Here is a 72,089-nt window from a genome sequence, read left to right as displayed (position 1 = left end):
TTGAAAAATTGAAATTTGTCTAGAAAATGTGAATATGCAGATAACTTTCAACTTGCATGCGTAAGGACTTTGTGGCTCATTCTGAAGGTGCTGAAGATATAATAGCGAACAAGGCAAAGAGAAGAATAGCTTGGCTTGAGCTTTCTGCAAAGAAAAGCCACCATCTCTCTCTCTCATGAGGGTACGTTGTAGTCCCAGTTGCTGACCATGAGGTTACCAGCCAGAAGATAAAGATAATGCTGTGCTCAGTAGAAAAGAGAGAGGGAAAGAGCCTGAGTTTCAGAGTTTCTGATGGTGTTGTTGGATTACTGAACTAGCCAAGCCTTTCATTAGGACATTCTGTATATGAAAATAAATTTTCAAAATGCATGTTGAATTGGATTTGCATTGGGTTTCAATTACTTGCAGGCTAAAGCATCTCTCTGCTAGAGGGGAATCATTTCTTTTGTATTTAAGTTCTGTACAGTCTGAAAGCCACAGGAGTAGAAAGGCAAGTGGCCCTGCTCTGTTAAATTCTGCTTGTCTTCAGGTTGCTGCAGGAGATTTTTATGGTTGTGTTTAGAAAAAGGGAACATTTGGTGAGAGGAGAGCATATCTGTGGACCAGGAAACAAGGCTGAGAACTGGGATGTGTTTTCAAGGGTTCCCCAGGTCAAATGTTTATTTTTATTTATTTTTAGCCTTTTCGTTTTCTCTGTGAAAATTCTGTTAAGCATACAGTTTAAAAACATCTCCCCTCTTTTTTAGTAATCCTTTTTTGTTACCTCCTGTGTAGTAAAATCTCAACAGCCCTGAGTGATGTGGTGGAGTCCTGGAGTATAGAAGGAGGAGGACAACAGGGGAAGTGTGGCTTTCCAACATTCATTGCTGGCTGATGCATATGGAGGGGACAGCAACACCATATTATAACCAAGAAGTTAGGATTTAAGGACTGATTATGATTACTGAATTATTATATAGATGTTCCTTTTTACTTTCTGGTATATCATAGCAGACAGAGGAAAATACCTGAAACCTGAACTGTAATTCAGCTGCCTTGATCTCTGATAATGATTGTATAGTCTTTATTTTGTGCCTTGTGATTTTGAAAACCTGGTGACTAACCCTCAGTAATTCCCCTTTTATTCGATTTTCCAAATTTAGGGTCTTATGATCACTAAAGACAGCCCCAAATGTTTATTAATGAAGGGTCTTGGGTCAGCCCAGAACTGACCCACCCCAATTCCAAAGTTATCTTGATAACAGAAGTTGGATCTAACAAAACAGGCCCACCTGACATGTGTAGTAGCTTAGACTTTAAACTATAAGTGACTTATACCTAACTATAATACTAAAAATCACATCCATCATCATATGAAGGTCGCCATTTTCATACATACGTTTCTGTGATTAAGCATGTAATCAATCTGCACATGTTCAATAATTGAATCACTTCTAATTACACCATCTGGGGCCACTGTATTCATTATCCTAAAACCTGCCTATCTTTTGATACTGTAAAACTATCAGAATTATTGCAGTTCAGGGAGACAGATTTTGGACCCATTGGCCATCTATTCTGCTTTGTGCCTAGCAATAAGACTCTTTCTATCTTTGAAACCCTGGGGTCTCAGGAATTGGTCATTTGAGTGCATGGGGCAAAAGAATCCACCACCTTGGTCCAGTAACAGAATCAGGCTGGCTGTTGGCCCAGGAATCCACACCAGTGATCGGAGGTTGATCGTTAATAGAAGTAAATAGTCATTCAATCAGGGAGACCCATGGGGGAGCAAAGAATTGTGGAAAAGCATTGCAGTGTTGAACTGACTTAGAAGAAATGAATCAAAACCACTTATCCAACTATGTTAGAGAATAGTTATCTTTGAGGGTTAGAGAAATGCTGGTGTCTGCTTTGTATCTACCAACATTTTAAATAATAAGAATACTAATTATATTTCACACATCTGAAGTGAGTTAAAAAGCAACTTCCCTATTAATTTGCACTTACCAACCCTTATACTCTGGGCACTTTTCAGGATCCCCCTTCCTAACAATTTACTTAGATTGTATGCAGTGTGTTTTGCTTTGTGGCAGACAATGTGTGTAGCAAGAGGCAGTTCTGCGTGTATGAGTGTGAATATTTGGCCCCACAAATATATAAATCCTTTAAGAATTTTTGCTGGAGAAGTTGACTTCTGTCTCCTTTCCCAACCTGCACTGGTCACTTTTAAGAATCATCTCGGATCCTTTCTGACCCACAGTTTTTACCCGAGTATGCTTCTAGAACTGGGATGTGCTTTCTCTTGTCTTTATTTCCTCAAGTTTTATTTGCAAATGTTTCCACTCTTATGCCATCTGCTTTTCTTCCTTTCCATTTTTATTCCACCTCCTCACCCCCCTCCTTCTATTTTATCTCCAATAAGCATAACAAACACTTTTAAGTAAGAGCTCTAAACTGGCATTGAAATTTTCACTCTTGCCCAAAGGTATTCAGAAACAAATTTCCATACATTAAAATTTCCTATTAGGGTAATTTGTTGTTGGAGAGGGATTTCTGTAACAAAGAAAGAAGTAATTTGGCCTGCTATTATTCTTTCCTTTATTCTTTTTCAAATCCTTATTCACTGTTTCCACTCTGGTGTTTTATTGCTTCAGATTTTGTTGTTGTTCTTTTGGATTTTTTGCTTTCTTGAAGGATTTGGATGTCTTATAACTGGTCCTAGAACCAATCCCCTATGGGCATTCAAATACTGCTGAAAATAGCGACTTTTCTGTGTGTTGGGACTACAACAGTTGAATTCTATGATTCTATTTGTCAGCTACAACTCAAATCTAGTCTCAAACTCATTCAACAGATCCACACGAAAGTAGTATTTCTCATATGGTCAGAGAATTGTGGTTTCTGGATAAAACTCCCCTCATCCCTTCTTATTTTTAATCCACTCAACCATAGAGAAGGCAGTAGTTTTAAGAGCATAAATCATATGCAGAGTGGGGATTGGCAATTAAGCAGCAGAATTGGATCTTGATCACTGCCTTCACTGCTCAACCTTGTTTGTGAATAACCATGGTGACACAGAGAGGGAGCGTTGCCTTGGACAACCGTGTATTTCAATTTTTCCCTGCTAAGTAGGTGGTTGGCTTCATTTACAACCAGGACTTGGCTGAAATGCTTTTCTTCTCACAATTGCCTAAAGGATGATATAATTTCAAACCTGTGATTAGAGTTCATGAGACACATATTAATTTATTTCTGTTGGGTACTGACTAAGGGTCTGAGAACAACTGAGGGTTATACTTGAAATCATAAAGTGAAATATTGGCAGGGACAAGGAACCGAGGATTTCTCAAGCACCTCACTTCACAGATGGGGACCCAAGCTTCTAGAAGCTGCACTCACTAGGCTTCTCAGGAGAAGAGAGGAACAGCGTCAGTCTCCCTTCCAGAGAGAAGTTCTAACAGGGGTTTGTTTCAGCCTCTCTCACTTCTCCATGCAAGCTCTCAGCTCTGATTTCTCAGGAGATACTCTGGCAAAGAGATCAGATGTTCATAGAATGTTAAGGCTCAGTGGATCCTTGTAGATCCAATGACTAGATTCTACTCCAATACGTCACTTTACGGAGAGGGAAACCGGGATGCAGAGAGAGAATCTGACAGGGCTCCCCACTGTTAATTAGGAAGAGCTGAGACTGGAAACTGCCTCCTGCCGCCTTCTTTTGGATTGGACATCTTTTATGATTCCATTTTATCTCCTTTGTTGGCTTATTAGATCTGATTTTTTGTTTTATTCTTTAGTGGTTGATTGAATGTTTATAGTATTCTGTATCTTATCATAATCCATATTCTAGTGTTATACTACCACCTCGAGTATAGTATAAGAACCTTACTTTTCTCCCTTTCCATTCTTCATTCTATTATTGTTATATATTTTACTTATGCAAATACTATAAATCCAATAGCATATTGTTATTATTTTTGTTTGAGCAGTCAATTATATTTGAAAGAAATTTAAATAATAAGACAAAAGACTTACATATTTACCATGTAATTACCATTTTCTGTCATCTTCATTCCTTTGTGTAGATCCATATTTCCGTATCATTTTTCTTTGGTGATCATTTTATGGCTTTTGGTAGGTCTGAAAAATCTTTATTTCACCTTCACTTTTGATAGATATTTTCACCGTATATAAAATTATAGGTTGACAGTTTGTTCTCCTTTAGTATTTTAAAGAAGTTTCTCCTTTGCCATGTCTCTATTATTGTTTAAGAGCACTCTTCTGTCACCTCCTCTTTGTTTCTCAGTAGATAACATGATTTTTGTTTTTTTGGGTGCTTTTAACACTTTTTTAAGTCACTTATTTTAAGGAATTTGATAATGATGTGCCTTAGTATGCATGTGTGTGTGTGTGTGTGTGTGTGTATATATATATTATTTTATTTTATTTTATTATTTTATTTTATTTTTCCATGTTTCCTGTGTCTGTGGTCATTGAGCTTCTTGGGTTGGTGGGTTTATAGTTTTAATCAAATTTGTAACAATTTCAGCCATTATTTCTTCCAGTATTTTTTTCTGTCAATCCCCTCCTCTCCATCGAAGTTGTCCCACAGCTCCCTGAAGCTCTTTTCATTTAAAATTCTTTTTTCTCTTTGCAATTCATTTTGGAGAGCCCCTATTTCTATGTCTTCAATTTCACCAATCCTTCCTTCTGTAATATCTAATCTATTGTTAGTCCCATGCATTGTATTTCTCATCTCAGACATTTTAGTTTTCATCTCTAGAAATTTGATTTGAGTGTTTTTATATTTTCCATGTCTCATTAACTTTTTGAACATACGGAATACAGTTATAATAACTGTTTCACTATCCTTTTCTGACCATCAGAACATCCATGATTTGTGGACAATATCAAAAGGGGTAAAGGTATAATGTATGCATAATGGGAATTACAATTGTGATATAGCCATATAAGTTCTGTGCCAGTTTTGATTGATTTATTCCCTTATTATGAGTCATGTTTTCCTACTTTGATTGAATGGCAGTGTGCCGGTTTGGATATATTATGTCCTCCACAGAAAGCCATGATCTTTTAATCCAATCTTGTGGGATATTTGGATTACATTGTTTCCATGGAGATGTGACGCACCCAACTGTGGGTGATAACTTTGAGTAGATTATTTCCATGGAGGTGTGGCCCTGCCCATTTAGTGTGAGTCTTGATTAGTTTACTAGAGCCCTATAAAAGCTCAGATAGAAAGAGCTCAGTGCTGCAGCTGAGAGAAACATTCTGGAGACGGCCATTGAAAGTAGACTTTTGCTAGTCCAGAGTTTGCCTGGGAGAAACAAAGAGGACACCCCCAGATGTCTAGAGAGAAATATCCTGGGAGAAAGCCATTTTAAAACCAGAACCCCAGAGCAGATGCTAGCTGTAGACCTGTGCCTTCCCAGCTGACACAGGTTTTCCAGACGCCATTGGTGTTCTTTAGTGAAGGTGCCCTATTATTGATGCCTTTGTTTGGACACTTTTATGGCCTTAGGACTATAACTTTGTAACCAAGTAAACCCCCTTTATAAAAGCCAATCCATTTCTGATATTTTGCATAACAGCAGCATTAGCAAACCAGAAGAGTCAGATGTGAATTTTACCTTTTTAGGCAATAGATATTTTTGTATTCCCATAGATATTCTTGAACTTCCAGTTTAAGCTCCAACTTATGTAAAGAACTTGGAAATTGTCACTCGTATCCTCACAACAAGAACAAGCTGGAAAAACTGAAAATCAGTGGCTTTTCTTGGACTCTTCAGAGAACTGAGGTCACAGGGCCAACTGCCACCCAGAAATCTGGGGAGACAGACACATCCAGAGAGCCACCGAGACCAGCCTACCTATATCAGAATCCACTCAAGACATAAGTGGGTGGGAACACAGATGATAATGTTGATGAACTGCTGGAGACAAAGTGTGGATTAGGATGAGAGTGAGAAAATCCCAAGAGTCGCAGTGTTAGGGTGTCCCCACACTTTCTTGGGCTCTACCTTTAGGAACTTCACCAGGTTCTCATGGGGTACATCCAAGAAAGGTCCCCTACCCTGGATCTTGCAGGGGACGGGGAAGAGTCATCAATTTGAAATACGCCCAGAACCTTCTCCATAATAAAGCCTTACTCTCCTGGAAAAAAACTTTGCCAGAACTTCATCTCAGCTGAGGGAAGGGAATTCCTTCCACCCCGGCCCCATTTAGCCTTCCTCTCTCAAATAAGGGGGGAAACATAGTCAACAGGGATCAGAGCCTTAAAGAAATTGATTGGGAACTGCATCCAGGGCAGGGAAGAGGGCACTGGGGGAAAAAAAAGATAAAGCACTCAAAAAACACTTGTGAATGTCACAGCCCTGAAACACAAGCCCACAAAAAGATTTGTTTGGAAGATCATAACACCCTCCCTCCTCCACACCTTACCACCACATCAACAGAGTTCCAGTGTAATAATAGTAGCTAATAGCTGAAAGAGCTGCAAGACACAGACTCTCTCTGAGCAGGACTACTTAGAGAAGCCCAAAGTCAAGAGGAGACAAGAATAAGGACACCACAAGCTACATAAAACATTGAACACAGCCCAATGGCTAGCCACATTAGCATAAATTCTCACTCTAAGGTCTATTTATTTCTGTTTTTATTACCTAACACAAAATGTCTGGCTTTCAATGAAAAAATTACAAGGCATGCCAAAAGGCATGAAAAAACACAGACTGAAGAGACAAAGCAATCATCAGAACCAGATTTCAGTATTACACAGACGTTGAAATTATCAGTCAGGGAATTTGAAATAACCATGATTAATATGGTGAGGGCTCCAACAAGCAAGCACAGAAGGAAATGCTAAGAAAGAAACAAAAGGAAATGCTAGAAACCAAAACACTATCACAGAAAAAAAGGAAGCTTCCAATGAGCTTATGAGTAGAACGGACACAGCCAAGGAAAGAATTAATCACTAACTGAAATGCAAACAGAAAAAATAAGGAATAAAAACATCAGAACATCCATGATCTGTGGACAATATCAAAAGGGGTAAAGGTATAATGTATGCATAATTGGAATTCCAGAAAGAGATAAGTGAACAGAAGAAATATTTGAGTAATGAGAAATTTCTCACAGATAATCTTGAGCTTTGTCCTGGAACAGTTTGATCCTTTCAGGTCTTGCTTTAAATATTTGTTGTGTGGGAGCAAAGCCATATTTAAATTATGAGGCAACACTCTACCCCATACCCAGTGAATTTTGAGGTTTCCCAGTCTTGCTGAGGGGTTCAGGTGCTCTTCCCAGCCTGTGTGAAGGTCCAGTTTTTGTTCCCTTTAATTCTCCTGGATGATTCTTTCCCAGCTTTGGGTAGTTTTCTCACGCACGTGCATTCATTGGTACTCCTCTTGCATAGTTGACAGGACCCCTCTGCAAATCTCTGGGATTCTCTCCCTGTGCAGCTCTCTCTTCTCTAACTCCATCTTGCAAATTCTAGCTGCCTTAGTCTCTCCAGATTCACAGATTTGTCTATTTAGTTCAGGGGGTATACTTGGCTCTACCTAGGGTCCCCCTCCTGGAGCCTCAGCATGGGAACTCTCTCAAGGGAGTAGGCTGGGACAACCATAGAGCTGATCTCTTTTGTTTCTCATTTCTCCAGGGGTCATTGTGATCCATTACCTGATGACCATTGTTTCATTTATTTTTTACATTTCATTTTTTTTTGGTTGTTTCAATCTTGGCTCAATGCAGAAGTCCGAGATGGTAGAAATTTAATCTTAGTAAAACTGAAGATTTCCCACTGCTCTAGGGCTTTATTGGATGTCAGAGGACCCCCTATAGTGTTGAGATATGGACTGGCAGGAGCCCTTCTTGTCCTCAACCACTGGTCTGTGCAGGTGGCTGCTAAGACATCCCTTGTTTCCATGACTTTCAGCTCTTGCAGCTCTCTGCTCTTTCTGGTCTATGCTGGTTGACCAGGAGTCCTTGTGAGTCTATCTTTGGTTCCTTGTCTCTCTAGACCCAGTACAATATAGCCATTCTCTCTCACTTTTTGGGGTTTGTTCATCTCTCCAGACCTTTGCTGGAGAGGAGGTGCAGTTTCCTCTCCTAGGAACCCACTGCTTGCTTGGCTTTCATCACCTGGTTCTCAGCTGCATATCCCTCTTCTTCTTTTATCCCCTTCTCAGCCTTAGAGATATCTTTTTTCTTATCTGGGGTGGGAGTGAGTATTGGGGCCTCGTCCATAAGTGAATGCTTTACGTTTCTTAAAGGCTTGGGCTTTGAGACCACAAATACAGACACTTTCAGGCTATTCTTGCTTTCTGCCCTGTGACAGCCTTCCCACGAGAAAATGTAGAGAAAGCTATTTGTCTGATAAAAAAGGGCTTTTCAGAAAGCAATTATGCCAAGGCAAAAAGTATCATCTTGATGGGATATTTACCTTTTGAACTCATGCTATTCATGGCTATTTAAAAAACAGCAATGTAATTTTTGGGGGTGGGGTGGGGGATGAGACAGTGCTAAACAGAGGCTTATCTTCCATAAGTTCTTCTTAGTATTACTGAATTTGTATGGTAGGTATAAGCTAGTTTTAGGATATTCAATTACTTGACTGTATTCAATGATAATGTTCAACCCAGCACATACAGTTGTTATTTTTAGCATCCTGAATCAAGATGATTTTCTCTTCTCAGACTCTGGTCTTCCCCGCCACATCCACCCAAATTAACCTTGATACATTATTGATGTACTCTCAATACTCAGTTTCTAAATACAATTTGTTTTCAATAAAATTTTTACAGAGATTTAAGATGCTTAATTGTGTACCTGTGGAGTGCTGAGGTATTAGGCAGGGCCTGATTTCTGGCCCCTGCAATTCTTCTTTTCATATAGCTTTTGGCTACTGGACCTCAAAACAGCCCCATGCTAGACTCTAGGACCAATTCTGACCTTAAAATAGGTGGAATTTTGACTCTCACCATCAGATGAATTTTCCGAGTGACCCTTGAGCTGCACCTACTCCTTGCACTGGTTCTCATACTCGAGTCCTTCTCCAACACACACGTAATGTTGCTGTTCTGGACCATTGCCTTCCAGCAGCGTGGCTCGCCCTCCCACCTTCAGGCAGTCTCCCCTTCCTTCAACCAGGAGTCTAGGTTTCTGTGCATCACCCATTCTCAGATCCCCCAAATTTAAAGTTCTATTTGCTGGACACTATAGCAGTGATAGGGGGCTTTCCTAGCACCCCTTCCTATACACATACACTATTGTAAGTGACATTTTGTCTTAAGTGCTCCTATTGTGGCTTATATACCAAATCCTTTGCCTTAAGTAAATGGATCTCTATAACCAATGCCCAGTAACAAAATATCTCATCTGTCTGATATATGTGTCCCCTCAGCATCTCCTAGAAGGCAGAGCAGTTCTATGTCTCCTTGTTACAATCTAACCGAGAATCAGATGTTATGTATATGTATAACTATGTATATGAATATGCATATATATGAATATGCATATGTATGAATATGTATATGAATATGTATTTGTAGATGTATGAATATGTATACGTATATATGTATACATACATAAACACACATACACAGATACTTTATTCCTTACTCTCAATTCTATTTTATCTTAGTTCTGTGCGCTCCAATGTTGTTCTAGCCACAGTAATCCCCGACTCCAGCCCTCCTCACTTGAACCTCACATACTTGTCCTTGTTTCTGAAATTCATCCAGTAGCAAATTTCATCACCATTTCCGTGCTGTCTCCTGGAATGGTGACCAACATCCTTTGGCAAAGTAGAAAACTGTTGATTGGTGGAGGTGAGTTTGCAGTCATTTTCCTTCATTCACTTGCTCATTCATTCATTCTTTCCATAAATATCTATTGAGCAACCACTTTGTGCCTGGTATCCTCTAGGCATTATCCATGCAGAAATGAACAACACAAAGTCCCCCTTTCAATGGAGTTTACATCTGGAGGGATGGAGCAGGAAACAAAAAAAAGAAAGTTTGAAATGTCAGATCCAGAACAATACAAGGAAGGAAAAGAATGCAGGATGAGGTTATAGAGGGAAAAGTTGTGTGTGCGTGCATGTTAGAAACAGTGATCGGGGGTAGTCTATCTAATAAAATTTCATTTACACAGTGACTTGAATAAAGTGAGAGCAAAAGAAACATGCTCTATGGATGTCTGGGGGGAGAGCACTTTTGCCAAGGGACACAAAGTGAAAATGCCCTTAAAGGGAATGGGCTTACTGTGTTGATGGAATAACAAGGAGGCTAGTGTAGCTGGTGTGCATGAGAAGAAGCACTCATGACGGTGGATAAGTCAGAAAGGTAGCCAGGACCCGACTGTGCAGATCAGTCTGAATGTGACGGGAAGCCAGACCAATGTGTATTTTGAGCAGAGGAGTGATAGCATTGACTTTTAAAGGAACACTCCAACTTCCCCTTGGGTAACAGACTATAAGGGGACAAGTTTAGAATCCAGGAGACTGGCTGGGAAACTACTGACAATACATTAGGTGAAGGATGGTGGTAGTTTGGACTAGAGTTATGGTGTTGGAAGTGGTGAGAAGTTGTTTGATTCTGGATATAGTTTGAAAGTAAATGTGACAATATTTGTTGGAGACTGTATGAGAGAAAGAGAGGGGCTCAGAACAATGTCAAAGGTTTAGAACTGAGCAGCTGTAAGGATGGAGGTGCTGTTCACTGAGCTGGGGAGCCTGGAGAAAGAGCAGTTCTGAGCAGATAAGGAATTGCTTATCATGTGATTGTGGGGTCTGGAAAGTCTGAATTTGATAGGTCAAGCTGGAGGCTGGAAAGTCCAGTAAGAATTGTCAAAGTCTTGAGTTTGAATTCCTTAGGCTGGAAACTCAAGTAGGAATGGAGGGTGTAGTCTTCAGGCAGAATTTCTTTATATTCTGGACCCTTCAGTTCTTTGCAGTTAAGGTCTTCAACTGATTGGATGAGCTCCCCGCTCCCCCCCTCCATTATCAAGGATACTCTCCTTTACTTAAAATCAACTCTTTGTAGATGCTAATCCAATCTACAAAATACCTCTACAGCAACATCTAAACCAGTGTTGACCAAACAACTGGACACCATACCATAGCCAAGTTGACACATAAAATTAACCATCCTGTCTTGTTCTGTGGGCACTGTAGAATTGGTCTTAAAAAAAAAATTATGGAAGTGCTCCCCATTCAGAGAACTCTGATCTGTAAATTCCCAGTAAGTTCTGATCCCCTAACCAGCAGACCCCATGGTATAGAAAGGATGGACAAAGGCCCTGGGATGGCTGTGTGAGAGTGGTAAAAGTAAGATGGGGGTGTGGTCAGTAAAGCCAACAGGAGAGCAGTAAAGCCTAGATAGCTCCAATTTTTAGTATCCTGTTGTAATTGCATCCCGTTACTGTGCATACGATAAATATGTTTCTTCTTGGTTTTAGATACAGGTAGGTGGGATTGTTATGCTTGTACTCAACATCCAGAAAGGAGTCTAAGGTAAAGATAGGATAGAGGTAGCAGTGAAATTCTTCCATAGAAACCTCCAAAATGCTCAAGAGGCTGAACATGATCCTACTATTTGATGATGAACTCTACTGCTGACTGTTAAGTGAGGTGCCATTTGTTGCTCTCGCCGAGGCATGATCTCCACATGCTTATTGAAAGGGCTGTCCAAGGCCTCATGTTTTCTAGCCTACTCCATCCTGGTGTCTTTCTCTGGATGTTTGTTTACAAAGATTTGGCAAATTATTCCACATGCAACTTTATTTTTAATTAAAAACGTCCAAATTCTTATTGTGTGGAACTGCAAACCTTGGTAGAGAATCTGAGTTGATAAGTACAAAGTGCTACTAAAAAGTCCTTGGGCTTTGTCCCCTGAAAATCCCTGAGTGGCATCATAGAGCAAAGAAGGACATAGGCTTCAATCCTAGTTCTGCGACTTACTAGCTGGATTTTTGAGACAAGTTACATAAATTCTGTGAGCCTCAATTTCCTAAACTGTGAAATGTATAATAATGTCTACCTCATAGGGCATTTTTTGGGTTAAAGATAACTGCAATAAAGTTCTTGATACAGAAATCAGCAACCAGCAGGATTTAAATAAATGGTAGCAAATATTACATTGTACATAAAAAGAACTTCTGTGGTCCAACACTGCACCCTTCTCTCTGATTAGACATCTTGCAGACGGATAGAGTTGGACATTAGGCAAGTCTTGACCACTCCTAAAAAAACAACTCAAAGTATGTATCTGATTGACAGTAAGCCATTGGTGTCATCTTTGATGTCAAAGATCAGCACCCTTCCTCCATAAGAAGAGTGAACTCTTAAGGACTTTTGTCATAAGTTTGAAGAGTCTGAGGTGGTGGTGGAAAGCAACAGTCTTAAGTCATGTGTTGACTTCTTTCAGCATCCTTTCTTCTTGAGAGCTCTGGATATTCTCTTCTTTGGGAAGATAAATGTGCTTCCCCTACTTGTAAAAGCCAATAGAGGATCTTCCTAGGAAAACAGGAATGACAAAGACAAAATTCCTAGCTGGGAAACCTTGACATTAAATGATTGGAAAGGGCATGAGCCTTAAAGCTTGAATGTTCTGGGTTTTCTCCTTAGCAAAACTTTCTTAGTCTCAGATTCCCCATCCCTAAGAGAACTTTTGTAGCAATTAAATGAGATGATGTTTATGTTTATGACCAGCTGTTGTATAGTGCTATTATGTGTGAGATCCCTTCTCAGTGTTTCCATCATCTCCCACCTTTGTCACCATCCCCTACCCTTTGGCAAATTAAAAAAAAAAATTGTTCTGGAGTCGCAGGTCCTACTGATATTTCTGATGAAAAACATTAGATTCAAAACAGATTGATTTGGGTGTATATAGTTTTCCTAATTCTGAAATTTTTTTTCAGAAATATGACCCCAAACAGATTAATATCAACAGACTGACATCACTCCTTGTTGTCTTTGTTCCTCTTCATGATTTCCAGAAGATCTGTTGTATAGAGTAGGATTATCCTTAAGTTTTATTTATTTACCCCCTCTGTGACAACAGACTATAACTGTCCTAGAATTATGAACAATGGAAATGCAGTTAAAAACTATATTCTCTCTAGACATCGAGTTTTGAGAAAATCCTGGGACAAAGCACCCTTATTCCCACAAAACTGGTCATATTGGGGCAAATGGGAGCAAATTATATCAGAGGGTTCCACGGAATGTGACCCTCAGCTCTCTCATCTTCACATTAAATTGTGTATGTGTATCGTTCAGTCCTTTGGAAACTTGTATTAAAATGAGTTATTTTTACAGGGATATATATTTTTCTAAATTAGCATTTGTCTCTGTTATCTGGAATTCTGTATTTTGTAGGGTGGAGTGACAGGTCCAAACAGATATAAATTTTAGCTCCATTCATTCAAGCTTAAACTCTAAAACAGTGATAATGATTTGAGGGTGAATGACAGGTTTGGAGTATTTATTAATTTATTACTTTGCATAAAATATGTTTCTTGACACCCACGAAATTGCTCAGAGACCCCCATGGCCCCAGTGATAAGGGAACAGAAGGGAATAGAGGCAATGTGAAAACTTGTTTGGTCCAGGTTACACCTTTGTACCTTGTCAAGAGTCCAGCAGTGATTGCTGTGAATAATGCTTTTATTCAAAATTAAAACATTAAGAAAATAAAAATACACATTCATATTTGCTTGTATCCTTGTAAATAAATATTGGCAAGATACAGTAAAAACTGATAAAAGTGGTTTTCCAGGGAACAAGATGGAAGTGGTCTGGAGTTGAGAAGTGAGACTCCTTAGTGTTCACCTTTTTACACGGTTTTGAGTTTGGGACCACGTGAATATATTGCCTGAGTTTCATTTCAGGGCATCCCTGGAATGTAAAAGTGGAGCCTTTCTCCTGCTCTGCTGTACTGAGACCACTTTAGGGAATTGCATTCTTTTTCTGGGACTCAGTTCCTCCAGATGAGAAGAGGAGAATTACAGCTCCTTCTCATGAGTGTTATGGGGAAGAAAGGAGGTGATAAAAAGGATATTCCCCAAACTGTTAACTTGGCCGCTTCTGAGGAGTGGGATTGTGTGTATCTGTGGGGAGATCACTTTCAATGTCCTTCTTCTATTTTATTACATACAGTGAAAAAATATTACTTTCATTATCATTGTCGTCGTCATCATCATCATTGTCATCATCATCATCATCATCATCATCATCGTCATCATCATCATCCTGGCAAAAAAGAAAGGAAAGCAAATTAAAAGAATAATTTGGGCCAGAGGCCAGTCTCTTGCTTCCATGGCGTGGTCAATTTTAAGGGCTCCCTGCTGCTATACTGTAGTGGAAGTGATTTTGTTCTCCTTTGGTAATGTCTCAAGTGTCCAATGGGCCTATGGAGGTGTCACTAGACCGGGGAAAGGGGGACAATTGAATGGAAAAAGGGCCTAGTCTGAGAAGGAGGACATGGGTCAGAATTGCCTGGCTGAGGACCTCCTGAAATAACAAATTAGACCTATCGGTCAGCTTCTCTCCATCTCTGATTCTACTATGCAACTATAAGCTTCTGACTTACTACTTCATAGCTTCTATATATTGAAGATGTTTACTAACTGCCTTTTCTCTGCATATTTCTTACTTGGCTTCTGCATATCTTGAAAGATTTGTATTCTGAGTTGCAATCCAGGGGCAACTGGATTGGCTGGATTGAACACTTTCCAACACAGGCTGGTTCTGGTAGGCAGAATTTTCTGCCAAGACCCTACAAAAGCCACTAAACTTCCTCATGTTTAGCTATATCTGGAAGAGTATCCATCATTGGCTGGTTACTATGGCCAGCATTACAAGGTCATATGACCCGCATAATGATACGATAGCAAGATTTATATACTATGGCATTAAATGTCTTTACCTACATTCATTCACTTACCAAATATCTTTTGCATCTGCTATATGCCATATACACTGTTCCTGGCACTTGGAATTTATCAGTGGAAAAATACAAAGATCGCTGCTCTCATGGAGCTTACATTCTAACTGAGGGAGGTAAATCGTAACTAAGAAGCATAGTAAATAAGTGAAGTACAAAACTTGTTAGAACGTGATTAGGGTTATGGAGGAGAAAGTTGAGTAGAGTGAATGGGACTGAATGTGTTGCTGGGGGGAAGAGAGAAGTTTGCATTTTTTTTTTAATTCAATTTTATTGAGCTCTATTCACATACCATACAATCATCCAAAGTATACAATCAACTGTTCACAGTACCATCGTATAGTTGTGTATTCATCACCCCAATTTTTTGAACATTTTCCTTGTACCAGAAGAAGTGAAAATATGAATAAAAAGTTAAAGTAAAAAAGAAGACCCAAATCATCCCCCCCATCCCACCCTATTTTTCATTTACTTTTGTCCCCATTTTTCTACTCATCCATCCATACACTGGATAAAGGGAGTGCGATCCGTAAGGTTTTCACAATCACAGTCACCCCTTGTAAGCTACCTTGCTATACAGTCATCTTCAAGAGTCAAGGCTACTGGGTTGGAGTTTGATAGTTTCAGATATTTACTTCTAGCTATTCCAATACACTAAAACCTAAAAAGGGTTATCTATATAGTGCATAAGAATGTCCACCAGAGTGACCTCTTGACTCCATTTGGAATCTCTCAGCCACTGAAGCTTTATTTCTTTCATTTCACATCCCCCTTTTGGTTAAGAAGATGTTCTCAATCCCACGATGTCAGGTCCAGATTCATCCCTGGGAGTCAGGCTTGCAGTTTTATAGTGTGATTAGTATGGACCTCATTGAGAAGGTGATATTTGTTCAAAGCCATACAGGAGGAGAGGGGGTTAGCCAAGAAGGCAGCTGGAGTAAAAGCATTTGGGAAGATGCAATAGCTAGAGCAAAGGCCCTAAGTGTGATATGTTTGAGGAAAAAGTAGGAGAGGATGGCTGGAGCAGAGTGTGGGAGAAGGAGAGTAGTAGGGGGATGGAGGACAGAGAGGTAAAAGGGTTCTAACAAGCTGGTGGCTTGTAGACATTGGTGAATATTATGGCATTTGCTCCAGTGAAACAAGAGGCATCACAGGATTTTAGCAGTTAAGTGACATGATCTCACTTATCTTCTAAAAAGAAAAACTCTGCATGTAGGATTGAAAATAGACTGTTAGGTGGCAAGCATGGAAGCAGGGAGCTTGTTGACAGGCTATCATAATATCCCCAACCCAGAGATGATGGTTCTTTGTACCCAGTGAAAGGATTGGAGGAAAGAAGTAGTTAATTCTGGATAAATTTAAATCTACAACCAAAGAATTTTCTCACAGATTGGATGAATGGGATGAGAGAAAGTGTAAAGTCAAAGATAACTCCAGGTTTTTGGCCTGAGACGTTGGTTGGATGGAATTGCCATTGACAGAGATGAGTAAAGCAACTGGTGGGACAGATATTGGGGTGTGGGGAAGATGAAATTGAGTTTTGGCCATGAAAAGTTTGATATGAATTTAGATGTTCAAGTCGACTTGCTGAGTAGGCAGTTGGGTATATGAGTTTGGTTTTTGCAAGGGAGGTCTGGGTTTGAAATATACATTCGAAGGCTTATCAGCATGTGGATAGTACTTAAAGTCATGAGACTCAATGCGATCTTCAAGATAATTAAGGTAGATAGAGAAGAGATGAGGACCAAGGACTGAACCCTGGGGTACTCCATTATTAAGGCTTCATATAGAAGAGCAAAAATCAGCAAAGGAGATGGAGAGGTCACCAGTGGTATAGAAGGAAAATAGAGTGTGGTTTCCTGAAAACCAGGTGAAGACAATGTATTAAGAAGGAAACCATGAGCAGCTGAGTAAAATTCTGCTAATAGATCAAGTAAGATGAGGACTGAGAGCTGACTACTGGATTTAATGGCTTGAAGATCATTGGCGACTTTGACAAGAGTGGCGTTGGTGGAGTGGGGGTGGGGTGGATGCTGTTTGGAGTGGGTTTAAGATATAATGAGAGGCAAAGAACAGGAGACAGAGTATAGACAACTCTTTCAAGGAGGTTTGCTGCAAAAGGGAACAACGAGGTCAGATGTAAGCTGATGGTTGAAGTGAAGTCAAGAGATGGTTTTTTCTTTAAATTTTTCTAAGATGAGAAAATCATCACTTTTTGGTATGCTGATGGATATAATCCAGTGTAGAGTGAAAATGGGTTATGTAGGAGAGAAAGGAGAATTCTGGAGTGAAGTCTTGGAGCAGATAGACAGATGGGACCTGGTGCAGAAGTGAATGGTGTACTTTTAGATAGATTTATTAACAGGAAGGAAGTGGGGAGAAGTGTTGTAGAAGTCTTTGAGAAGTTCTCTTTGGAATGCATCAAATTTTTTTTTTTCTTTTTTTTTTTTTTTTTTGAGTAGAGTAGGAAACAATCCCAAAACAGTTAGGAGTGAGCATAGTGGAGGATTTGTTGGGGATTTGAGGAAAAAAAGAGAATATTTAAAATAATCTTCTTGGAAAGTGAGAGAGTGAATGGATTCTAGACAATGATGGGATTCCATAAGTGGCAAAGCCAGAATCCTCAAGGACAAGTGACTCTTTCTTTCTTTGTTTCTTTCTTTTTTAATAGGATGAAATTTGCCAACTTCTTGTTTAAAATGTGTCAAATGCTGGCTAGGTGGGGTTGTTGGCAAAGAAAAAAGAAGGACATAGATTTTTGAAAGCTGAGCCAGAACTGGTCATTAATGATTAAAATGGGCAGTAATTTGTCTCCTTTATTACCTTTCTAGTAAATGTTTAGCCCTTAAAAAGAGAGGGAGAGGGATAATGGCACAAGGCCATAGTAGAATTTGGAGATCTCGAAAGATGTTATTTTGCAGAATTTAGAATTCTAGCTGTGGCCTGGTGGATTATAGAAATAGATGAACAGCACTCTAACTAATCACAGTGTGAAATAAAAAAGCTCTCCAAATGTTCTGCCTGCAGTTCTGTTGTATTAAACTTTATTTCCAAATTTGGAGCTTCTGTAGCCTCTAAATGAAAGAGAAAAAAAATTAAAAAGAAAAAAGTGCCAGGGTGAAAAATGAAGATGACAGCACAACAAAGATATAGAATAGTTGCTCACTGTCTACTTCTCCTGTCTGCAAACCTGATAAACCAGAACCTTTCCATTATGATTTCCAGAGGGCTTAGCTCTGAATATAAAGCATAAAGTACTATCAGAGAACTGGATTTGTAAGAAAAACCACTCTAATTGTCTCTAGAGAAAATAGGAGTGATTCTCAAGTCACACTTACTTTATTATTTTTTTTAAATCAGAGGTTCCATTTTATTTTCTTAAATTAAACTTCAGGTTTTCAGTGGTCACCACTATTCATGTTTTCAATAATGTTGGTTTCTTTACCTTGAAAATAACCATTAAATTTAAAAGTAATAAATGTACATGGTGTAATAGTTAAGTTATATAAGGCTTCTACTGAAAAACAGGAGTCCCCTTTTTCCACATTTTCTGACTCTTGAGTTTACTACCCTTATATCTGTTAAACATTTTTCCTGCTATTTACTTCCATATTTCTAAATAACATTCTTATGCTGCTATTTGATGATATTTCTGTTTTAAACAAAAGAGATTCAAGAAGTAATGATTTCAGTTCTTTATATAATCTAAGGTTTCATTTAATTTTGAAACTCAGTGAAATCACATTAGCAGGCTGCTGGAATACAAAGACTTTTGCATATTTCCCTGACCACATGTATAATTATGTATGTCATGTTAGTCTTCTAGATTTTTAAAAATTTTTTGTTAAAATGAATTAACATGCATACAATGGGTCCCTGCCCCTATACTCTTATTTGACCAAGATCTGGGATGGACAGACTTATGGACTCTAAGGCCCTTCACTCAGAGACTGACAGCTTTGCTCACAACTCATGGAGGGGAGAGTTGCCCACTGTACTCAGTATTGCTCAAGAAAGCATCTGCTTTTCCTTCCTCCAGATCAAAATACAAGCCAAGCTTAATGTTCAGATTTCATCTCTTTTATCTACATGCTTTGATTTGAAAGCATAAAGATGGTTGGCTAATCAATGGCATAGATATCTACAATTTGGGAATGTGTTTGAGACTTCATATTTGAACTGCACATCACACTGTGCCTTTCAAAGTTTCACCGAGACTAAGTATAATCCAGAAGGACATCAAATTCTTCAAGTATTCAATATACTGCTGGGCTTTATCAAGGAACTCAGATTAGACAGAAGCTATGAAGAAACAGGGAGTCATATTTTTCTGTCCATTTCTTCTAAGAATTCACCTTCCAATTCAACTGGTATTTGCACAAAGTACTATATCTTCAGTTTTAACTGATTCTTAGATAAGGTTTGATGGTTTTGGGTCTAATTTGCTTTAGGCAATTGCCTTCTAAGACTGGAAAGAGGTTGACATTCACAAATTGATAAAGCTCCCCTACCCATAAACAGAATAACTGGTCATCAATTGTTGATTGAAAAAACAAATCTCCCAAAATGATTTACCCAGTGGCTAAAATTTCCACCATTAAGGAAAAAAACTCACTTATTTGAGCTAATGTACTCACTCTCCATGAATCCTTTTAAAGTGTAAATATCTTTGGGTGAATAGGTGATTCTGTCTTCACACATTTAGACTTTTGTAATAGGGGAGATTCTCAGATCATTAGCCATCATTCTGGAAAGCAAAGAGAACAATCATGAAGGAATGAGGCACCAAGCCTGGAAAGCTTTTTGTAGGGCACAATGGGTTGACCAAGATGAGGCATCAAAACAGAGGCTTTTGGGCAGCCACCTGGCAGCAATGAGGTTGCTTAGGTAAGAGAAGAAAAATGTGGGAACAATGTTAGGAAGATGTGTGTGTGCGTGGTTGCGTGAATGTGTCTCTCTCTGTGTACTGATTTTATAGAAAGCCCTGAAGATCAACTTTTGATTATTTAACAATTTGTCCTTGGGCTACTCCTTGACCTGAGTCAGCTTAGTTTTTCAGATTTTTTGTATCATGGGAGCAATATTCAACACTTAGCTTAGTGTTGTGGAAAGAACAGTAACTTACGGGCTTAGAAGTCAGTGCCAGTTTCCAGCTCTGGCTTCATTATTTAATGTCCATCCTTAGGCAAATCATTTAACCTCTTGGAGCCCTGGCAACCCAATTCATGTAAAGGGATGGCACAATAGACCCTGGGCATTTGAAGACATGTCATGAGGACTTTGCAAATACCCACATTTGGAAATACTGTTCTATCATATCATTTATCTCTCAAATTTCGGTAAATGATAGCATTAAAATTTTTTCAGCAACTTTATTGAGACATAATAGAATTTAGTAAGTTTTGACATCCTTATATACCTGTGAAACCATCACCACCGCAATCAAGATAATGAACATATCCATTATCCCCAAAAGTTTCCTCATGCTCTTTTGTAGTCCCTTCCTTCCAGCACTTCTAGGTGCAGACCCCCTCCACTCCGTCTCCACAACATTAAAATTTAAGTTACCTTCCAGATCCTATTGTGAATTACTCATATTGGCATCAAGTAAAGAACAAATTGGACCAGGATGTGGGTACAGGGCAGCTGGCTAAGTTCACTCAGTTTTTAATAGCCTCTTTGTCATACTACATCCTCATAGCACAAACAATTCAAATATAACAACTCTGCAAAATTCAAAATTTTGTTAATATATATCATGTGTCTTCAGGTTGTTTGTGACTATCTAGTCGTAACTGACTGCCAAATCTAGAAATGCATTTGGTCTACCTATTACTCACTTCACATGTTGTTTTCAGGACAAATGCAATAATGTATGTGAAAGTTCTTCATAAATTACAATGTGCTATAGCAACAAAAGGCTTAATTTTTATTGCATAAATCACTACTTTTCTCCATGTGGCCCTAGTACACTCATGCAGATGAATCGTTTGGTAGCACACACAGCTTCTCTGAGTCTAGTATTAATCATTAATTAGACTCCTTGTAAGGTCCTACGGTTTATTGACATGACAGAACTGCTTTGAGTTTGCTTTGAGAAGAGAAAACTAAAAGATCATGGGGGATTGTTTTAGGGATTTGGGGACTTAGAGTGCGGTATGATTTAGACACTACTTAGACTAATAATTCCAAATTTTAATATATGGTAAACAAAATCACCTCTGAATATTTCTCTACTATGTTCTGTCTCTGTTAACCCAGAGGCAATATATTCAAAATCAAAAAGCCCCCTTTTGCTATGACACCTGTACAGAGACAGTGGTGGGCCAAGGGCAAAATGTGAAGTGAGTACCATAAAGATACCAAGAGTGTTTATTGGCATCAGTTAAATGGAGCCCACTTATAGCATTAATTGCCTTTCAAGGATCCCCCCTCACCTCAGAAAGTAATACATTTTAAAGTACAGAAATCCCTCCCCAACCATCAGAGTTAGGATTCTGAAAATTCCTGTGGTAGGATAATTCATGGCTGGGGAATTTATGGGGAAAAGGTCAGAGGAATGAAAGTTCACCTGAATGCAGGTGAATTTTCCAAAGTCCTCATTAATAAATAAATATATATTTAAATATACAGAAAAATAAAAAAAGAAATAGATAAGGAATGTGAAAGATCTTAAAATCATAATAAACAATACTGTACAAAGCATTTCAGTTAAGCTTTTACCCAGCAATGACTCCCTAGGTGAGAGGAAAGAAGGGAGTTAGGTCACAATTGCAAAGAAGACTCATCACCCTCTCCTGCTACCCCTCTACATTCACCCTTGAGGTCCATTCTGGAAGCAGAATCCCATGGAAGTGGCTTTAGCAGTGGACTTGTTGGCTCTCCAACAGTGAGAATAGCCCTGCAAGAAGGGCTTGCATCTCTTGAGTGAGCTTTCTCCTTCTTTTTAAAAGATCTCTTTGATTCCCTTCGTAGGTTGTAGTAAATCATTCAACCTCACTCTTTTTGTAGGTAAGGGGGTTTGCTTTTACATGGGTTCAAAGTGCAGTCGTCAAGTACTGAGATTGAATCAATGGATTTCTTTGGAAAGTTTTGTTTCCTTCCAATATTCTCCGAGAAATGCCATCTGCCAGCTTTGCCAGTTGCTGGGAACAGCTGGTGATGGGGATGTCCCATTGCTCTATCTAACATAACTGCCCCCACCTGCACTCTATATTATTCCCATAATTGAGCAGATTGAGGAGAGAAGGGATGCAATTTAAAGCCCCTCTGTCAGAGTCACTTCTAGCACTTGTGAAATAATGATAGAGAACATTTTTTTCGCTACTTACCATGTACCAAACCATGCTCTAAATGCTCCCATGCATTATTTCATTTAATCTTCCTATATGCTGAATGAGGCAGATATTGCTGTTACCCCCAGTTTTACAGATGATGAAGGGGGAAGAACAGAGAGGAAAGTAATTTTTCCAGGTTCATATAATGAGTAACAGACTAGGTCCATGTATACAGCACTCTGACTCCAAGCCCATCATTCTTAACTTTGCTATCAGACTGCTGCCTTATGTGCCAACCCCATCATTTGGCCACCATAACCCCCTCACTGGCCCTCACCCCACCGCCTACCCACTGTCTAGTAATAGCATCTCAGGAGCATTGCCATTTAATTCTTCACGAAGCACCATACGATTGCTTGTATTCATGAGAGGGCACAAAATAATCCAGAAACATAGTCTAGGGAGAAACGTAAAGGGTATCCATAAAAAAAGGTGGCAGTGAGGGCCCTGTTCTGGTTTGCTAATGCTGCCGTTATGCAAAATACCAGAAATGGATTGGCTTTTATAAAGGGGGTTTATTGGTTAAAAAATTACAGTCCTAAGGCCATAATAGTGTCCAAACTAAGACATCAACATGAGTAGATCTTCACTGAAGAACGGCTGATGGCATCTGGAAAACCTTCTGTTGGCTGGGAAGGCTCGTGGCTGGCATCTGCTGATTCTTTGCTCTGGGGTTCTGGTTTCAAAATGGCTTTCTCCAAAATGTCTCTGAGTTTCTCTTAGCTTAGCATCTCCAAATGTCCTTATGTCTGCATCTCCAAGAATCTCTAAGCATCAGCAAACAACTCTTGAGGTGTTTTGTCCTCTCTTAGCTTCTCTGGAGCAAATGCTGGGCTAGCATTTCAAAGTGTCAGAAAGCCACTCTGTCGGCTTCCAAGCATCTAGTATCTGTGTGTCCTGGCTTAGCATATCCCAGGGTATTTTGTTCTCTCCACTCTCTGTGAGAGCTCCCTTTAAAGGACTCCAGTAAACTAATCAAGACCTACCTTGAATGTGCAGGGTCAAATCTCCATGGAAACATTTTCAATCAAAAGGTCACACCCTAATCAAAAAGATTAATCCAACTGCCCCCACAAGATTGCATTAAAGAATATGACTTTTTCTGGGGGACATAATATATACAAATGAGCACAAGCCCCATAGACCCAAAATCCTGCATAAATGAGGTTTATTGTTATTCCTTCTTCCTGGAATGTCCTCCACTCAATCTGTACCTAACAAGTTCTCTCTCCTCTTTCAAAATATTCCATGAAGTTTGTTTGGGTTCTAGCTACCCGTTTTTGGAGCATAAATGTTGATTACTACATGATTTAAATTAATTTGTATTTTATTTGTATGTGTTCATATGTATGTTTTCTTGACTCCCCTGATTGTTATAATTTTTTTCCCAGGATTTCTTCTTCCTCTAAGCCTGCATGCTACCTTTACTTCTTGGCATAATCTAAGTCATACTCTTATCTTTCTCATTTTGCTTTCATAAAATGAGAAAGATCAGAGCTGTCTGATTACGTTTTAACCATTTTATCTCCATATACTCACAGAAAAGGAACCATTACTTATTTTCAGAGATCAAAATCAAATCAGTTTTTCACCCTTTGGCGATTCGATATTGTTGGGGAATGGCTCTGTTTATGAATCCTTCACAGAAGAATGCATCTCAGTCTATGCAGTTCTTTGAGAAAAGAACCCAACAGGGCAATATAGGTTGAGAAAGTACACTAATCTGTCCGCTTTGCTCTTTGTCACTTATGATTTTCCAGAGTAAAGTAGCATACAATGTCATTTAAGTCTCAAAGGAAATGAAGAGCAGGGCAATTCCTCTTATAGGCTAGGAAATTGAGATGACTCTGTTATATACTTTGTGGTGAAATGTTTAAAAATGATGAAGATTTTTACATTTTAATTTTGTATCCTGTTAATAAACATGAGGACATTAGACAGTCTTATAAAAAACTTTAATGTGGCTAAATAAATATACAATAAAACAATAATAAATTAAGCGTTAATGAAATTGAATATACTTGCATTTGGTGAGAAAGTCAAATTGAGGCATTCCTAAGTGAAATTTTAACATAATCTCTTAAGTCATGAATTTATTCCCCTGCAATAGGCCAAATAAAATCAGAAGACAGGCAAACAGAAAAGCACGCTGTCAGAAAAGTGTTCAAAATTGCAACCATGATGTTCCTCAAAGGTAAGAGAGTTGCCTTATTAGCCTTTCTCACAAAAGCCACAGTCAAGGCAGCATAATTCTCCTTTTAATGGAATGATAGGAATCTGGATCTCCAGGGTTTAAGTGGATTCATTTTTATCCCGTGTTCCTATTCACCTGGTTAATTGATGCTTAGACAAAGCCAATCTCTTTAATAGAAGTGTTCATTATTTTGTAAAATGAGGACACTGAAGACAGGTAAAGGAGAGCCCTTAGGAGTTTAAACAGCCTCTGGCCTTCCAAGATGCCCTAATTTTAGGGAGCGTTTCTTACAGAGACGTGCTCCTGCTCCACTGTTCCCTGTGCTCACACTCTGCTCTCTCCCTTCAAATGGTAGGTGTGGGATGGTGAGGATCACAGGTAGGGAGGGAAGACACATGCATCAGCCAGGCTGATGACCTGCCAGGGACATGATGGGATACCTGCCTCGTTGCTCACCTTATCAGCAACTCAAGGGAACAAGACCCCCAAGGGAGACCCTGGGCATGGGGCCAACTTCATGCTGCCCCTGGTTTGGTGGGTGCGACCACATATAAATTAAGGAGGAAGAATAGTTGTAAGATCACAAAAGGAAATTGAAGACTTTACCACTTGTTAGCTCTGTGACCCTGCAACTACTTTCATCTTTATACTTGTATTTCCTCTGCTATAAAATGGAGAAACTAATGGGACCAACTCCTAGGGTGGTAGTGAGGATTAAATGAGTGAGTCAAGTAAAATCCTTAGGAGAGTGCCTGGTGTTCAGTAAAAATTCACAAGTGGAAAGTGCTATTCTTCTTATCATTATTATTGTTATCATTATGTGATTTGACCATTCTCTTTTGCTTCTTTTGGTGTGAGGTCCTGGACTTTCACTGACATAATCTTATGCTGTTGATGTAATAATGGGCAGGAATTACTCTTCCCTTGGGGATAATAGAGTTCATAACACTAGAATTTACACACACACACACACACACACACACACACACTATATATATATATAAAACTTGTGTAATTTGTCTTTCTTACCAAATATATATATTTGTACTTATTAATCTATGTATCTGTTATCTATCTATCTATCTATCTATCCATCTAATTTTATCCTAGTAGTAATATGTCTGGGCATGATCACTTTAATTACAAACTTGGAGAGACCCTAACTTGGAATACAAGTGAACAAGTGGGAGAGGGATTGTGGAAAGACGGCAGAGTACGGAGCTCCAGGACTCAGTCCTTATACCAGAACAACTATTGAACAGGCAGAAACTCCCTGAAACAACTATTTTGAAACTCTGGAGGCCAGAAGAACACTGTATAACATCCAGGGAAGAGCAGGAGGAAGAGGCTGATAAATTATGGTAAAGTAGAGTAAATTTCTCTCTCTGTGCAGTGGCTACTGGTGTCCACCCCACACTCTTGTGGCAGGCTGCCATGGATCCAGCCCACTTATCATAGGCTTTGATTAGTGACTACAGATCACTGGGGGCCTGGCTCTGAGGACTGCCATTGTTTCAACCCATCTGGACAAAGGTCATGGCAGAGGAGACTTAATAACACTATGCGTCCTCAGGGCTGTGAGGGACAGTTGGCTGAAGGGCTGTATTTGCTGGGTAGGCCAAGAGAGCTCAGCTTTGGAGAGCCATTAGAGAAACTCTTGGCACTCATTCTGGCAGAAGAAAGAATCAGTGAACTCAAAGACAAGACACTTGAAATGAGTCAGCCTGATGAGTAGAAAGAAAAAAGAATTCTAAAAAGTGAAAACAGTCTAAGGCACTTCTGGGACACTATCAAGCACACTGATATATGCATCCTTGGAGTTCCAGAAGGAGAAGAAAGAGAGAAAGGGACATAAGGAATATTCAAAGAAATAATGACAAAGAACTTCTAAACTTAGCAAAAGATGTGAATATGCACATCCAAGAAACCCAGAGAACACCAAACAGGATAAACATATACCCTATCTTATATTGACCATTATCAAATGCAAAGGATGAGAGAGCTCTGAAAGCTACAAGACAAAAGCAACATGTTATGTACAAGGGAGTCCCAATCTAATTGGGACTCTAAGTATCAATTTCTCATCAGAAACCATGGAGGCAAGAAGGCAGTGGGTAGAAATACTTAAAGTGTTGAAAGAAAACAACTGCCAACCAAGAATTTTACATCTAGTGAGAATTTCTTTCAAAAAATGAGGCAGGGATTAAGACAGCTCCAGATAAACAAAAGCTGATGGAGATCATCATCTCTAGACTGGCCCTACAAACAATGCTAAAAGAGTTCTTCAGACTGAAAGGAAAGGACACTAGAGAGTGGTTCAAAGCGACAAAGAAATAAAGACCAAATTACCATTTGGGTAATTATAAATGCCATTATTTTTGTTGTGTATTGCTTGGTATGTAACTCCACTTCTTACTTCCCACTGGTGCTAAAATGCAAGTGCATAAAAAGTAATGATAAAATCTATGGTTTGGACATGCAATGTACAAAGATGTAAATGGTGACTAGCATGAAAAAAATAAGTGGGGTGACAGAGGGGTATAGGAAAAGTGTATTATGTATTCTACCGAACTTAAGTTTGTATCAAAGCAAATGTGATTGTTAGATATTTAGTGTGTTAAATGTTAACCCCATGGTAACCACAAGGAAAACAGATGAAAAATATATCCTTATAGAAAAGAGAAGTCACTCATTATGGTTCAACACAAAAAATCAAATAAATATAAAAGTAGGCATTAAGGGAAGAATTGAGGGACAAAAAAGGTATAAGACACACAAAAGCTAAATAGCAAACTGGCAGTGGCAAGTCCTACATTATCAGTAGTTACTTTAAGTGTAAATGAGTTAAACTCTCCAGTCAAAAGACTGAGATTGGCAGTATGGATAAAAAAGCATGATCCTTCTATATGCCATCTGTAAGAGCCTCACCTTAAATTCAAAGACACCAGCAAGTTGAAGTGAAGGGATAGAAAAAAATATACCATGTAAGTAGTAACCAAAAGAAAGCTGAGGTAGCTATACTTATGTCAGATAAAATAGACTTTAAATCAAAAACATGTAGGAAGGACAAAGACAGTGATTATAAACTGATAAAGGGGACAATTCAACAAGAAGATGGAAAAATTATAAATATATATGTACCTAACAGCAGAATCTCAAAATATATGAAGCAAGTACTGACAGATTTGAAGGGAGACACTGACAATTTGACATTAATTGCAGGATACTTTAACACACCCCTCTCAATAATGGATGGAACATTTAGACAGAAGATCAATATGGAAGTACAGGACTTGGACAATGCACTAAACCAACTAGACCTAACAGAATATATAGAACACTGTACCCAACAAAAACAGAATATGCATTCTTTTCTGGCACACATGACTCATTCTCCAGAATAGATCAGATGTTGGGTCACAAAATATATCTCAATAAATTAAAAAATATTGAGATCATACAATGTATAATTGACCATAATGGAATTAAGCTAGAAATCAATAACAGAGGGAGAATTAGAAAATTAAAAAATATGTAGAAATTAAACACCATACTCTTAAAACAACCCATGGGTTAAAGAGTAAATCACAAGGGAAATTAGGAAATATCTTAATGTGAGTTAAAATGAAAATACAACATACCAAAACCTATGGTATGCAGCAAAGGCAGTGCTGAGAGGGAAATTTATAGCTCTAAATACTCACATAAAAAAAGAAGAAAGACTTCAAATCAGGGACCTAACCTCAAAACTGGAAGAACTAGAAAAAGAAGAGCAAATGAAACCCAAAATGAGCAGAAGGAAGGAAATAACAAAAATTAGAGAGGAGATAAATGAAATAGAAAACAAAAAACAATAGACAGATACACCAAAACCAAAAGTTGGTTTTTTGGAAAAATCAATAAAATTGACAAACCTTTAGCTAGATTGACAAAGAAGAAAAGAGAGAGGATACAAACAGTGAAAATCAGAAATAAGTGGGAGATTAATACTGACCCTGCTGAAATAAAAAGGACTATAAATTAGATAACCTAGATGAATTGCAAATTCTTAGAAACACACAAACTACCTACATTGACTTAAGAAGAAATAGAAGATCTCAGAAAACCAATTAGTAGTAAAGATATTGACTCTGTAATCAAAAACCTCCCCCAAAAGAAAAGCCCCAGACCCGATGACTTCACAGGGAATTCTACCAAGCATCCTAAGAAGACTTAACTCCAATTCTGCTCAAACACTTCCAAAAAATTGAAGAGGAGAGAACACTCTCTTATTCATTCCATGAACCCAACATCACCCTCATACCAAAGCTAGATAAAGATACCACAAGAAAAGAAAACTGCAGACCAATATGTCTTATGAATATAGATGCAAGAAATCTCAACGAAATACTAGCAAACCGAATCCAATAACATATTAAAAGAATAATACACCATTATCAAGTGAGATTTATCCTTGGTAGGCAAGACTGGTTCAACTTAAGAAAATCAATTAATATAATATAAAATGAAGGAAAAAACTACATGATCATCTCAACTGATGCAGAAAAGGCATTTAACAAAGCTCAGTATGCCATCTTGATGAAAACACTTAGAACACAAGAAATAGACGGTAACTTCCTCAACATGATAAAGGGCATATGTTAAAATCCCACAGCTAATGTCCTACTTAATGGTAAAAACTGAAAGTTTTCCCTCTAAGATCAGTGTGGTGCTTTGAAACTCTACGTACCCCCAGAAAAACATGTTCTTAAGTCTAATCCATTCCCGTGGATGTATACCCATTGTCAGCAGGACTTTTGTTGAGCCTGCTTCAGTTAAGGTGTGACCCACCTCGTTCAGGATGGGTCTTAATCCCATTACTGGAGTCCTTTACAAACAGAATGAATACAGACAAAAAAACTCACAGGAAGCAAGAAGCTGAAATGGAGCCTGGAGGAGAAGGAAGAGACCTAGAGATGCCACCATGTTACTTGCCATGTGATAGAGGAAAAAGGATCATTGGCAGCCAGTCCAAAATGCCAGAGTCCTCAAGGAGAAAGCATTGCCTTGATGATACCCTGATCTGGACATTTTCCTGGCCTGAAAACCATGAGCAAAGAAATCCCTATTGTTCAAGCCAAATCATTTCATTGTATTTGCTTAAGTAGCCTAGGAAACTAAAACAATCAGGAATGAGACAAGGATGCCCACTGTCACCACTGTTATCTGACATTGCACTGGAAGTTCCTACCAGAGCAGTTAGGCAATACCAATAAATAAAGGGCATTCAAAATGCTAATGAAGACATAAATATTTCTCTATTTGCAGATGACATGATCCTATAGAAAGAAAACCCTGAAACAACCACAGCAAAGCTGCAGGGGCTACAAGATCAATGCTCAAAAATCAGTATTGTTTATATACACAGCTAATGAACAATCTGAAGAAGAAATCAAGAAAAAATTCCATTCACAATATCAATTAAAAGAATCAAATATCTAGAAATAAATCTAACCAAGGATGAACAGGACTTGTGAACAGAAAACTACAAAACATTGCTAAAAGAAATCAAAGAAGACTTAAACAAATGGAAAGACATTCTGTGTTCATGGATTGAAAGGGTAACTATTGTTACAGTGTCAGTCCTACCCACAGCAATTTATAGATTCAATGCAATCCCAATAAAATTTCCAACAACCTTCTTGGCAGAAATGTAAAAACCAATCATGAAATTTATATGGAAGGGTAAGGGTCCCTGAAGAGCTAAAGCCATCTTTTTTTTTTTTTTAATTGAGATGTATTCACATACCATGCAGTCATACAAAACAAATCGTACATTCAATTGTTCACAGTACCATTACATAGTCGTACATTCATCACCTAAATCAATCCCTGACACCTTCATTAGCACACACACAAAAATGAGAAGAATAATAATTAAAGTGAAAAAGAGCAATTAAAGTAAAAAAGAACACTGGGTACCTTTGTCTGTTTGTTTGTTTGCTTGTTTGTTTCCTTCCCCTATTTTTCTACTCATCCATCCATAAACTAGAGAAAGGGGAGTGTGGTCCTTATGGCTTTCCCAATCCCATTGTCACCCCTCATAAGCTACATTTTTGTACAATCGTCTTCGAGATTCATGGGTTCTGGGTTGTAGTTTGATAGTTTCAGGTATCTACCACCAGCTACCCCAATTCGCCAAAGCCATCTTGAAAAAGAAAAATGAATTTGGAGGACTCACATTTCCTGAACTTGAAACTTATTACAAAGCCACAGTATTCAAAGCAGCATGGTACTGGGAAACCACAGTGGGTGCCAGAGAGGAAGGAGCTGGGAAGATGGTGGTCACCAGGTTGGCGAGGTCTCGGGCCAGGATCCCAATCTTGGCAGCTGAAAGCCCACCTGAGAAGAAGTCTGCTGGAAGTGAAATTACCAGGAGTAGAATTAAAGAGCATCCAGAAAGCAAGAAGAAGTCCAAGTCTGATGCCTGTAGTCATGCTGAATCACACACTACCCAGAAACAAAGTGCAATCCCTAGAACATGTAAAACTGTAAAGAGGAAATGCAGAACTGAGGCTCATTACCAGAGATGATTGTTGAACCAGCTACTGGTAGGGAGATCTCTGAAGCAGAGTCAAATTGTTCTGTGTCTGAGCTCCAGGATCCCGTTTTAAGAGTAACTAGGAGAAGGAAGATACTAGTTCCATGTACCCATGTGTCCAGTGTTAGGAAAAGACTGAAAATAACTCCCATAAATGAGTCTCATACTGGAGAAGTCGTCTCTGAAGCAGAATCTCATGTTTCAGGTGTTTCTAGAATTGTGCCTTCCACAGTAGTAACTACAAGAACCAGAAATTGTAAGGCTAAATTCTTAACAGATCCAAGCCAAGAATCACATGCAGAAGGTATTTCTGAGGCTGAGTCATTATGCTCAGAAATTTCTTCATTTTCAGGAATTGCAACTAGGAGAACAACCAGAAATATGCAGAGGAAATTACAGGCACAGACTGAGGAGAAAGATTCTAAGAATATACTAGAAAATGAAAAGCAAATCATAGTTACACCTATGAATTCTATGAATTCAGAGGATTCAGATACTGGGCAGACTTCTTCTCAGTTGCTAACAAGTTCTCTTGCTCAAATAAACAAACTAGACTTCTATAATAATGAAACTTACAATGATTTTGATGATGATTCCTTCTGTGGAAATTCAGAAAAAATACTAACAGTGCAACAACATCCAAGTTTTAACGTAACAGTGGGGGAAAGGGTCAATGTTACACCTCTTAAAGAAATAACAAAGTGGAATTCTTAAGAGTTTGGATGAAGAAGCCAAAGGAATAATAGATGAGGGAAAAGAAACTAATGAGGAAAGTTCTCAGTTGAAGAGTCTTTCTGAACTTCTGGACACTGAACTTCAGTATTTAGCCTTTCAAAGGCATTCAACCCCTCACACTAACACAACCACATCAGAGTCTGCAAATCTGAACTGTGAGGCTACAATGAAATCATTAGCTTGAACATTTGCAGTTGTGGAAGTACACAGGTGGGTTGAAGAGAAACAGCACACCTTAAAAACAAGTGACTTGATGCAGTGTGGCGATGGTGGTGACAGTGATGATGAGAGAGAAGACTGCACAATTACAGGTGTTGGCAAAGACATGAACAATAAAAAGAACGTATATTATGAATATAGTACCAAATTATACACATCTCAGGTTAAGGACGATTCTGTTTTATTAGTTCTCAGCAGTGATGAAAGCCAGCACTCTGAAAACAGTGAGAATGAAGAGGACACTGTGTGTTTTCTTGAAAATGGTGGTCAAAGGGAATCATCGAATAGAGACTCAGGAGATATGTCATGTGAAGATGCATTGTTTGTAACTGACACAACTCCTGGATTGAGTGTTGATAAAAATTTTGCTTGGAAGAGGAAGAGAAGGCAAGTGAGGTTGCTATTGAGAAAGAACAAGAAGAGCAGGAGGAAGAAGAGGATGAAAAAAGTGAATAAGAACCATCATACTATGACAAAAATAGAGAAAATGACCTCAGTGATGAAGACAACATACTGAACAACACAAAATCTAAACTTCTAAAGTTGACAAGCAGCACCATATACCCTGGGTGTGTATCAAGCAGTTGGGTGGTTTGTATATTAACTCAATGCAGACAAATTACAGTCTAACAAGAGAACCTTAACACAGATCAAGGAGAAAAAGAAAAATGAGCTTCTGCAGAAAACTATCATTGCATCTGATTTTGAAAAAAACTACTGTGTCCCACCATATAGTGAATCCAAGTTTCAACTTCAGAAAAAACGTAGAAAAAAGTGATGAAAAACAGCAGGTGATGGCTGGTTTGGTATGAAAGCTCCAGAATTGACAGAAGAACTTAAAAATGATTTCAAAGCACTGAAGATGAGAGCTAGCATGGATCCAAAATGAGTTTATAAGAAAAATGATAGAGACAGCTTCCCCAAGTATTTCCAGATTGGAACCATTCTTGACAATCCAGCTGACTTCTACCATTCACGAATTCCCAAGAAGCAAAGGAAAAGAACTATTATGGAAGAATTACTGACTGATTCTGAGTTCAGCAAGTATAACCGAAGGAAGTGCTCAGAGCTCATGGCTGAAAAAACAGCAAATGCAGCAGGCAAGAAATTTCGAAAGAAGAAGACATTTCACAACTAAGATTCACCAAGTAAACCACAACATTTTACTTCTCCATTTATTTGCCTAAAGATGTTTTAAAAACAAACACCATCACGTAATTTAAAATAGACTGGCCCTGTTTGTACAGAGATTTCTGTTTGGAAAAAGTTCATTTGAGAGAGAATTGCATGTCTCCTGGGCTTTCGATCTTTAAGGGGAAAAAAAACATTTTAAGATAATTAACATTTTTGTAAAGTTTTCAATTTTTAAAGACAATTGAATTAAAAGATATTTAGAAAGCAAACAAAAACAAAAACAAAAACAGAAAGCAACATAGTACTGGCACAAGAGCAGACATATAGACAAATGGAATTGAATTGAGAACTCAGAAATCAACCCTCACATTTGTGGCCAACTGATTTTTGACAAGTGGATAAATACAATGTGGTAAATGCAGATGATGGAATATTGTTGAGCCATAAAAAGGAATGAAGTCCTGATACATGTGACGACATGGTTGACCCTTGAAGACATCATGTTGAGTGATATAAGCCATTCACAAACGGACAAATATTGTGTGATCTCACTGATTTGAAATAATTAGAACATGCAAACTTATAGAGTCAGAATCTAGATTATAGTTTACTAGGGGATGAGGTGGGGTTAGGGAATGGGAACTTTAGACTCAGAATGTACAGGGTTCCTATTTAGAATGATGGAAATGCTTTGGTAGTGGATTGTGGGGGACAGTAGCACAAAATTGTGAATGTAATTAACAGCACTGAACTATATATCTGTATGTGATTAAAAGTGGAAATGTTTGATTGTATATATGGTAACAGAATAAAATTATTTTTAAAAATCCATGGACCTACACTACACAAACAGTGAATCCTAAGTTAAAGTATGGGCTATAGTTAATAGTATAATTATAAAAATGTGCTTTCATCAATTGTAGCAAATGTCCCACACCAATGCAAAGTGTTAAAAATAGGTTGGTATATGGGAATTCTGTATTTTGTGCATGATTGTTCCGTAAATCCACAACTCCTCTAATAAAGAAAAAAACAACAACAATGAACCACTGGGATAGGACTGGCTTTTAGGTACTTCAGGGCTCCTCCCTGTCTAACTTGTCTCAGGATCATCATTCCCCAAAGCTTTCATTCCTCTCTGCTCCTGATGCGAGGAAGCCTAGAGTGGGCAGATACATCAGGTCTTCATCCAGGGTGAAAGAGGTGAGTCAAGAAGCAAAACTGGAGAAGTACCAAGGATGCTGCTTGGGGTTGAGTAGCATCAGGGGCAAGTGGCTCAAATCTGTGCCTGTGGACACAGGGAGGTGCAGCTAGACTTCACCTCTGAGATGGTGCTTGGTATGTGGTAAGAAGGGCAGATTCACCAGAGCAGAGCAAGTCCCCACCCCGGGAGGAAACAATGTCCCACGGGAACTGACTACACCTGATTGGGTGTGTTGGTCTGAGGGGGAGAAAAGAGCAGGTTTGCAAGTGGTAGGTAGGAAACAAATGAGGTTGGAATGAAGGCACAGTCTCCTGATAGTGGTGTCCAAGGAAGTGCCCTCCCCCTCAGCGGTGTCCCAGGGCTGGGAGAATCAGAGATGCAGAGTGTTTTGTGCCCTTGGCTGGGCCTTGGAAATAACTCCCTGGAGATGGGTCTCTTCGTGTGCAGTGATGCGAGCCTTAGTGAGTTTCTCAAAAGGACATAAGCATCATTTCCCCCACTCCCTCTTCCATTACTGAAATCTCTTTACTGTATTATGTGCTATGAACATTAAAATCATATTAAGTATTTTACTTGTGAGATTCTGCTGTTGAACATATAATAATAATAATAATAATAATAATAATAATAATAATAATAATAAATATGGCTTAACGTTTATTATGCCCACAAGGTACAGAATGCCTTTGTAATCCTTTCCCCTTGTATCATGCTTTCTATTTTGTCCTTTCCTAATTTTTGATGCAACATGGCTATATCAAGGGCTCCAGTATTAATTAGAAATTTAATTTTCTTTAACCTTTCTGAAGATTACAACTGATGACAGTGATTTTTTTTCCTGAAAATTAGTATCTGGCACGGGATTAAGAGGTAACCTCTCATTCACTCATGATGAATACAGTAGAATCCTTAGGGGGTGGTATCTAACTGAATTAACCATGGCTGCTGCTTTGCTCATGACCTCTCAAAATGTAGACGTGGTTCCCTATTCTGTAAAATATGAACCTGACCCCTAAGAAATTTGACAGGGACAGGAGTGGGGACCTGAATTGGGACTCAAAGAGATTTATTCTCTTTGAGGGAGCAGGCCTACACATGTTAATTCAAGAGCAGGCATGGACTGGAAAAGCAAAAGAAGCTGATGAGTCGAAAGAGAAGAATTACGCAGATGTAAAAATCAGAGCAGAGAGGAGGGGGGAAAGAGTTCAGTACCCTCCCAGTTCCTGCTTCTCATTCCCTCCTAAGTCTGGCTTAGCTTTTGTGACACGCCACTGAGTTCAAATAGCAAATTCTACTTTTTTGCTTGGGCTTGCTTGAATTAATTAAATTTATTTCTATGATTTGCTTCCAGAGCAGCCCTACTGAATTGAGTAAACATTCCAGGTATAAATGGCACGACCATTGGTGCTTGCTTTGGTGGGAGTGAAGGTGGGATGAGGTAGGGTTGGGGATTGGCTTCTGCTCTCCATGGCAGGCTATGTGTTCCTGTTTGCTAATGCTGCCGGAATATGAAACACCGGAAATGGATTGGCTTTTATAAAAGGGGGCTTATTTGGTTACACAGTTACAGTCTTAAGGCCATAAAGTGTCCAAGGTAACACATCAACAGTCGGGTACCTTCACTGGAGGATGGCCAACGGTGTCCGGAAAATCTCTGTTAGCTGGGAAGGCACGTGGCTGGCGTCTGCTCCAAATTCTGGTTTCAAAATGGCTTTCTCCCAGGACGTTCCTCTCTAGGCTGCAGTTCCTAAAAAATGTCACTCTTAGTTGCTCTCGGCGTGTTTGTCCTCTCTTAGCTTCTCCGGAGCAAGAGTCTGCTTTCAACAGCCATCTTCAAACTGTCTCTCATCTGCAGCTACTCTCTCAGCTTCCGTGCATTCTTCAAAGTGTCCCTCTTGGCTGTAGCAAGCTCACTCCTTCTGTCCGAGCTTATATAGTGCTCTAATAAACTAATTAAGACCCATGCTGAATGGGCAGGGCCACACCTCCATGGAAATTATCCAATCAGAGTCATCACCCACAGTTGGGTGGGGCGCATCTCCATGGAAACACTCAAAGAATTACAATTTAATCAACACTGATACATCTGCCCACACAAGATTACAGTCAAAGATAATGGCATTTTGGGGGACATAATACATTCAAACCGGCACACTGTGGCACTTACTTTATGCCTCGGGCTTCAAAAGTGTTCTTCTCTTGCAAAGCTCTTGAGAAGGAGATACTTTGACTTTGAGCTCCTCCAAGGAATTGTCCCCAAGTTATGTGAAACCTAAGGAAAACAACAGCTCTCCTTTTCTTTCTTTTCCAAAATTTCTATGTTTCCTTGTGTTGTTAGGGCTGGAGGCTTGATTGCACCTTTGGGGGCCAACAGCTCTTTTGCTTTGGAAAACACCCTATAGGTGTTTGCAAAGTTAAAGCCCAGATCCTATGTTGGAAAGGAGAAGAGGAAAAGCTGAACTGCTCTCCATAGACATGTCAAAGGTTGTCCTTCTCATGGGTAAAATAGCATCTCTGAGATTATGTGTGAGAAGAGGCTGGCCTGGGATGACAGGTGAAGGATGAAACTTGCCTTACTTTTTGTTTTGGTGTTTTTTGCTTTTGGGGGTGGTTAAAGCTACAGACCCTGAAGCCAACCTGCCTGGGTTTGAATCTCAGATCTGCCATTTTCTGTGTCAGGGCCCTTCAGGAGACAGAAACTGCACCAGTTACTTGAACAAGGAGAATTTAATATAAAGAATTATCAATTAGGTATAAAGTTGTTAACTAGGTGACTGAAAGGGTATCTCACAGGTAGCAACTGGAAGAAACAGCTACTATCTAAGGCTGAGAGAACACAGGGAAGTGGTCGGATTATTAAAATTTAGTTTAGTGGAGAAGGAGCCCTGTGGGGATGAAGGTAGGGCTCCGAGGAGGGACCCTGCTTGGTCGGAGCTGGGGTCTCTGAGTTAGGTGGAGCGACCCATGGCACCCACTCTTTGAAGACCAGGTGCTGGTTGCCTAGTGCTGGCATCTTGGGAGACGAGGGCAGGAAAGAGAGGTGGTTCTGCAAAATAGATGCAGCTGCTTCTACAGGAAGGAACTGCTGCTGTCAGGGTGAAAAACACTTTTGGGGACCACAGCAACCACAAAGAGACAGGAAACAGATAAGGAGCAAATCGCTTCCTTCTCTGTTAGCCTGGAAAGTTCCTTCTAGCATCCCCTGTTGGTACAGCCAGCAGAGCCAGGTAGAAAAGTGGAAATGAGGTTTGCAGAGTTCCAGCCCCAACACCTTAACGCAGAGTGTAAAAGGGTGGATTTAGAGTTGAGAGACTGCAACTTAGTAACTAGCAAAGCCATTTACCACTTAAGTAACTTAAGGCAATTGCTCTTCCTCTTTGTGCCTCAGTTTCCTCACTGGCACTGTATGAATAATATCTGCTACCTCAGAGAGAACGGTTGTGAGGATTAAATTAGGTGTAAAGTTTAATACATGCCTTATAGATAGTGAGTGCTATGTAAGAAATGGCTTTTATTATTATTGTGGTAGTTGACACCTAGTCTTTAGGTGGGGAGGCCATGGTCAAATGTAGTCCACTGGAGGGAGAAGACTGGCCATGGGGACAGGGAAGCAGTCAGGAGGTCAAGGAGAAACACAGCTTGTAGGTTCTATGACTCTGGGACAATTACACATAGCAGCTAATTTTACACTGTTCATGGGTGTGTGTGTGTGAGAGAAAAACATAAGTATGTGAGCATTTTGTGATTCCCTTATGCCTTCCCCAACCTTTAGCCAAATCCTATTTTATGATATGTTACAACCTGATCTGACCTTGGTTCTGGGAATTAATGGTTGGACCTGTGTCCATGGTTGGCAGTGCATTATAGAAGATCAAAACTCATCTGGGGCTGCTGGTTCTGAGACGGCAAGGAGTAAATTGTGAGGATTGCAATAGAGAACCAGGTCCCTGTGACAAGCCATGCAGACAGGAACACATGGGATCCATTTGTGGAAAATAAAAACATTCTGTGGGGACTCCCAGAAATATGTAGGGGAGCAGAGTTGGGTCAAATGGAATTGGATGAGGAGGATTTAGACTTCTGTTATTGTTAAATAACTCATTAGTTAATGAGGGAGCCAGTAAGATATTATGGCCACTTTGAAGAGCTTTTAAGAAACTAGGGTATTTATGCAAAATTTAACAAGAAAATATTATAGTAAGATTGCTGGGTGAGATATAAATCTGTTTGATGTCTGACAGGCCATAAATTTGGGGAGTTATCTATTCCACAGGACAGAAATTGTTTGCATTTCTAATCAACAACAATCTATAAATTAACAAGTAACTTTACAAGGTCTGGGAATTTTAATCTATAGCTGAAAGATGAAATGAACTAAATACATTCCCTGAGACAACTCTTGGGTGTTTTTTGCCCCAGTATGATATTGAGAGGACATGCCACCCATATTTTTGGATAAGTTTTATGACATTGCTTAGGCATAAAGACAGATGTGACCTAGAAGACTTCTCTACTTCACAGAAGTCTAGATCACCATCAGAAGTCATTCAAGGCTACATTTTTGTCTTGGGTCCTAGGCCACTGTGTATTAGTTTCCCAGGCTTCTGAAAGCAGATACCATGAAATGGGTTGGCTTAACAATGGGAGTTTATTAGCTTACAGTTTTGAGGCTGTTGATTTGGAAAACATGTCCAAATCAAGGCATACCAAGGCTTTCTTCCCAAAGGCTGGCTGCCAGCAGTCCTTTACTCCTCTGTCACACGACAATGAAGATGGCAGTGTCTCCTGGTGTCTTCCTTCTCTTCCGGGTTTTTTTGCTTTTAGCTTCTTGCTTCCATGACTCTCTGTATCACTCTTTCTCTGTCTCTCTGTCTCTGTCTGTCTTTCTCTGCCCCCCTCCCCCTGTATTCATTCCATTTATAAAAGACTCCAGTAATAGGATTGAGACCCATTCTAAATGTGCTGGACCACACCTTAACTGAAGTAGCTTCCTCAAAAGGTCCTACTGACAATGGGTTCACACCTACAGGAATGGAACAGATTTAAGAACCTACCATTCTGGGGTACATACAACTTCAGACCACCACAGCCACCATTACTGCCTTCTCTGTTATTATCAGTCTTCCCAGTTGCTTGGCTTCTACCCAGTAATCCAAAACCAAGACCCTGCTCTTGGGCTAGCCTATTCAATTAGCTTGACAAGAACCAGCTATCCTGGCTTTGACTTTAAATAAACCTATAGGTAATGACTTAAAGTCACTGCCCTTGGGTTTCATAAACTTCCCAAACCACTTCTCCATATTACTATATGTTATATGTGAATATAGTATATAAATAAAGAATATATATTTATATACTATATAAATAAATTTTTAAATATAAAAAATATTTTATGAGATAATATCTAAAATATAAATGTGTGTAGGTGAAATGCTCAGAGGGAAAAAGACCTAGATATATGGAAAGAATTCAAGTTTCTGGTAACTGAAATAAGACTCCAATGGTGTAGAAGAAAATGTCATTTTGATAACCCAAAGCCATTTTCAGCTCCATTTCTCTTGCTGTCACCTACCATTTGCATATTGTTCTTGCTGCTTAGCTCCCAAGCCCATTTCTCTAACACTGTTCGAGATTCCAAAAGCTCCTTTTAAAATTCTGTTAATAAATACACTTTGATAAATTTCTGCCCAATGAACTAGAGTGTTTTTTTTTTTTTCAGTTAAGAATACTAATTGCTGGAAAAGATAAGGAGAGGGCGTGGATTTGTGACTATAAAACCACCCTTAGTGAACTTTGAGAGAATGTGGAAAACAGGAGATGTGCTGAGCTAAAGATAAACAAGAGGAAGAAAACAAAGATTTCAGAAACCAAACACAAAAGAGAAAAGTTCTACAATAGGATATTAAATAAATGACTTGTAACACGTGAAAAAGGAAATTGTCTTCCCCAGGAGTCCCATGGATTCATTAAGAAGCCAGGTCAGGTGGATCTTCTTTCTTCTTTTGATGTGTTCTTGACAGTGATCCCATACTGGTCAGCCTATTTATTTATTTATTTAAATAAAAATCTACATATGTGGACTTTGCCAAAGTACTAAACAAGTTGGACATAGTGGAAAGAAAACATTTCTTATGCTTTCTCTCATGTTATCTTTGCACTTATCATAGAAGAAACCAGAACTGGAAAATAGTTACAATTAGGATATTTCAAGGCTGCTTTAGTGAATGACTTAAAACAACGTACAACAAAAGATGTCTACAGTACAACAAATCAAAAAAAAAAAAAAAAAGAAAGAATAAAGAGGTTTTGGGCATTCTGGTGGCAGGGAAAATATGAAACATGATAACATATAACTGCTGTGATAAGATTGAGGAAGAGGCAGAGTTTCCTGGAATTAAATTCTGATAGAATTTTTTTTTCAGGTGGAATTTCATAGCAGAGAAATAAATATCATCTGCAGTGCCTCCTCGAGCACAGATTTGTACTTATCCTAGAAGTAGAATTCATATTATTGTTTCTTGTCACAGCTTTAATAAAAACCAAGAGCATAAGACAAAAGTGAGTTCAGTGAAGGTTAACTTGGGAACGAATCAATCTGCAATAATGAGGTAGAATTTGAGTGGCTGACCTGGTCCAAGAATAGCTCTTAAGAACGCTTGTCTTGATCAAGGTCATAGAACACATTAGTGGTGAAGCCAGAATTGGACGTTCTATTGGAAACATCTTTTTGATATTTCCACCTGACAATGCTACCCACCCCCTGCCTTGTCCCAAATGAAGAAAAATGGAGCCTATTTCAGTTCCTACAATCACCACACATCAATGACTTGAATTCCTTACCAAAAAATGTGCTGCAGATGTATACTCACTCACCTTTTTTTCCTCTTACATAAAATTACTAATTTTATAACAAATCTTATTTTTTTGATATATGTGTGTCTGTGTGTGTATGCCTGTTTGTCTATGTGTCTGTCTTAAATTGGCAAGGCCTTGAGGAGATTAAGGCATATTCTATGCCTAGATTTTAGTCATACGATGCCAGCCTGCAAATGTTTACCCTTAAATGATTAATGGAGAGAAATGATGGTGGAACTGATGGGAAATTTACAAGATGCTTTTAATATAATTAAAAATAATGTCTCTATTGGCTCTTAACTCTTCTCCAAGATTAGTATTGGCTCCTTTCCAAACTAAAACATTTCATCCAGTGACTGGAGCAAATATTTTGGGAAAAAGAAAAATTCTTTCCCTCTTTGAATTCATATTTGGTTGACCAGAAGGTAATTTGTGAAATTTAATATCAATTTATTTTATCATTAAATAGTCCTTGTGTTGCTCCTAATGTTTTCATAAAATCATCAAATGTTTCAGAGTAGGAAGGAACACACAGGTTCAACTAAACCTGTTTCATTTTATGGATGAGAAAACTAAGTCCAGAGAAATTATGCAATAGCTAACCACTAACCCTGTGCTTTTTCCTTTCTTTTCTTCATTCTTTCATTTGAAAAATAATTTCTGATCATGTATTATGAGTTAGATTGTGTAGTGGCTCCTAGAGACTTAAATATAAAATGCCTTGGTTCATAGTCTCAAGAAATTACAAACTAGGGGAGGTGCAGCATGCATTAGTAAACATTATCTTAGCATATGTCACATTGTATTGTAGCCATCTTCCTAGAATTGAGAGGAAAGATTAGGGAATAGTGAGATTTGCCTAGGATCATCATGAAAGTTTTCCCAGAAAGGGTGATGTTTTATCGGAGCCTTGAAAGATAAGCAGGAATGCACCAGTTTCAGATATGAGGGAGGAATATTCAAGGCAGAGGAAAATGAGTGGCATGGAATAGACGCATACAGGTGTGTGGTTGTATGGGGAATACTAAGGCTGGGTAAGTCTTCAGAGAGTGGTTGAAGGTGAAGTCAAATTGGGAAGCTCTGACATAGTAGGAAAAGTCCTTGTAGAGCCAGCTAGGTTGTATAAACCTTATTCTATTGGGAATGCAGAGTGATAGCATAATGCAAAGCAGAGAAATTACATTTCACATTTTCAGGTGGGTCTATATTTGAGAGGAATAACAGGTAGCATTGTAAAGGAGGGATTTGGGAGAGTGAAGGGCTAGGTATGAGTCAAGTCCAGATGAAAATGATGAGGTAACAAACTAGACCAATGAGAGAATTCCTTAAGAGGAAGGAGGTGATATTTATGAGGTTAGAATTGGCAGGCTCTTAAGATGATTGTGAGAGATAAGAAAGAGAGAAGCTAAGGATGACTATGAAGGTCCCAGTTTTGTAGCTTGAGGTCATGGTGGAGCTGTATAACTAGGCTATAGAATACTGAAGAGGATGGTAGGGAGAAAGTTTGATTAAATTTTAGAGATATTCAGCTTACCTGTGGTGGGACATTTCAAGGGAAGATATACAGGAAATAATTGAAAATCTGTGTCTTCAACTCAGAAGAGAAGTCTGGGCTGGTGTTATTGATTTTGGAGTTCTTCAAGTAGGTGAAAGTCGAAGTTAAGAACAGGGAATAGAGAAGGAAGAGTAGTCCAAAAAACAGAAGACTTGGCATTCCATACTTAAGGGGTAGGTGGAAGACAGGAACTAGTATGACACATGGGCAGAAAGAATTATTAGTGGGGTAGGAAGAGAATGAAGGGAGTTATGAAAATCACATTACAATGCTTTCGGCTGCAATTAACAACTCAACATGACTGTAATGATAAAGTGGATTTATCTGCGCTTGTACCAGAAAACTCCAGTGCTAAATAGGGCAACTCCAATCCCTTTCCTCTCTGATTCTCTTAGAAAAGCTCACTTCTGGGTGTTGGTTCATTCCCAGGCTGCAGGTGAGATGCCTACAGAAGTGCCAGATCTCTCGTCCATGCACAATCAAGTGTCTTCCAGTATTTTTCTCTGAGGAGGGAGGAAACTTCTTCCCCTCAATTCCCATCAGTCTTATCCTTCCACTTTATTGGCTTGACGTACCTCTTCTTCAACCAGTCCTCTGACCAGTAGCATGCCCTATGCTGGTTGCATTTGGCCTGTGTTTCCGAGCTAAGTGTCGATCCCTCTTTTCTTTCATAAACTTTAAGTCTGCTGAAAAGAAGTGGTTGAGGTGGAATGGGTGCTGGATGGGGAGGTGTCTATTATGAAAGACAAGAGAAGACAGAGTTTCCAAATGAAGAGTTCATTCGTATTAAAAAATTGCAGCTGAGATCAGGTAGGATAAGTATTATAAAGAGACCACTAAGTCTGTCAATTATGTGGTCATTGGTGACCTTGGAAAGAGCATATTCAAAGAAGGACAGGGTCAGCTTTTGCAGAATATTCTTTGAAGGAGTCTGATAGCAAAGAGAGGAGAAGGAATGTTAGATTGAATGAAGCATATGAATTTTCTTGACAATATCATTTTAGTTTATTGATAAATTTGCATCATCTCACTCATGCTTAGGTTAAAAGAAGGAGGAAAATGAATACTATGTGTGAAAAAACTGTGGCAAGTGTGATCAAAGGTAAGAGAATGTAAAAAAAAAAAAGAGAGAGCTACAAATGTTTATGGCATGGTGAAAAGTGATCAATAAAAATGTAACAGATGGGATTTTCATCAACATTTCCTGGGAAACAGAATCATGCTATGTTTTAGTATGTTTTGTTTAGTTAGTTCTTTGCTGTGATAAAAAATGGATATATTTAATTTAAAAGGTCAGCTTTAGCACTTTGTAGTTGCAAATCTTATGCACTTTGTAATTGCACTGTAATTGCATTAAAAGGCAGAGGCAATTTTCTCCTAGTGTGGCCAAACACACAGAAGATTTGTATAAGGAAAACAACAAGGCACATTTAGTTAATGTCAGGCCACAGAGATTCTAGATTTCCAATGCTCAGATCAGAGTAAACATGAAATAAGTTTCAAACCCTAAGGTCAACAAAAATTTCAATGTTATTATTTCTGTAATAATAATAACAATGTTAATGATATCTTCACATGGCTGATAGGTAATTCCTAACTTAGAGAAAAGTAATTCTGGTAACGGTTCCATTTAGTTTTCATCTGTATAGCACTTTTGACAGTCTACTCAATTTTCTCTGCAAGTCAGAATAATCCTGTGAATTAAGAATAGGTGATATTGTCTTTATTTTCTAGACAGGCAAAGAGAATCCTAGAAAAGTTGCTAAGTAGTTAGCTCAAAGTTACCCAGATATCTTGAGTGGTGACACAGTGTCTGGGTTGCAGCTGTTCCACAGAAAATAGAGAGATATCAAGATATGCTGAGTGGGGCTCACGGGGATGTTGTAATAGGACCCTGATGAAGCTGGGAGAGGTGACGCTTGGGCAGCTTTTCACTCACAGTAGACCAAGTACTCTGGAGCAGTCTGACTCGAAACATGGATTTCTGATTGACCCAGGCTCAGGCTAAGGATGAAAATGTGCAGAAAGTTCCTTTCATGAATGCCAGATTTGGAAGTGACCTTAAAGAGCAATCTAATCCATCCTCTCCTTTTACCACGAGGATGCTAAGACCCACTCAATTACTAGCTGGGTAAGAGTCAAAGTCCTTCTACTTTTTTTCCTCCAGTGATTCCTAGCGCAGTGCTCTTTCTGCTATCCTAAGTCAAAACCCAAAGTCATTAAGGGAAGGATCTGAGACCTGACTGAGAAGGAAGTTCAGAAAGGAAGCTGGGTGTGGTTCAGAGCCTTGTCGTCCATCAACATTCAGAGAATGGGGGAAGAGCTCTTCCCTTAGTGCTCAGGAAAGTTAGTCTAGTCAAGTAACTGTGTGTGCATGATGCTAAAGTAGGGTGAAAGTCATATCCAAACATATCCAAAAGAAGGACATCTCTAAGTGTTCCTTGCCACAAAATAGCTGATGAATTAGGAAGTTAGGCATAGGGACATATCCTACATTCTCTGCAAAGATACTAAAATATTTGGAAATTTTCTGTGGTGGTGATGTAATTTGTCTTGATTTTGGGAGAAGCAGTCAAATTTTTTTTTTTTTTTTTTTTAATTGCGTGCATTTTTCAGTAATAGATAGCTTCCTTTTGGGGGCTGGGGGTGGAGCAGGAAATGCAACGTCTAGCTGATTTATTTCCCTTAGAGCAAGAAGCAAATAGCCTTGTTTATTATTAGTCATAGTTATTGCACTATTCATAATCTGTTTCCCCACAAGAATAGTATTGTAATGATGAATGACAACTAATATAGAAGAAAATGAATTTATTGCAGGATGCACTTCCAATGAACAAGAAATTAGGTACGCAATATGTTCAAGCTATGCTGGGCAACACCAGTTCTGTTAAAAAACTCTCCTTTGAAGGATAAGAACCAGCAGATACATTCCTAGTTGGTGTTAGATGCAAGCCCCCCTCTCTGAAGACAAGGCCGTGTCTTATTCATTTTGCCTTACTCATAGCATATAATGAAATAAATATTTGTAGAGTAGAGTGCATTTGTATGATCAGGGTTCCCCAGAGAAACTGAACCAGAGGATATATATGTGCATGCGTGTGTTGTGTATAAAGAGATTTATTTTAAGGAATTGGCTCATGTGATTGTGGGGCTGGTAAGTCCAAATTCCATGGGGTAGGCTGGAAAATCTGGTAAGAGATGATGTTGAGTTTTAAATCTGAAATCTGTAAGGGAGGATGTCAGGCTGGAATCTCAGAGAGGATTAGAGGGTGTGGTCTTAGGCAGAATTTCTTCTTCTCTCTGGAAACTTCAGTTCTTCGCTCTTAAGGCCTCTAGCTGGTTGGATGAGGCCCACACACACTATCAAAGTTAATCTTCACTTAAAGTCAACTGATTATAGATGCCAATCCCACCTATAAAACACCTCCACAGCAACATCTAGACCAGTGTTTGACCAAAATAGACACCACAAACTAGCCAAGTTAACACATAAAATTAAACATGACAATGTTGAAATGTGACTTTTTTTTTTTTTAAAGTTTCAGCATTCATAGACCTTTGTTAAATCTTATCTTGTGTTTTGCTACCTCTTCTTCTCACTTAATCTCTTTCTTCACCTTCAGGGGTGCCTAGGCAGTGAGCACCCTAACTTGCTCATATTAAAGGGGATGTCAACAGTATGGGGAAGGGGCTGCATCTAGTTATTGATCTTAAAGAGGCTGTTCCCTCTGGGTTTTAGGACTCGTCTGATACAGGAACACTCTGGTGGATTTAAGTTTCTGAAAGATAAAACTTAGTGAGTGAATCTTTTATAGAATCTCAGGTAGGGACCTAGGTATTTGGGAACTACTTTTGGTAAGGGCATGGCATATTGTGGCCATTTGGGATGTCTAGCTGGAGCTTGCATAAGAGAAACCTCCTCCAGGATAGCGTCTCAACTCTATTTGGGACCTCTCAGCCTTGTAACCTCAGGCTTGTTGCCTTTCCTTTTCCCCCTTTTGGTCAAGTAGGCATTTTCAATCCCTTGCTGCCAGGGCCAGGTTCACTGCTGGGAGTCTTGTCCCATGTCACCACGGAGATTCATTCCCCTGGGAGTCACGTCCCTAGTGGTGGTGGTGGGGATGGGGGTTAATGAATTTATTTGCGAGTTGGGCTTAGAGAGAGAAAGGCCACATCTGAGCAACAAAAGAGGTTCCCTGGAGGTGCCTCTTAGGCATAATTATAGGAGAGCTCAGCCTCCCATTTACAACCCTAAATGTCATAAGAGAAATTAAAAAAAAATACTTTTTATTGCGATTTTCCCATCACAATGATTAACATATATGAATGCTTACTGTGTGTTAGATGCTGTTCTCAAAGTCTGTTTCACATGTATTAACTCACTCAATCCTCATAACAACCCTTGTAAGGTAGCCGTTGTATATGCAAGAAAAGTAACACGCAACGAGATTATCTGATTTTCAAGATTAAATAACATAGTTAAATAGGAGCTTGGACTTAATTCTAGGCATGTTGGTTATGGAGGCTGTTGCTTTAATGACTACATTCTGTTGCAACTTGTGTGTGTGTGTGTGTGTGTGTGTGTGTGGTATGAGATGAGGGTATATTTCCCTTCAAACTGCTAATAATTTATAACATGATAATTTATTTTCTTTCCTTTCCTTATTGAATTATACTGCAAATATTAAATGTTTACATTTACATTTTATTCCATTGATATCTATCTCTTTTTGTGTCAGTACCATGCCATATCTCCATAAAATCTTTTAATATCTGCTCATCCATCCTTCTCATTTCTTTTATTTTTCAAGAATTATTTTGCCACTTCTCCACATTATTCTATATATTTTTTAAAAAGTGTGTTATCTTATCCTTAGCCCAGGAAAAATTCTTCTTCCAGAATATGGAGTGCTTAGGCCAGAAGCATTTCTTAAAATCTTATGGAAAAGAGAAAGGCCAGGGTGGACTCTGGGGCAGATAAAAATTCATCTCATAATGCTGATAAAAGGGTATGGGTGTTGGTCATAAGTGATGAGTTGTGGTCTTACCACTCTAACTGTGCCCTACTGTGTGTGTACATGTATTTTCTGAGCTTCAATTGACATTTTCTCTGGATCTATGAAGGATGAAGGATTTTAAAGCAATTATTTTAATTCACAAACTTATAACTCTGGGTAGAAGGGTCCAGATTGTTCTCTAACCCAACATGTCTTTCTCTAGCAAACATGGAGAGGCTAGTGGAGTGGTAGAAAAACAATTCAGAGTGCTTCAATATCTTTCTCATAGGATAAGGCTTGCTGATACTCAGATAGCAAAGAATTTTCTATGGTTTGGGGACTGTGGGTGAGGAAAGGTCCGGCTTAGGGGAAAGATGATGGGAGTTTCCTCTGTTTTGACGATAATAACTACAACTTATTGTGTTTACCTTACGCTCTTAGGTGGTTTCCAAAAGCTTTACATACCTTATATTTGCCAATTGTGTAAAGTAGGCAGCACCATCCCCTTTTCATAGATGATGAAGTAGAAGGATTCTCTGCTAGATTACATAACACATTAGAGCCATACTTATTTCTGGGTTAAAATCTAAAATCTCTAACATGGTTACAAGGCCCTCCATAAGCTGGCCTTTGGTGACCTCTCATCCTCACCTTGTCCCACATGCAATCCTCTATACTTCAACCTCACATGATTTTTTTCTCTTCCAGTTCCTTAAATGCGTCTTGTTTCCCATGGCAGAGGCACTGCTAAGTGCTCTCCAAAGCGCTTCATTTTCCTTCCAGGCACATGGAAGACTTCTTTCCTCAGCCTCCCCTTATGTCTGGCAGGACAGTATGACAAATAAAATGCAGATGAAAGTAATATACATCACTCCCCTGACCAGGCCTCTAAAGCACTTCACATTCTCAGCTATGTTTTCTTTTCCCCATCTCCAGAGCAGGATGTGGAAGGCCCTCAGATCACAGATGGCAGAGCCACAAGACGGATTGCCCTGCACCTGCCTCCACTACTTAGATGACAGCCACTCAGGTCAGCTACCCATGGAGCTGTGATGTGAGAGAGAAACCCTTATTGGATAAGTTTCTGAATTTGAAAGTGGTTTGTTGTAGCATCTAGCATTGCTTTTGGCAAACTTTTTCTGAAAAGGTAAGTTGGTAAATATTTTAGGCTTTGCAGGCCATACAGCCTCCATTGCAACTATTCAACTCTGGTGTTTTAGTGTGAAAGTGACTTTAGACAATATGTTAATGAACAGACATGGCTGGGTTCCAATAAAACTTTGTTTATGAAAACAGCTGCTGGCCAGATTTGGCCTACTGGACTTAGTTTGTCAATCCTTGCTCCAGGTTAATGGACTAGACTAAACAACATGATGATTCTTTGTTTGTCGTGTCCATCTTTCTCCGCCGCTCCCAAACTCAAAACCACTCTTTGCCTGGCTTACTTATCGTTTACACTTCTGCTGCAAATTCAGTTCTATAAGGAAGATGTTTCCCTCGCCCCTCTTTCTTTGCCTCCCCCTTCCAATTGGGTCAGGACTCAATATAATATGTTCTTAAAGCAACTACCTGTACTTCCCTTTTCATAGTAAGTTTCTGATTTAAGATAATCTGTTCAGTGTCTTTCTTCCTGGCAGCTTCATGAGAAAAATAAGCCACGTTGATTTGATTCACTGTTTTATCTCTAGAACCCAACGTGGGATCTGGCACAGAATTGATGTTATAAATACTTGTTGAATCAATGGTTAACTACAAGGCACATATATAGAACTGCATTCAACATATAGAACCTGCGACAGCACATCCTTCCTTCCCCTGTTCCTATCCTCTTCTATCTCGTCCTTCAGCCTTTGGGCCCAACACAGGACAAGAGGAAAGCAAATCCACAATTATGGAATAATGATCACAGTCTGGAATGGAGAAAATACCATAGAGTTATTTACCTTCAGGCATATTTCTTTGATGTAAATAAATACTAACTGTGTCTTTGCCTCAGTCAGTATCTTCTCTTTAGGATCATAAATCCCAGTATGTTTTCTCACAAAAGCCAATCTCTGTCAAGCTCTAAAAGTCAATTCCGTCTCCAGTCCTACAAAATGGGAAGAGCATACTTCTGAAATTCTGTTATCGCTCTAACACCTATAAATCTGAAAAGCTTTCCAATTTTCCTCAATATTATAGATATTAGGTTAGTGGATTACTCCAAATGGTCAAATATAGCTCCACCATATATGGAAAGAGAAGATAGGATATAAAAAGGATTCTATATTCAGAATAAAGAACAAACACCAGTAACAAGGGCACCTTAGAATAGCATAAGAGCAAAAAAGACACTTAAAGATTGTGTTAGAGCAGCCAATGCATTCATAAAGCCAATTAAGATGAATTTGTAATTTTGATAAGTGTTTGGTTTTCTATGACAAAATGGAGAGGGCTGGAGAGCTCAACTACTGTCATAGGCAAATTCGCAATGTAGCTAAAATTACTGGTCCTAAAGACTGAGTAGTAGGTGTTGCTTTTGAGTTCCCAGTGGGTATCCGACTGGCTTCTGTCCACCTAAGCAGGAGACAAGTTTGCTAATCTGGGAAAAGGCCAAAGACATTTACTTAAAGGGCTGCATCAGCTTGCCTCTTTCCTTGTAGTATGTCCACAGGAGGTTGTGCAGATCATTAGGGAAGGGTTTGGAGCATGGAGTGTTAATTCCCAAGGCTGTCTGGAAGGAACTGTAACCTTTAGTCTAAGATGTAGCTGAAATACAATACCCTTTGGAGAATACCACTAACTTACCAATCTTTTCCATGTGGGAAAGCCTCACAAGTCTTAGGCTGTGTGTTCACGAAAGAATATCTCACCCTCGTTCATTTACAGAAGGGGAATCCTCCTCCAAAATCTGGGAATCTTAAAAGCAGCTGGAATCTTTACCTCTGACTGGCTTCTAACTGCATCATCGTCATTTTGTCTCTTGAAGCCAGCTCGTTGTAGTGAGCCATAAATATCTGCAGAATATGTGAATGAATGAATGAATGATGTGACTGATGGACTGACTGAGTGAATGGAATGGATACACAAATGAATAAAAGAGAGCTGTCAAAGATGAATTAACATTTGACCTCTAGTTTATCTTTTCATCTTTTTCTGATACTATTTCTCATTTGTGTAAGGATCATTCATCAAGTAGCTTATAATAATAACAGTAACATAACAACTAACATCTAGGCGGTACTTTTACATATTTAAGTGATATGAAACATTTGGCCTCAGTTTTCTCGGTGCATTTCATTTACTCATGCTGACCCAGGTGTCAGTGAACAAGTAAATACTACATCAGCTTCATGTGAGAAGGATGTTCTGCTCAGCACTCAGTAGAAAGAGGAAATATTGTCATTCTGAACACAAATAACTGAATTAAAGGGACTTAGGTCCATTATGTTAAAAATGCAAGGCTTCAAATTATGCCTTCTGATGGAATGCAGTGTGATCATTAGGATAAGTAAACACATCAGGCATACAATAGATACGCGGAGACAAATGTAACAAAGGAAGAAAGAAACTGTTTTTCTCTGCTGTGTCAGTTCATTCTGCAACTCTAAGTGCTGCTGTATGCTGTATTTCTCCACAATAACATTTAAGTGTTCCACTAAAATGCTGTATCTGACATATTTCAAGCTAATTATTTGGCAGTGTAAGATTATATTCTGTTCTGTAAAAGCTTTGCAACATACATTTTCATTAGAACGTCAGTGATTTACAAATATCAAAAAATTATAAAAGATGAATAATAATTAGCTTGGTTTTCTGGTTGCATTGTTCTGTGGGGCTGAGGTCTGGAAAATGAATGGTGTGACTGATGGACTGAACGAATGAATGAATGAACAAATGAATAAAAGAGTTTAAGTCACCTTATCCCTGCTGCTTAAAATGCTAGGTTCTTCTGCTAATTAAATGGACTATTCCCTTCCTCCCTCCCTCTCTCCTTCCTTCCTTCCCTCTCTCCCTCCCTCCCTTCCTTCCTTCCCTCCTTTCTTTCAAACAAAGCTTATTGTTATCAATTATGGTAAATTTAGAGAACATATAACAAATATAAGAACTAAAAAGTCACTTGACTCTCTTCCTACCACCATTAATTCATTCTATAAATATTTATTGAGCACTTGCTGTAAGTCAGGCACTGTTCTAAACAAGGATAATTCTATGAATTTCTAAATATTTATTTCAACTGAAATTAAGAAGACCTGTGTGTAATATGACCCTTGAGGAAAGTGTAAATAGCTAAAGTTTGTCTCCTCCTCTCTGTCCCTTCATTCTCTCTCTTGGTCCTTCCTTACTCTTCAGAAATTCCCTTCTCAATACTTGAAGACTTTGGAGTCCTTCTCTTCTCTTCCTTATGCTGACATAAAACATGTTTTCAAGAATGGTTCTGATAAGTGTTCATGACAAGCTAAAAATGACACTTGACAACGTATAGCAGTCTCGGGTTCCTGGACTTCCATAGTTCAATAAAGGCAGTTTTTAAATCAAATGACAAAAAGCATATGTTGATCTATGATAATGCTGCATGAGCTATATAAAACAGAAGGTCTTGCTGGAATTTCTAATGTTTTTTCATGTATTAAAGGAGAAAAAGTTATTATTTAAGCACAGTTTGATGAACAACATCTTTGAAATTGAGATAACCAAGGGATAAAAGTAAAAGCTCATCCTGAGCTGCTCTATCAAAATTTTAAGCTACTAGAATGTAGCTTTATTGGTGAAATTTCAGGCATTGAACAGAAGGTGGAGGGAATGTTTTTGGATTTCAGGAGAGCCTTGTGGGAGTTCTCCTACAGCTGCTTATATGTCTTGCAAGCCTTGGGCAAACCTTTTGCATTTTCCATGATGGCAGAAAGAGGGGCGTGCAAGCTGAGTGTGGCAAGGGGATTTGCTAATGGCCTCCTTTCCAGGACCGTGTGCCAGGCCACCTGGCAAAATGGAAGTGGACCCAACTTGCTTAATGGATGTCATCTCATCCTGCTGAAAGCTGATCTGAAACAGTGCCCATCATCTAGCTCATGTGTCTTCTGAGCTGCTCAGAGATGACAGACAAGGATCCCTCCTTCAGATTTTGAATGATCAAGATTGTTCTCTAAAGAGATTTTTCTTCTAGTCTTCTCTGGGCTGCCATATTAATTTGCAACCCAACTGAGTGGGTTAAAAATGCCTTTGAGGGCACACCAACATGTGTTCATCAGGACACTGGTGACATTCAACCGCAAAAGAAAATCAGCGAGGGAGGGAATGCAAAGTGACCTCGGTGACAAAAGGGACTTCCGCAGTGCAGCATGCATCTCAGGCAAGGGTGTCACACAATGAGCAAACTGTGGCCAGTTGACCTTTCATCAGTGAGTCGTGGCTCAAATATGTAGAAAGGATGCATAGATCCCACTCTCCTGGAAACCCCCAAAAGCTCCCATAAAATGCCTGCATTCATTTAGCTTTTGTTAAAACAACTGAAATTCCCTTCTCACAATTGTTGGGACATCTCCACAAAACAGTCCTTTCTTTCTCAGCTAGCAACTCAAACAAATATTGTTTCATTTATTTATTGTGGGGACCCCAGCCTTGTAACAATGTAAATAAGTTTTTTCACATCAAAAGGCATTTCCTCAGACTTCCTGAAGGTGGCAGTATTGTTCGTGGCTAGTGCTGTACAAGTAACTGGGCACCTGTTGGGGAAACGGCTTAAGGAGCATGGGTTGGCAATATCAATATGAGCAAGATATATAATGAGGATTCCTTTGGACTCAGAATATAACTCATACCTGGCTTCTATTATAGGAGAGCCTTTTCTCAAAGCCGTGTGCCCCAATGTGAAGTGCAAAAATAAGGGATGAAATCTAAAATGCTCATGCCAACAGTAATATATGGATGAAAGTGGTGATGCAAATACTATTTCAGGAAAGCTCAATTCCAGATAATTATTTAACACAAGCTCACTGCCCACAATACTTTAGGGCCTGTGGGTCATCCACAGACAGCTGACTGGGCAAATTCAGATGATGTCAGTTCACTGGGAATTTTCCAGGAGGAGAAAGGCTGCTATTTGCTTTCATCCAACTTAACCCTCCAGGAATTTGCAATCCATTTGGCTTACAAGTAAACACCCCATTGTCCTTTGAGCTAAGTCACTTGAGAAGCATGCAGCAAGACTGCTGTAACCAGATATTTTACACCTATGCTTATGTGAATATAGCTTCTCAGCGTGATCCAAGGTGGAAACAAGCCACTAGAATTCAGTGCAACTCACTCATAATTTTCAATGAGAAGAAACATCATTCCATAGTATTGGTTGGAAAGGTGAATTTTATTTCAAGGCCCAGGCAAAAAGCAATCACTTCCTGTAATAAGGATGCACAGGAAAGAAATGGTAAAGTGACAAAATATTAAAGTTGGTAGATCTGGGTATAGGTGTGGGGGGGGGTGGGGTATGCTGGAGTTGTGTGTATGGGGTTTGTATTATTTTTGCAACTGTCCTGTAAATCTGAATTTATTTCAAAATAAAAAGTAAAAAAGAAAAAAAAAATAAAGATGCACATGATCACGTTTGGGGATACCTGGTGATGACATCAGAGTGTCCTCTAGGAACTTGGTAAATGATTGAAATCAAACCCCAAGTGGAAATTGCACAGGAATACAATGATTGTTGAAAGGGCAAAGCTGCAGTTTAGTTTCTACAAACAGGTCAGTGATGTGAGGAAAGCCTCCACATATGGAAAGCTGGGAATATCCAGGTCTTCCCAGGACAACCCAGACTGAGAGTTCCCAGGCTTCTAACTGAATCACTTATACCTTTTGTCATGCATGGTCATTGGGGTTTTCCAGAATTCTAGAATTCTGAGATGCAGGGGCAGGGATAAATTTATTTGTAGTTCAGTGATTACAATGAAGCAGCATTACTTTTCCACTCTGCATTGCTTGACAGCAAATAGTTGCCTAATACGTGCTACATATCAATGCCAGGCATTTACAGTCACTCAAACACTCTCCTTCTTGGAGGCCATTGATAATAATGTAGGAAAAGTCTTCTGGAAAGGAAATGCCATTTACAGAAAAATCAAGTTAATATATACCAGGCACTGTAGTGGGTACTTTACCTGTCTCATCTCATTTAACCCTCATGACATCCCATAGGAGGTAGGTACTATTATTTTCATTTGGCAGAAAAGGAGACCGAGACTCAAAGAAGTTCAGCTTACCCAGAGTTATAAATAATAAGTGACAGAGTCAGGATTCAAATTCTATGCTCCCTCCTTTGAAGAAACAGCAGACAAATTTATGAAATCATCAAATGGGTTTGTTAATTTGTTATACGTTATTTCACTTGTGATTTTAGGTTGGCAGAGGGTGGCTGGTTAACTTGGTTATATTATGGTGTTAATTATTACCTGAACTCAAACCCAATTTTTTAACTTTTGGCCGTCCATTTTGAACCTGCATTCTATTGGCCAAAGGGTATCAGATAACAAGAGTGTTGATGAGTTGGCACAAATCCAGGTTATGCAGGGAAAAGGAACAAGATTTTTTTTTACTTGGAGAGAATATGTAGGAAGGCCTGTACCTAGGGATGATCAGCTGATTTAACGGCTGCCACCTCAGTGGCTCACCTCTCCACCAGAGAGCCTGTCACCCAGAGCCTGCCTCATCGAGTCAGAACTGCTTCTTTTGCCATTACTGGAGCCCCTAATCTCTCCAACAGAGTTCCCACTACCAGATGCTTCCTTTCTTCCCACAAATGAGACCCCAAAGGTGTTCTTGTGCCCAACAATGGGCCATACATTTGGACAGGTAATTCCTTAAATGTGAGGAATGAGGAAATATGTGCCCCTAATATGTAAATAAGAAACAACTCCACTAAACTTAGAGACACCTTCTGAGTCAGTTGAATGAGGTTTTAGCACAGTTCAGTCCTGTTCCCCTGCTGAGTGCTCTATAATGTCCAATAATCATTAGCCTGCCATCCAACCTTTGGAGGTTAGTCCTGAAATCAAGGCTAGTATTATGCTAGGAGTGACTCAAACCAGTTTCTGTGGTTAGATGTATTTCGCAGTAACTGTGTATTTGGGGGACCCTCACTCACAATCAACAGATTCATTAGCTGTTCTAGGCATGATATATGCCAATTGCAAACAAGCAGTGTCAGGCAACTTGGAGGAAGTCATATTTTAACAGGCTTCACACAACAGGAGTAATCCGGAAGAGGCTTCTGCCATTGCAACCACTTTTGGCACCACAAGTATGTGCAGGCTATACCAGGAAGTTAGTATTAGAAATATAGTAGAGGAATAAGGATCTCTGTTGGCATTTCTCAAAGTAAAACTTGCATAGGAAACACCTAAGTGAGGTGCAAAAAATTCAGATCTTTGAGCATCATCTGTTGAATCAAGGACCAATCATCCAGGCAGAAGATAGGAAAGAAGGTGCATGATTTAAATCAAGCCACAATTCTCAAAATTATGTTCTCAGACCCAAAGCATGAGCATCACCTGGGAATTTATTAGAAATATAAATGGTTCAGCTTTACTCCAGACCAAATGAATCAGAATCTCTTAGGGATGGGGCCCTGAAATCTGTGTTTTAATAAGCCCTCCAGGAAATTCTGATGCATGCTAAAGTTTGAGAACCACTGCAGTAGAGAGTTCTCTATGGGCCTATCATAAAAAAATGAGCTGTTGGGACAGAAATATCTGGGGATGGGGCTCTGAAATCTGAATTTTTATTTTGCTTTCCTGGTGATTCTGTTACACACTTGTTTGAGAACAATTGATCTAGAAGAGCAAAAGGTTTGTCTTCCTCATCTTTGCCAAGGCACTTCCCCATTATCTCTAAGGCTAAGAACTGGGATCATTCTTCTAGTTATTAAAAGCTCCCCTGCTTGAGCTCATGGGCAGGACAGAAGCATCATTCTGTACAGTGTGTACAAGCTGGGTGTATGTATGCATATGTTTGTGTGTGTGTGTATAAACATTCAGAACAACAGTGAACTTCTGCCCTAAAGACAATTACTCCACCATGTCTGAATATTAATAAATTGGAATTTTACTAATTAGAGATCTGTTTTGGCTAATAAAGATCTTTTCAAATTCAGATATGAAAATAAAAGGATCATCTCAACATTATAAGGACTTTTAGAGATCATTTAATCTTGTACTTTTCTTGTGATGGTGGCTGTTTAGCATTTTGGTGCCTTTTCTCCAACTGACATTCATTCATTCAAATAAATTATTTCCAGATGCTGAGGTAGACACTGCCTATACCTCCCCCCCCCAAAAAAAATTCTTAGGTCACAAAGATTGACCTCCAAGGTGAGCCCAATACCACCATCAATTAGCTCCAGCAGAAGATACTGTGGGAAGCCAACAGCTGTTTGTGATAGCTCCTTGATTGGAATAGAACAGGCATGTCTTGTAGGTTCAATTTTTTAAGACCCTCAGGGGTACAGTCTTACAAACTGTCCATCAGTTTGGACAGCCCAGTCTCTCTGAGTGAGGTTGCGACATGTCTCTTAGAAAGAAACATTGATTGGTGTATTTCAACAGAGCAAGCCATCTTGTTCATAAGCACCTGAGAAGCCAGGTGTTATCATCACTGCGGGACTGCTATCTAGTGTGCCAGTGAGGTTCAGCGCACATCCCAATGCACCCAGCTCCCCAGCCAGGAAGGTGGGGGGTAATATTGTAGATCCCCATAGAGTTGACACTGATATTCAGGTTGAGCATGAAAATCATGGAGTTTCTGGAAAATTCTGAGGATGACCACCTTGGCCTGGCAGGCCCGGATGTTTACTCAAAGCAAGATCCTACCTGTGTATGAACCGGCTGATGGGGCAACCTTGGGGAAGTACCAGACACTTCCAGGGAATGGAGCCATGCTACAGCCTGCTGCTGTCTTTTACCATCCATATTTTTCATGCTCTTTATTCTTTTCTGGCTGGAAACCAGGACCTCTCTCTTACCAGGATCCATACTTTCTAGTGAACTTCAGAATTCTACCACCAGCATTGTCTTTTTCCCTTGCAGCTTGCTTCAAGAGATCTCTCTCTTACCCTGTGGTGGCATCTTCTTCTCTGGAAGTCTAGATTGGCCATCTGCTGGCAGATGTTTTCTATCAGGAAGCAGTAGAGGTACAGCTGTGCCAGGGATTAGTAACCAGCACTTGTATTCTTGCCGAAGATAAATACTTCCTCTCTGAGCTCAAATGAAGTCCTCTATAAATGAATAAATCTTAGCCATTTGAGACAGCTACCTTCTCTTCCTGCTTCCCCATCTTGTGGACTAGTACCGTGATGAAAAACTCTAAATGAAACTGGTGTGTTAGGTATCCACAGACTTATATGGATTAGGGAGAATGATGGGTGAAAAGCAACCTTCCAGAAATATAGGAACAAATTACACTCTTCAGCTTGGGTAGTCCTCATATCTTTCTGTGATTATAAATCTGATCCTACTTAACCTCCTGGGAAGGAAGATCTTTGTCTATTTGTATAGCATATTGAATCATTCCTTGAACAAAGATTGAAACTGGTAGCAGCCCTCTTTCTGGGAAAACCCCAAAAGATATGCATTTGGAAGCCTGGAAGAGTGCTATTGTATCTAGACAGGTCAATTTCCTAGCTCAGGTAGGATGTTATTTGATGTCACTGTGAAATTCCCCAGTTAGAATAATCAAAGACAGCTAGACACAGCTGGTGATTTATTCCCCACCATTATACCCTAAATAGGATGAGTAACTAATTATAGGAAGGAAAAGAAGAAACATGTCTATCCCCCAGCATGATCTTTCTGGGGCCAAGTTCTCGTTCACTTCTGCCTTGACCTGCTTTTTTTCTAGACCCACCTACCACCCACACTATTTACACTGAAAGGAACCATGTTCTTCTGAGCAGAACTTACACTAGCAACCTTGGGACTTGAGCTTGTTACTCTTGGCTGCTCTGTCAGGGTTAATCACTCTCTGCAGGGATGGGAATTACTATAGTTAACAGATTATTTTCTGTTAAGTTTTGAGGACATTACACTGAGAAGACCTTGTACCCCTTGGTGGGGTGCTTAGATTATGAGAGCTTAAAGTTGCTGGAATACAGTCAGGTCAATTTGTTCCAGACAATCTTGGCATCCTACATGTGATTAGTCTTCACCCAATATGTGCTAAGCAGCTACAATTGTACAGCTGGTGCCCTCTCCTGGAAACAGGTGGTTCCAAAGGTGACTCTCCCCAGGAAAATCCCTCTCCTAAGAATTTTGGTCCATTTAAATGTACATGGCATTTCTGCCACTTTGGGTATTGGTACAGTGATTCCACATTCTTCCAAGTCTGGTTCCTTCCACTCTGTCTGCTCCCTGTCATCTTCTTTGCTCATTGCCTCCTCTGGTTTCTCCTCCCATTTTGATTCTGACTCTTGGTTTCTACTTTTCTTTTGGCCACTTGCGTTTGGTTCTTTTTTTTTTTAGCCCCCAAATTATGAATTTGGAAATTGTTTCTCTCCTGGGACAAGACTTTGAAAATTTTCTCAACTGAAACCATGGATATGAAGCACCCTGCTCTCTTTACTTGGTTGTAGGGATGTTGGGTTGATTAATGTCTTTATTTTTAGCCTTTTAAAATGCACAGAACATGGCCATGGGTATGACTAGGGGAGTCATAGGAAAGTCACTGCCACCTGGTGACTCCAAAGTTTCTTGATCTTGCCCTCATCCTCCCCATCGTTCCTATTTTCTGACTGTGTCACTATACCTTGCTCATTGGTTTCCCAGTTTTCACAGATTACTTTGGCTTTGTGCCTTGACTCCACCATCCCCTTCCTTTTAAAGAAAATTGCAACCTTGCACTTTGCAAACTTTTCTCGAGTATCTATTCTAGCTCTGATAGCTCTGATCACCCTGGAGATTATTCCACCTTGACTCTGAGTCTTCCTCAGCCATTACCCTTTCTCTGTCCCTCCAGTCAATAGCCCATGTCTTGAGTAAAATAGAGTATGCGTTGATCTCTTTTCTCTAAGATAAGCTTTCAAGTAATTGAAGACAGTAATTCCCTGCAACTTCTCCTGCTATCCAATTCCAGTTCCTTTATCTATTCCTCATATAACCTAATTGTTTACCCTCCAGCCTTCTTGGCTGGAGATACTCCAGTTTTCCATGCCCCTCTTGGTACGTGGTTCTCAGAACAAAACATGTCAGCCTAGAATTGAGAGCACCTTCATGCTCTTTGATTCAAACACTAATACATTTCTTTAACAGAGTCTAAGTTCCTATTTGAATTCCTGGTATCTGTCTCACGATGTTGGCATTAATGTTTAACTTTCGATTAGTGAAAATCCTGAAGCCTTCCTTTGCTGCTGTTCAGACACCCCTCATCTTTTCTATAATTGCACACTTCTTAGTGTAGAACTTTATTTCCTTTAAAATTCAATCAATTGTTCCACTCCTTTTAAAATCTTGATTCTAAGTCTGATTCAGTGCTTCTCAGACTATGCTATGATTGAACCTGGAGTTCTCCAGAAATGCACTCCTAAAATTAATTGATGTGCTCTCTTATCAACTCACAGAATAAATGAAACAGGTAGAATTTTCTCAAGAGTTGACTCATAATTTTTTTTCTTAAACCATTTATATCTGATGCTGCTTAATAGTGCACAACTAACCAAATAAAATAGTTAAAATAGTTTACCCCCAAAGCACCATGAGTTCCAGGTACTTTCCCTCCAAAATAATTTTAAGAACCAGCTGCTTAGTGTATTAAGTATCTCTTTCCTTTTCATATAGTTCACACAAGCGATCACAATGGTATCACTGGAAAGACTTCCCCAAAGCAGAAAAAATGGATTAATATATATTCTTTGGGTAAGGTCATTCAGTAAGTGTGAGTTTACCCTTTGTCATCTCTCTCCCTGTACATTTCTGTTCTATCCATGATTATGTCATGAGAGACTTTGTCAAAGGCTCTCCTGCAATACAGATTCACCTGAAGCATTTGCTTCATTAGCTAACCTACAGAGACTGTGTGTGTGTGTGTGTGTGTGTGTGTGTGTCTGGGTGTGTATAAAATCAGTTTGGTATGATTTGCCCTTGATGGGTCCTTTGGTGTCTCCTTGTGTTCATCACTTCCCTTTGTATGTGCTCACACATCAACCTATTAATATCCCTTCTCAGAAATTTGCCTTGAATTGATGTCAAGCTCCCTAGTCCAGGTTCTGTCAGACAGGATCCATCTGCATCTCTTCAATCAGAGGGAACATATTTACCCAGTTTCCAAAATGCCACAAAATATTGCACATTTTTGCAGTACCCTGCACCACTGATGTGTGTTTATACAGTCAGGGAACAGCACCACTTCAGAGCAGTCAGGTGCTGCTTTTTCATACCTTATGCATCTTTCCATATTTATCCTTTTCAGAATAAAAATCATGCTTGCTGATAAAGAAACCAAATTCAAAGTCCGAATTGAGTTCCTTTCTATCTTGCTATCATCTGTTAACATCACACCAGTAGCCCGAGCAGCTGATAAATATATTTCTTGTTATTCTATTTACTTTCAATATAACAAAAATATGTCATTTGCTCTCTTGGCATGCTTGACATTTCTCAGCTATTTGAAAGTTTTAGGAACTTTAACATTGTACTTGATTCAAGCCAACCCCTTCTTTCTCTCTCTCTTTTTTTCCCTTTATATGTAATTTCCCTCCCCTTTTCTTTTGCAATATGTCTGCAGAAATTTGAGTTCCTAGAGACTTCACTATTCGAGGAGATTAATCTCTTTAGCACTGTCCTCATTTTATTTCTTATTGGGATCATTTGTAATTTTATTGTCCTGATACAATTTTTTAAATATTTGTTGGCTCCCATGAATCATCTTCATGTTTATCATGTCAGACAAGACTTAAGGTGGAGGGGGCAGGGAAGGAAGCTTATCATGCATCTTGTTTTTTCAGATGCATGAAAATAAGGTTGATTAAAAGGCATTATATTTTTCCATAACAAAAAACAAAAAATTACTAGAAATGTGGCTTCATACTTCTCCCCCCAAATTCACTATTTATTGATTAGAAAATAGCTAATGATATCAATATTCAGTTTTAAGGAGAATCTTTTGGAAAACATCAGGTCTCAGAAACCTACCCCAACCATGTTTTATTGCCAACACCCACACCTCATCTCCACTGGCTCAGTTCTGCCCAGATCCAAAACCAATGGTGGCCCCACTCCAGCAGCTACCTGCTCACTAGTGAATGAGGTTGGAAGTTCTTCTTTTGCTTTAATTTTTGATGTTGGAACTAGTTGGAGAAATTATTCTCACTGGGCATTATCATTTGGGCTAGTTTTCTTGACTCCCCTGCCCTTGAAATATTTTCTCTGATTCCATTCAACTTCCCCATTGGGAAGGCAGCCAAATCTTGATCTTGGGCAGTGGGCAAGAGCCATGCCTGCCACTCCTCATGTCATTCTGGAAAGTGCCTTTCTGAGCTGGACCCATCTTTCACTATTTCTCATATTGGCCCAAAGGTCTTATTTTGACTACAACTCAGACATGCATCTCACAGTATCGTTGGTGGCCCACAGTCCTGCAACCCTTGTCCCAGCCCTTTCTTTGGATATTGACATCAGTCTAGATCCATTATAGATGGTTTTCATCTTGTCCCAGTGTAAGCCTGCTTCAAGCTCGTTAGAGAGTTCTCAGAATGCAGGACGTTTTAGAAAGAGGGAAAACTTACTTCCCTTTGGTATCAATATAAAACACAATTTTCTGAAGAAGCTTAAAAAAAATCAGTGCCTGTATTCAGATTCTAGACATTTGGCAGCATTTTCAGCTTTTCACAACCCCATTGAATTGAAAAAAAACATTTTCAAGTGTGAATTGTAAACTTGGCTACATGGGAAAGAATATGGTAAGATAATAACCTTCTCTGATTGATACAAGAACACCAAATACAGACTATGATTGAGATTTTGGTGTCCTTGCTGAATATTTTGTCAATAAAAGTGATTGTCAAATATGATTTGAATGTCCCAGGAACTATGTTTATGTTTTAAACTTTCACAACAATCCATTATTCACATTTTAGAGAAGAGGAAACTGAAACTTGGTGAAGCAACTGGAATGAGGTCCTCCTGCAGGTGAGTTCCAGAACTAGAAAGTGGTTGACCAGCCCTCCCAGTTTGTCCAGGATTGTCTTAGATTTGGCACTGAACATCCCATGTCTTGGGAATCCCCTCAGTTCCAGGCAAACTGGGGATGGTTGTTTACCCTACAAGTGAACCTAAATTTGTAAGAATTTAAAGCCAGTGTTCTTCCTTTAATTTCCTTGCATTTACTGACTCTTCTGAGCACTGCAGTATTCCTGTAAAACACTTCAGTAGAAGAAACATTAGAATATTGATGTCCATGTGTTGGAAAGGGAAATTGTGACTAGTCCAAAGTCTTTTAGCTCCTTCAAGTTCTACCAGTGAATTTTAAGAGCACTTGCTTTTAACACAGCAGGGCTTTTTCATAATTCACTACTTTCCTCTTTGTTAAACTTCCAACCCAGTCAAAATAGTCTCTCTAAATGTCCCTTGTAATGTTAGTGACGGTATACGGATAAGTCTTGTTTTCTTGGGAGTTGCCCTTTTAGCCTGCTTAAATAATACACAAAGAACTTGTTTGAATTTAACTCACCTCATAAGCTAAAACTTAATGTCCTGAAATGAGGCAAAATTATGGTGTTAATTCTCATGACAAAATTTCAAATTACCTTATTAACATTTTTTTGGTGGAAGCAGTTTTATTAGGGTATTTTTCTGATTCCTCAATCTGGACTTTCACATTTTCATATTTTGTTAACTCAACATGAAAGGTGGAGAGATACATTTTAAAAATTAGAATCTAAAGTCTCAAACCAGAATTATCACTCAAAAGAAGATATTCTATTTCCAAGAACAAGATAAGAATTTTCCATTCCAATAAGAAAAAAACAAAAATAAAAACAAAAAACTTTGGGCTGTGATGATCACATGAGAATACAGTTTAATGTTCATGTTGAACCTTCCCAACTTAATTCTAGCTAACGATAAACATCTCCATCTTGCTTGGTATAAGGATGTTCAGATGTAGTGATGCCAGTTATTAGCTGATTTAGTGTCAGCCCCGCAACCCCATCACACTGTGGGGCCTCCTAGATATGTTTACCCCCTCCCCCACCTTCAAATGCTGGGATGTCCTGTGTTTGTACTTCAAATTGTAGAACATTCCAAATAGAATCAATTCAATAGCAGAAGGTAATTTAAAATATTATTTCTTTTGCTGAATTACTTTATATCTCCTCTTCTCTCTCAACTGGTGCTACTGGAGGAATAACTGTGAAGAGATTGCCATAGTCAGGCATCTCTGGGCAGGATATGTTGTTACAGATGCATTCGATTTTCCATAAATCTTTATTGGGTGCTTAGTTTTTGCAGCTGATTGGGATAGAATGCTGAACACCACAGCCTCTTCCTCTCTTCATGAGATTTGTGGTCTACAGACAGAGAGCACAAAGGTTGTATCTGTGTTCAAAAGTCAGAACTAATACAACAAAAGAGTACCGAACGCTTACTTGGTGCTAGGCATCTTCCGAGGCATTAGACACACAGATATGAAAAGGACATTGCCCTCAAGGAGTTCTCAAAGTATAATAGTGAGAACTAGCGCAATGAATAATAACTAGAAAAAGTGATGTGTTATAATAGAGACAAGAAGACAGTGCTACTGAAGACAAAGAAAGGAGTGGGAAATGTGGGCAACTGTAGTTGCCCTGGGGCAATATCAGAATAGAGGACTCAGGAGCGGGAAAAGAGGTTGGGAAAGGGGTTAAGTGGTTTTGCAGAGTCAAGACCAGCTCCAGCTATCCTTGCGCAGGGGCTGAACTGAAACCCCAGGCAGCCCTTGCTTCTGTCTTTCCTGCCTCACCGCATGTCCCAGGCATCTGTCAGCTGCCCATGATATGTTCTCGTCCCCACTGAACTGAGAAATGAGTTTTAGTGTCAAATTCCCCCAGTCAAAAACTCATTACTCGCATCCAGTGGCTACTTAAGTTTTTCTAGTCCTCATGCCCCCTGAGCAAGAATACCTACAGTTTGTTCAGCTGTCATCCTCTCTACCCTTCTGTTCTAAAATGCATCCAGGGAGGGTTTTGCCCTTTCTCTTAGGGGCTTATCTGAAGCTGTGCTAACTCTACTGACATTCTGCAAAGCCTGGAGCCAGGAGTTCATATTCCAGAAAAACTCTCTGCATGGATTTCACATTAGGGAAGTCAAGACAAGGGGCTGGTATGGGACTACAACTTCATGTTGCCTTTTTGCTTCACCTGGAGGACACAGCTGCTGGGATAGAAATGGGGAAGGTGGTGATACACTATTAAGCTTTTTGAGATATGAAACATTTTGAAGAAATATGTGCAGTATGCATTAATTTGCATCCTACTGGCAGCAAATGCTTTTCATGTGTGCATTTCCATGTACATTTGTAGATGACGAAAAATAGCTACAAGTTGACCGAGTTACAAATACCTTCCTGAACAGTGACATGAATGCAAATCCCACATTCACAAGTTTTGTCAACAGAGAGTTGTATTGATCTGCTCAAATGGTCTAAGGACATAGATTTTCCATTAGTTCCTTAGAACCATGTCACATTAACCAGGATCATTGGAGGGCAGGAAGTCTGGGAGTGTTTCTATTTGGGTGTCTGAGTTACTGAGGGAGACAGCATCACCATCAGAATGCAAAACGCTTAGAATCTTAAAAGACTTAAAATAAAGTGAGGACATATGGAAGCAACAGCAGGACTTGAGCTCAGCCCCCAAATCAATGCAAACCGTGGGGCATCTGGAGTCAAGCACCTCTCAGAGCTTTTTCAGGCGTGTCCCTCTGCTCTCAACTGGGGCAAATCCCACCTAAGGCAAAGGGGAGTGGGGGGACTCTCCTTTGTACCACCATTGACTACAAAGGGTGAAGGCTATCTCTCTTATTTAAACACAGAATAACCTGAAGCAATCGAAATATTTGTTGAATTTCACTCTTCTAACCAAGCAATTGCTTTTCTTCTTCCAAGTTTAATCCAAGGCTTTATTCCCATATGTATATTTATTTTTCATTGTTGCCAATTGCATATGCGATTTTGTGACCTGATTTTTTTTTTTCAGTAACGTAATTTCAGGGACATTTTCCATGTTGTTACAAAGGCTTCATGTTTATCATGTTTAATGATTGAATAACACTCCATTGACTGGATGCTTCATAATTTATATCCAATCCCCTTCTTGTTGGACATTTAGGAGAGCTATTGTTTTTGGCAGACTTTTGCTTCTGCAGAACTCCCAGCTGTGTGGGCTGAGTTGGGAAAGGAAAGACCAATCGAGGGAAGGCCAGGGTTGAATGCTGGGAGCCCGTGGATAGGATGCCAGAGTTTAGTCCCTGAAGCAGAAGTGGAGTTGGGAGTGGTCCAGGACAATACCGGAGGAGCTTACTTCCCCACCTCTTCTTGTTTTATTTATTTATTCCATTTTATTGCCATCTGCCAATACGATTCCTGTCTTCCAATAAATACCCTTCTGTAAATAACCATTCTAAAGTGTTTTCAAGAGGCAGCTATCCAGAAGGTTATTTGTAATTCCAATTGGGTGGGGGGCTCATTGAGAGCCAGCTTTCTGTTGGGCCTCTGCCAGCATGAGGGTGAGGAGTGGAGACAGCATGGGGGAGCCCTGGCCAGAGCTGCTGAGTGGGTAAGGCTGTCTACTGTTGAGATTCAGTATTAGGATGCCCACCTACCCATAGGCAGAAGCCAGTCTCTGAAATCAGCCTTATTGTTAGTTAAGTTAGACTAAGTTATGGTGATAAAAGACACCAGAAATTGAGTGGCCAAAGGATAAGAAGTTTATTTCGTTGTCTCATAACAGTCCCAGGCTAGTGTCCAGGTCATGGGATGGCACTTCCCCATGCTGTCTGCGCCATTCATCATATGCTTCCAGGACCCCCCGAATGTCTCCATTCCTGCCCACAAGAAGGGCAAATGGGAACAACGAAGCAGGGGTGAGGGGCCTGGCTTGGAAGTGGACACACTGCATCTTCTCACAGTCAGCTGTGGAGAATGTAACGTGGCTCCACCTAGCTGCAAGGAACTCTGGGAATTATGAGCCAAAAGAGAGAGAGAACAGATATTCTCAGTCAGTTAGTAGTATCTGTACATGTGAAATTTGTCTTATTTCTCAGTTGGTTCAGAATTTGAGTGGAGAAGAAGGGTGCTATTTGAGAATCCCCTAAAAGACTCTAAAAAATTATTTTGGCAATGCATAGTATTGCTGATATGAATATACTCTCTTAGTGATGTTTGTTGGAGTGGAGGAGGAGAGTTAGGGGATGGCTGAGAAAAAGAAAGGCAGAAATATTTCAGTGTAGTGGGGTTTATTAAAAGTCATACCACCATGGGATCATACTCACTGTTTTTAAAGGTACAACACTTTGTGTCATTCTCAACAAATTAGGCCAACACATGTTCTTTAAGCCAGTGATTCTAAACCCCAAATTTCCTACACCTTTATATGCCAAATGTTAGTTCACTGAATGAACATTTATTGGTATCTGATATTCAAGCTGCTACCAGGCTTCTATTCTAATGGGGCTAGGAGATAAAAAACAGTCATAGAATGTCATGCAGTTTCAAAATAAAATGAACTTGAAATTATTAGAATTAAAGATAAAATATGGATTATATAATTCTTTTTAGAATATGGTAGGCTATTGAAAAATATGATAAACAATCAAAAGTACTTGAGTTAAAAAAATATGTAGGACAACTCTTTTACTTTCCTAAGCTGTAGAAGCAGATATCATGAAATGGTTTGGCTTGAACAGTGGGAATTTATTAGCTTACAGTGTTGACACTGAGAAAATGTCCAAATCAAGACATCATCAAGGTGATGCTTTCTTCCTGAAGACTGGCTGCCAGGGATCTCTGCCTCGTTTACCACATGGCAAGGCACATGGTGGTGTCTGCTGGCTTCTTCCTTCCATTCTGGGTTTCGTTGCTTTCACCTTTTTGCTTCCAGGCTTTTCTTTCTCTCTCTGTGTTCATTCCATTTATAAAGGACTCCAGCAATAAGATTAAGTTCCATACTGAATGAGGTGGGTCACACCTTAACTGAAGTACCCTCCTCAAAAGATCCTACTTACAATGGGTCCACACTCACAGGAATGGATTAGATTTAAGAGCATGCTCTTTGGGATTTATAACTTCAAACCACCACACTCCACCCTCTGAACTCCCCAAATACATGTTCTTTCCTTATGCAAATACATTCATTCCTTCACAATATCCCCAAGGCTGTCAGTAATTTCAGTAACTGTACTTGGTACAAAGTCTCATCAAAATCAGTTATAGGTGTGGCCTGTCCTGTGGCACAATTTCCTCGGTCTGTGGACCTGTGCAACTTAGAGAACAAGTTATGTGCTTCCAATATACAAAAGGAAGGACAGACACAGGATAAGCATTTGCATTACGATGGGGAGAAATTAGAAGGAAAACATGGGTCCCAAACAATTCCAAAATCCTGCAGGGAATACTCCATTGAATTTCAAGGTCTGAGAATCATCTATAGAATGATGCTTTGTCTTCCAGGCCTGATGGAGCACAGCCCTACCCTCTCCAAGTACTTGTGCAGTGACCATGCTCTCCTCGAACACTGGAGTGAAGGCTCCATCCTCTGAGAACATTGGGGTGATGGCCAGAGTCTCCACAATCCCCAAGGAATATGCCCTACCCTCTCTAAAGACTGGGGCAGCAGCACTTTTCCTGAACAATCAGGTGGAAGGCCTACCTTCTCCAGGCACTGGGGAAAACTCACCCTTTCCACACACGTGGGTGGGTTTGCTCTCTTTGCCCAAATGATGTCTTTGGTTCAGATCTCAGCTTCCAGGTCTGCCTTTGAAATGATTTTTCCTTCAATCTGTCCCTTTCCTGTCCCTTTTAGTTCAGGCTGGCAGTAGTTCCATTCATACAGCTCACACAAAAAACTTGTTGGTTTTGCATGTGGTACACAGGGGTCCAAACCATCAGACAGTAGGACTTCCACCTTCCTGGATAACTACATTTCCAATCCTGACTTGCACTGAAATGGCTGACTGGTTCCATGTTCAGTTAAACCTTCACATGGAGGACTCTTCTCTGGGGACTTTCTGGAAGCTCAAAATTTTCCAAATCATCAATTTCTGGTTTCTGTTCACCCAGGAGTTTAGTTCTCAGCTTATCTCTTTCCTCTCACATTTTACTATAAGCTGCAAGGAGAAATCAGGCTGCACTTTCCACCCTTAGCTTGGAAATCTCTTCAGTTAAATTTCCATGCTCACAGCTCTCAAATTCTGCCTTCCACCCAACATCAGAATTCAATTTTTCCAAGTTCTTTGCCACTTTAAAACAAGGATAATTTTTTATTCCAGTTTTCAATAACACATTCATCATTTCTGTCCAAGTCCCATCAGAAGTACCTTTAGCATCCATTTTTCTTCCAATAGTATCTTCAAAGCAATCTTAGCCTTTCTATCAAACAGTTCACAATTTTTCCAGCCTCTACCTATTACCCAATTCCAAAGCCATTTCCACATTTTTGGTATTTACAATAGCAGCACCCCACTCCTGGTACCAGAGCTTTATTAGTCAGGGTTCTTTAGGGAAACAGAACTGACTGGAGATATCTATAAATATTATGGGATTTTTTTTATAAGAATTGTCTCACATGACTGTGGGATGCACAAGTCCAAATTCCATAGGGCAGTCTGCAAGCTGGGAACTTCAATGAAGGTTTTCAAGGAATTCCTCAGGAGAAGCTGGCTGGCTGAAGTAGAGATGGAAATTCTGTCTTCTGACTGCTGAAATTATCATTCTCTTTTTAAAGCCTTCAGTTGATTGGATGAGACTTCTCTCATTGACAACAATCTCCTCAGTTGATTGTAGATGTAATCACCCATATGTGCAGTAACATACTGATGATTTAGGCCCATGTAATATCCTCACAATAGCAATCAGGCCAGGGATTGCTTGACCAAACAACTGGGCAGCAAATTGGCCAAGTTGACATATGAACTTAACCATCATAGCAATCAAGTGGCTAAAAAATAAATACTTTTTTCTTACAGAATTTTTCACTAATGGTGAACTACAGAGAAATAATCAGGTGGAGCACCCTCTATGAGCTAAGGAGGGTGTTCCCAGCAGCAGAAGGGAAGAAACTTCTTTCTGTATTTCTCCAATCTGTCTTAGCCTGTTTCCTTGTCACCCATTCTGAATTCTAAGCCTCTCCTGCTTATTAAGCAGCCATAAGTAGATCCCCTAAGCTCAATCTTAGCAGCTCCATCTGGACTTGTGATCCCATTACCCACAAACTATATCCCCTTTAGGCATTTTGGAGGATATGAAAATTTGTCATAACAATAGCCAACTCTCCTTGGTTACTTATTACATGCCAGGCACTGTGTGAACCACTTTATGTGCAGTATCACATTCAGGTTTCATAACCACCCTGGAAGGGAGATGCTATTATTTTTCTCATGTTATGTGCTAGTAAACTGAGGCTTAGATTATTTAACTTCCCTGAGGTTACACAGTCAGTCTGAGGCAGATCAGGGTTAAGAAGACAGGGCCATTTGAAACCTGAGCTTGAGTGCCAACAATTATGTTATGCTGCCCTTCCATAGAGCTATAGATCATGTGTGGCCACCCCACTGTCAAGTGAAAATATGCACACCCTTATTCTTTATTACAAAAATACTGTCTTTATTTTTAAATCCTCCTCTCCATGTCCCTAGAACTGATACACAATCATTCACTGGTGACTCCTGAGCTATTTGCTGTCTAAAGTGTGTAAACTGGAGAGGTGTGGCCTTGAGTAAGACACCTAAACTTTTCACATCTAGACAATGGGATCACCTGCCTTACAGAGATCTTTTCCATTTTATATGAGATACTATATAAGAAAATCACTTCGTAAACTAGACACTCAACAAATGAAAAGATTATTGTTACCACTATGTGGACAAATCTGGAAACATGTACATGTCATGAAACATTTTTTGATGAGAATCAATCATTTGGTGGGGAAATCCTTCCCCAAACCTTCTAGGTCCCCAGAGCTTTTTCCTGATTCCTGTGTCTATTTGTTTATACATTCTTAACCTTTACATAAGAGTATTCTGTGCACTGTAGCTCATCTGAGCCTCTGGGATTGTGTATAATTGAATTGAGAGTGGATTTCAATAGACTACCAGCAATAAGATTTTGTGTTTTGGTTCAAAGACTCTTTTAAATGGGTGGAATATTAATGTTTTTAAAGTGAAAACAGCTAATTGGCTAGCAGGGAATTAGACTAGTCTTATTTTTCATGAAGACCTAACTCTTCTAGCTGCTTTATTGTACTCTTAGTCTGGAATAGGTCACTGTGTTAAAATAAACACACTCCTCTTATTATCTGAAGTGTTTTAGGCCAGTAATTTTAAATGAAATGCTTGTCATTTTAAAGTTCAAGAACTCTTTAGGTCCTGGGAAGGATTTGTGGATCATATTCTAAAAAGGTGAAACAGAAGCCATTTATTAAATGTCATTATTAACAAAACAAATTTTGATGAGTATTTAGATCTACTCAGGGAAAGGTGTGCTGGTTTGCCTCAAAAATAATATAACTGAATGTTGTTAGAAAAAACTGTGAGGTTGAGAAATCACAGCTATCCGTATCTCCACATCTTTCCAAGTTTCTGTGCCTAAATACAAATAAGAAGTGGCAGTTTTCTCTTAAACAGAGCACACCTGCATTCCTTAGTCTAGCCCCAAAGTCACATTGATGCCGAAAGGAAGAGTTGAGTCAGTGAATAGTGAAGACTTTCTGGGACTCTTGCTTCCAGCCTACCCTCCAAAAGAGGTGGCTGCCTTTCTTCCCAGCTTTCCTTAGCTGGCCCTATGCATTTGAGATGTTGTCTGTGGTACTGGTTATACATCAGCCTCCAGCAAATTCAGCAGAATTTCCATAGAGATTTTGGACTGAGTGGAGACCGTGAATTGAAGCATCTGGTCAACCCCACGGCTTGCTGTGCTCCTGATGCTGCAGATCTGGTGGGCTCTACCAGGTCCAGCATCACTATTCTGGGCACCATCATCAGTCTTCTGAGCCCTACTGCCGGTAGAATATTCCACTAGGCATTGCACCAACTGCCTGTAAATAATGCTATAGCCTCCTAACTTGTCTCCTTTTTAATACCTATTTAATACTCTAGAGCTATTCATGTAGAAATAGTCACTGTCACCTAGAGCAATC

At 39.4% G+C, this 72,089-nt stretch overlaps 1 pseudogene; it reads left to right on the top strand.

Annotated features, from left to right (window-relative positions):
* The first annotated feature begins 30,747 nt into the window (after window positions 1-30,747).
* On the top strand, window positions 30,748-33,142 carry LOC119528989 (annotated as a pseudogene).
* Window positions 33,143-72,089: the final 38,947 nt, after the last annotated feature.

This window comes from Choloepus didactylus, chromosome 3, assembly GCF_015220235.1.
Source record: "Choloepus didactylus isolate mChoDid1 chromosome 3, mChoDid1.pri, whole genome shotgun sequence".
Taxonomy (NCBI): domain Eukaryota; kingdom Metazoa; phylum Chordata; class Mammalia; order Pilosa; family Megalonychidae; genus Choloepus; species Choloepus didactylus.
The sequence above is the reverse complement of the archived record's forward strand: the minus strand, read 5'-3'. Positions and strand labels throughout refer to the sequence as shown.